Source organism: Manis pentadactyla, chromosome 5 (genome assembly GCF_030020395.1).
Source record: "Manis pentadactyla isolate mManPen7 chromosome 5, mManPen7.hap1, whole genome shotgun sequence".
In the NCBI taxonomy this organism is placed as follows: Eukaryota; Metazoa; Chordata; class Mammalia; order Pholidota; family Manidae; genus Manis; species Manis pentadactyla.
The window spans coordinates 33,859,537-33,931,625 of NC_080023.1; the positions used below are offsets into that span (position 1 = coordinate 33,859,537).

The window sequence follows — 72,089 nt, forward strand, 5'->3', positions numbered from 1 at the left end:
ATATGAGGCACTTGGCTCATCTGACCAGAGCTCTCTGCTGCCCAGATCCCTTGGTGACTCCCATTCCCTATCGAATTAAGATCTAACCCTTTAGCAAGGCATACAATTTGACTCTCACTTACCATTTCAGTTGTTTCTCTTGCCACTTCATTAAAGAGCCCATAATTCATAGTGCTCTTTTCATGGTTCAATCTTTAGTCCCCTACAGCATACCCACTAGGGGTCTTGCTCACATCAGGCCACATTTACCTGTCCACACACACTAAAAGTTGCTGCAAACACCTGCATCTCTCTTTCTGCAGCTTTTCTTTGGCTATGGGAGGACCCTAGGCAGGGCAAGCCAGAAGTGTCCCCGGAAGCACTCCCCCACCCCAGCTTCCTTGCCCTCCTGTTGGGTTAATTCTGAGACATGCTTTACACTATACTGACTCACAGAACTGTCCAAAGGGATTGAGCTCCAACTGCCCACAATGGCAGCTATCTTGATAACACACCCTTCTTCCACTCCTGGTTGCATTCTCTATTCCCCTACTGCTGTTTCCTGGGATCATCTCGCAATTAACTAGTGCATCCTTGTTTCTGGGCCTACTTCTGGAGGGATCCGAACCAAACAGTCCCTTCTGACTCTCCCACCTTGGCCCAAATGTCCCCTGTCCCCAGTGGGTTGAGCTCCTCATTCCTGAGGGCAGTGTTGAGCAATCTCCTCCACTATGATGCTAGTTCCAAACCACCACACTCCACATACACAGCGGGAGAACCTCCATCCCCTGAGATCCTTGGCCCTTTACACAGGCCTCTCTCACTCAGTGCACCGTACAGCATGGTACTTACATACTGGCATATTTGGCTTTGCTCACTAAGAATTATGACATACTCATCTTTGCCAGCCTAGGTCCTAGCAGACTGCCTTGACAGAATAGATGTCCAATAAACATTTGATGAATGAATATATGACCCTCCTGCTGTGGTTTCCCGGTCTACACAGTGAGAAAATGAAAACCATGTTCCTGACCCAGCTCTTCCCGGCAAAGGAGAATTCTTTTGCTCCTTGAGAGGAGGTTAGGAAACCTCTCCTTGCCCCTCCCATCATATTGTCCCTGATTGGGATCTTACTGCAAAGAAGGGGCTCTCTTTCAATGCAAGGCAGGTCTCCAAGCAGACTTGCCCAGGTCACTAGGAATCTGTGGAGTAAATTCCAAGGGTGTGAAAAACCAGTAAGGGAGGCCTGAGGGCTAGTGCAATGGCCATATGAAAATTGCTGTAGATAAGCTGGAGGCAACTTAAAGATGCCATCAGTCCGTAAAGCTGCTATCTTTGTAGCTTTTATCATAGGGTGAAAACCAGCTCTGCAGTAAGCTGAAGGCTAAATAAATAGCTCAAAAGGAGATATAACCCTGGAGAGGAATCCAAAACTGTTGGTTGAGAAAGCACCCTGTCTTTTGGGAAGGCTGATTTCAGCTGACTTTCTCTGCTTTGCCTACGGTGTTATTTTAAAATCTCACTGCCAGTGGAGATCTGATTCCCTCTGCAGAACCAGGACTAGCAAGGATGGATGGCACAGGCTGATCCCCTGTGAAGTTAGACTTCAAACAAACAAACAGAAACACAAATTCCAGAACCATGAGAAGCAGAGCTGGTCTTCCCTGCTGAGCAAAAATGGAAATGAACTAAAAAGCCAGCACTGTAGGAAACAAGAGTTGGCCCAGGAAAATGAACCCATGTTCCACTATGTCACTGAATGAGATCTGGGAAGAATCAAGGCAGATTTGAAAAGAAGGGGAGCAACCATGAAAGGGGCAGTAGAGGCACTAAATAGACAAGGAAGGAAGAAGTATTCACATTGCTTTAAGGGCTTGTCATGGGCCAGGCAGATAGCACTTATTTATCTCTCTTATCAGAGAAATTTGAGCTATTATTATACTATTATTATTGTAAATTTAAGTTCAGTAGCTTTGAGCTCTTACCATTGCCATTCTACAGAAGGAAAAACAAGCTCAGAGAGGTTAAGTTAATGACTTGCCCAAGGTCTCCTAGTAGGGAATGAAAGCTGGGTCTAAATGACAACGAGGATTTGAAAACAATCCGCACCCAGTTTAAAATACAAGATGACTGTTGCTGTTTGATTTAAGTCATGTGCTCCAAATAGTCAGGAAGCATAACTCAAAATTCTGTGCATCTATCATTTTTTTTCTCCTCCGTGCACTTGTAAAATCACTGCCTTTGGGGGCATTGTGAGGTAGGCACTGTGGCCGTGGGAGAAAGAAGGGGGAAGGCTTGTTTAGAGGATCAAGTTTAAAGAGACCTAACCTTTGGAAAATCTCCAAATTTGGGTTTCACCATGTGCTTAGGTTAAAAAGAAGGAAAGAAAGGAAGGAAGGACAAAAGAAAAAGGAAGAGAGGGAGGGGGGAGGTCTATAAGCCCAGGATTTAAATGTTCACACTTCCTAATATTGGTTATGACTATAGGGACACGGAAATACCACGGGACTGGCAAGCACTGCCCTACTTTTAATTCAGCCCCAAGCAGGAAGGCTTAGGTATGTCACGAGAAAGCCTCTTGTTACCACCCTAACACCAGAACAAAACCCCTGGGAGGAGACTCCCATCCTGACAGCCGTGATTTCCAAAGAAGCCGGGCTGGTCTTATGACTGTGATAGCTCAAGTGTCCCATTGTGTAACCCACTGATATTTAAAATGACCCTCGAAACCATCCCACAGGATTAGGAAGATAAAGTATATTAATTTTAGCAAAAGGAGAGAGGAGAGAGAACTCTCGTTGAGGAGCAAAACGAAGAAGAAAGAAACCTGGACCGGAATCTTGGACGAGTGGGTTCCGGTTCTGGCTCCTCCACCAGTGCAAACTTCCTGCAGTGACTTTGCCTCTGCACTTTCCTCTGCTTCATGAGGGACCTGTGCTAGATGACACAGACGAAAACTTCCAGCTCCCGAGATCTAAGGGAACATTCGGAGGCTTTCAAAGAGGTAGGCCAGTGAATGTAATTTGGATCTGGTTGACTATAAGATGATGAGTCAGAAACCAATCCAAGGACTATTTTTATTTTTCTTCATTTCCAATTCCCTTATTTGGGTTCTATTACAGGAAAGATAAAGAGAGAAAAGGAACTGTCAAGAGGTAAATGAAAGAAGGAAAACAGTAAATAAAACAAAAATCAGCCGATACTTTTCAACAAGCTGAATTACAAAACTAGGCACCCTAGTGTTTTTTGAGGTGGTAGTGTCATCACCGTGGAAAGAACAGATTCTGTTTTGAATCCAGAAGACCTAAGAAACCTAAAAATGAATCATAGTTTTATCACTTATGGTATTCACAACCCTGAGTCAATCCCTTCATCTTTTTAAGCCTCAGTTCCTTCCTGTAGAAAAGGAGAATAATTTGAACAGTAGTAATAACTACCATTTATTAAGTGCTGTATGTGCCAGGCACTGAGCTAGGCTCTTCATATTATCTCTGAATCTGCCCACAACTGTATGAATGAGGTATTACCATTCCTATTTTACAGGTAAAGACATCAAGACTAAACAAATCTAAGAGCAGAGCTGGGATTCAAATGCATTTCGGTGACTCTAAAGCTTAACCTCGTATCTACCCTCCTATACTTTCCCAGGGGATAATATGGATCAAATAAGGTCATATTTTAAAGATACTTTGTGAATGGCAATATACAAGTGTTTTATACAATGTTCATTATCAGTACACCAATAATGGTGAATTTTCTAAATGTTCATAATCAAAGTGAGTATCCAAATAGAATTATGTATAATCTTATTTGGATGTTTAATCAAACAGAGGCAAAAGATGGCTCCAGGCTAATCAGACCCTGGGAGCTTCCCCCGTTAGTTTCCATCATTGAATGTCTAAGTTTCTGGGCTCAGGAAAACAGTTTGCTTAAGCAGAAATGTTGATAACTGAGAAACAGTGCAGGGAACACACAGAGCATATGTGAAACCTCTTTGGGCTGTACAGTTTTATCTCTGAAAGTACCATCTGGGCAAGCATACCAGAAAATAACCACAGATTAATTTTAAATTTTACCTTTAAAAAAAATCAAGCAAAAGACTCAGTAACCTACCATGCCGTAATTCTGGATTGTAGTCAGAATAAAATAGGTGGCAAACTGTCCCTATGAGTCATCAAGGCCAACAAAGGAGCTGTTTGGCCTTTTAGAACCGGGCCACATTAACTTGAAATTGAATATTTGTGTGGAGGGATGGTGCGTAGCCCCTTTAAAAGAGGATGTGGGAAACCAGATGACTCAAGCAGGTGGCACAGTTGACCTGGGAGTCTTAGTCCCACTGAGGACCTGCGTGAGGAAGCCTCTTCTCTACCTACTCAGGACTTCAGCCTCCTCAGTTCCCTTAAGGAGTTCTGAACTTTTCAAACCCGTTAGAGACAGATGCAGAATGTGAAACGGGAAAACGACCTTAGAACTCATGTGGTCAAATGTTCTCATTTCACAGGCGAGAACACAAAGGCCCAGGCATGTGAAGTCTGAAGGTGCCAAAGCTCATAGTGGCACAGGAGGAACATACATCTCCTACTCTCTGAACCGCGTTCTGGCGGGCGATACTGCCTCACCCCTCCTTCACCCTTCAGGATTCCCACACTGATGTGCTGAATACCACAGTGCATTTAAAAATGATTAAATGGTAAAATTTTATAATAGGTATATTTTACTACCAAAAAATACTTTTGGCAAGACAGGGAATACTGAGGAGTGTTTTTCAAGACGTTATCTGGGTCTGGAGCCTAAATGTCTCAATATAATTCAGTAAATGTTTATCAGGCACCTATTGTATACCAGGCTCTGGGCAAGGTATGGCAGAGTATGTAAAAATGACAAAACCCTAGTCTTTACTCTCAAAGAATAAATAGAAGGCAGCTCAATTGATGAAAATGCAAAGTTAAGAGGAAGATTGCTGTATGGTGAACCATGATCCTGAGGTGCCAACAGGACATTTTTGTATGATTTTGGTGAGTGAGATACTGTGTGTAATGCGCCTAGTACAGCAGCAGGCATGTAGGAGTTTAATCAATGCTATTATTGTTACTATTATATGACTCTTTTGACACTTACCTTCCTCTTTTGCAAAACCAGAGGCTTGGATTAGATAAACTACAGACTCTGTAACCAGGAATGGAGGTGGTCTTCTGTTTTGTCGATAGTAAAGTGAGGCAAAGCACGCTAGAATGACTGTCCTCACAAAATGAGAACTCAGAAGCCCTGGCTGAGAATGGGTGGGCTCCGTTCTGCAGTGGCTGATCTACGGGAGCTCTTCTGCATCCCCCAGCATACAGTGGCCTTGGCCACAGAGCTAAATCAGTGGGTCTGGGGCTGCCTTGTTCTGGGTCTCACAGCTGGAGCGAGTTGTTAAACCCAGACATTATTAAAATTCAGTGATACAAACTTAAATGAAATGAATTAAATGTAAAATGAACTAGCATATACTTCAAAAAGTATCTTCTCCTAATCATTATGTCTTTTTACTACTGTTATCTGTGTTTTTAAGGTTATTTACATCAATCCTACTTTGAATGGTGGAAAGAAGATAAAATGGTGTGCTACTGTATATCACTTCCCAGCTCCTCATTCAGTGATTAGCAGCTTGAAATCAGCCAAGGAAAGAGTATTTACACTACAGAAATTAGCAAACAGTACAAATCAGTGTTGGACCTCCCCCGAAGCTGGTCAAACATTTACCAGCACAGCGCTGGCTCAAACCAGCAAGTATAATCCGGGTCTCTTGCAATCACTTTCAAAGAGAAAAGAGCATAACTACCATCCCACGGCATGTAAGTCAGGGGCCCATGAAGAAACAGGCTGGGAGACATGGCCTTCTTATCCTCTGTTTCCTTAACCAAAATAAAATAATTCTGAGTGCTTGGCACACAGCCAAGAACCTCTCATGTTCGATTCTTCATCCCTGTTTGCAAGAGCTAATTACAGTGAGGGGGTGTGCAAAGCAACAGTTCTTTGTGTTCAGAGTGAAATAATGGCTTAGTCACCCCTGAGAGTATCAAGGCTCTGTACTTTTCCTCAGAACAGTGAGCACAAATCCCAATCTGATGGCATGTGACTTTTTCTTTTTCTAAATGAATCAGACTTTATGAATAGAAATTTACTTTTCCTCCACCCGCTCAGGTCCAGCCATGCCAGGTAGCATATTTTCTGTTTTTCTAGTTGAGTTGACTCACCAATAGTTTTAGAAGCCTCTTGGTTCCCATGTTTAGTTCTGATAACATCAGAGGGAGTTGGAATCCTTGCTTTGCAAACTCACTGATTATATAGCATACATTTCATTCTGTTTTTGTGGAGAGAAAACAAAACCCACTCCTAAAACAGAGAGCTAAGCCCTGGGTTTGGGAAGGGAATCTTTTCTTTTCAGGCTTCTGGGACAAAACTAGACCAGTGAGCTGACCTGACTGTGGTTCCAATGCCCTCTCCTAACCCCAGGACAAGGCAGGGTGGGTCTGAGCGGCGTACCAGGCCACCTTTGGACAAAATTTAGGACCAAAAGGGTTCAGGCCTCAAAACCCTAAACACTGACAGACATTGGTGCTCCCCAAATCATAGGTAATTCAAAATAAAATTTCCAGTAACACAAAACCTATGTGGAGGGCAGAGCAGTATCTTGCATAAGTCTGTAGATTCTAGAGCCAGACTGCTTGGGTTTGAACCCTGGCTTTCCCATTTAACAGTATTGTGACATTGGGCAACTTAAAATCTGTGTCTCAACAGTATAGCACAGAGAAGACAAGTAGTGACTCTGTGGCATCTTACTACACTGATGGACAGTGACTGCAGTGGGGTATGGGGGGGATTTGATAATATGGGTGACCACATTTTCATGTGAAACCTTCCTAATGTATATCAATGTTACCTTAATAAAAAGCATATATTTTGTAGGATAAAAAAATCTGTGTCCCAGTCTCATCATATGTGGGAAAGGGATAATGCTACCTACCCTCGTAAGGTTGGCAAGAAGATTAAATTATGTTAAAATTTGTAACACACTTAGAGAAGTACCTAGTACATGGTAAGTGCCACATAAATGTTAGTTATTCTTTAAATGCCGACATACTTTCTGGTTTGAGATTGAAAATTTGTACATAGGTTAACTGAAGCTGAACTATTACTTATTCTTTTTCCTATTTATTTATTCCCTGATACCCAAAACACATGACCTAGCTCTGAGATACCAGGCAGGTGTCTTGCAATACAATTCCATAAATCAATCATCAAACAATCTTCATGCAGCTTGGACCTAGAATTTGAAGTGCATTCTGTTGGTTACGACTCATGGTTTGAATGTCAGTCACAGAGAGCTCTTTTTGTTTTGGTTGGTTGTTTGTTCAGCTTTTCACTTTTAAATAGTGGTTAGACTTACAGAAAAGTAGCAAAAATAATACAGAAAGTTCACAACTACCCCTTACCCTAATCCTAATGTTAACATCTTTCATAACTATAGTACAATTATTAAAGCCAGAAAGTTAACATAGATAAAAGTCTATCAACTAAACTATAAACCTTATTTGAATTTCAGCATTTTCCCACTAAAGTCCAGCATCCAACACAGGCTCTTGAATTTAGTTGTGTCTTCTTAGTTTCCTCCAATCTGCCGTGGTTGCTCAGTCTTTCCATTTCTTTCCTGACCTTGACACTATTGATGAGTAGCAGCTAATTATTTTATAGAACGTCTTGCAGTTTGGGTTTGTCTGATGTTTACTCATGATTAGATTGAAGTTGTCTTTTTGGTAGGAGTCCCACCGAAGTGATGTGTCCTTGGTGCATCATTTCTGGGGGAATAGGATGTTCGTGCGTCTCATTAGTGGTCATATTAACCTTGATTACTTGGTTAAGGTTTCTCTATATAACTGTAAAGTTACATACCTATTTTCCAGAGTAGAGGACATTGTTAGTAACCTCAGAATAAAGAAAGCTTTTTTTTGCCATGCCAGACCCTCTATACTAATAGCTTACATTTATATCCTGCTGTATGAAAGGTTCTATACCTATTACCCAACATCTCAGTGTACTTTATTATTTGAAGTACGAGGTAGAACTCCTTTAAAATGTCACTTGAGTAGCACCTCATATGAAAAATTATTTTAGTTACTTCAAGGGAATGCTTATTTGAATGGGGTTTCAAAGCTTTATCATGGAATAACAGTAACAACAATACTGTAAACTTAAAATAACATGTGTAAAGGAAAAATTTACACTATAATGAACATATGAGACCAAATAAATAAATAAATAAAATAACAGCGAGGCCCATGTTTTAGGTATGTATCATGTATGGTCCATTGTTAAATGGTAATTCTTTGGGGAGAAAAATTAAGCCTATGAGAGAGCCTGAAAATCCATGTGGAAGAGTAATACTATAAAGACAAAATTTCAGAGCTTGATATTTTGGGCAAATGAGACAATGTATTATATATAAACATTTTTAATATACTAAAAATCCAATAATGTAAATTATTTGCCTCTTAAATATACTAAAAATCAAAATTTCTGTCATTTCCTTCCCCCCTCCCTGCTCCCCTCTTTTTATTCCTTTCAGCACCACTACATCTCTATATAGTCTAAACCACACAAATTAATACTAGGTCATATATCCAGTCCTGGGTTGTTTTCCAATTGACTTATGACTTGGGAAGTTCTTCGGAGACAAGAATCAAGTCTTAGACACACAGCCTATTCCCCACAGGGCCCTAGGACAGAATTAATCTTAAGAGCTAATATTTATGGACCATTTAATTTGTGTCTAGCATTATTCTAAGTATTTCATACTCATTATCTCACTTGCTCTTCAGAAGAGCCTCTGAGGTACATGCTATTATTATTCCCATTTCACAGATGGGGAAACTGGAGTTAAGTGACTATCCCTAGTCAACTAGCTAGTAAGAGGCAAAGCCAGGATTTCAACCTCTGTCCAGCCTTAAAGCTGCTGGTGCAACCATTGGGATCTACTGTATGCTTGCTGGCCCTAAATATATAGCAGATACTCAGAAAATGTTTGTTGACTTATCAATTGATTGCTTCATTCATTTTGTTTATTCTTTTATTCCTAGTAAGGGATGGAAGACGGAAAGTCAGGAAGATGGGGAAGGAGACAGTTAACAAGAAGTAGCCGTAAAATAACTGACCTGAGGGCTGGTGCCCAAATGGAGATTGAAGTGGGGTGTGTAGGAGGGAAACGGAAAAGTCGCTTTGGAGAGAGCCAAGCTAGTGACAGCCTTCGCCATCGTCACAGCTGGAAGTCACACTGGCATCATGCAGGGTCGTGCAATTACATTCATCTGGTGTGACTTGAGACCAGGGACTGCGATTCCCATCTTGTCTCCCTAACTTCCAACAATCTTATGTTTTGTTCAGTCTCAGAGTTTAGTTTGATTCATTCATTGATGAGATAACAAATTATGTTCTAGGTTCTGGGGATATGTAAGTAAAAAAAACAGGTAACAATTCCAATGCTGGTGGAACTTACATTTTCATTGGGAGGACACAAACAATGAACATAATAAATAAGTAAATTTTGTAGTAGCTTTAAAGCGTCAAGTGCTGTGGTTTAAAAAATAGAGCAGGGTGAGGGAGACCAGGAGTCCTGAGGGCAGAGGGGGACTGGTCGGAATAGACCTCACCTGTAAGGTAGTATTTGAACAAATATTTAAAGGAGATGAGGTTAAAAGAAAGATAATGACAGGAATGATAAGACCCATACTACTAGATTATAGAAATTAAGAATGAACCATTTATAATCAAATTTATAATCAAATATTGAGCAGCTGAGTACTTTCACAGAGGGAGAGTTACCTACAGAGTTGGTCATTCTTCCCTGGGAGGTCAGAGGGATGACAGAGCATCTGTTGGTCAATTTTCATCTCAATTATTTAAAAATAGAACTTCCAAACTTAAGTGGTGGTAGCATACTTTTGAGCCACCATCAGTTTTATTTGTTTGCACACAGGCTGTGTGTGAATTTGTGCATTAAGTGGTTTGTTCTCATGACTACATAACTGCAAACCACAAAATGATTATGAGAATCATCATGGAATAGCAAAGACGGTCTTTCTATTCATGAACCAAGTGAAGTATAAAATTGGTAAATAACTTTTCAAGAATAGCCTAAAGATTTGCTTTTAATATACATATATAAAGAAGTACTGCTAAAATAGTGTCTTAGACAAGGAACTTTAAAATTGAGTGGTTTCCCAATTTCTATTCTTATCTACTAAGTGCTAACAATTATTGAGTTCCTACCATGTGCAAACATCATGTGAAGTATTTATTGTGTATAATTTCATTTCACTTACTCACTCATTTAACAAATATTATTGAGCATTCACTTGTGCCAGGCATTGCTCTAGGCTCTGGGGATGTGGCAGGAAACAAAACAAACAAAACCCTTCATCTTACGGAAATGGACATGTAATAGGTCAGGTGGTAATAAGTGCTATAAAGAGAAATCAAACCAGGTTAAGGGGGTAGACAGAACCTCTGGGTGGAGGTGCCACCAACGTATTATAGAGTGATCAAAGGCTCTCTAACAGAATGACAGTCGGTGTTCTGAACAAGACTGTTTCTAGGCAGAGAATACAATAGTCAGTAAGAGCATTTAGTATTTGACTGTAAGGTAATTACTATCTCATAGGAAACTGGAGGCTCAGGGATAAAATTCTTATTTATATGTCCATGTCACATAAGTAGTAACAGGCAAAGCCAAAACACGACTCCCGGAATATGGACCTCAAAATCCATGCCTTCCTCTTCCCAAATATCATTCAGTATACTTGTCCTAACCAAAAGAGTTACTCTTTTAAAAGATTGGCAGAGTATAGGACTACCAGGAATTAATTGGTGCTGCTGTTATTTCTGTAATTTACTCCAGCCTTAGGCAAATTACTGACAGTTGCTCTTCACCAGAGCCTGTAAAATGGGGCACAGGTAATTAACAACTCAGAACAAGTGTTATGACAACTAATTAGTTACTGCTTACAAAATACTCTGAACATTAACAATAAGAGTGTCTTCACTCTGAGTATCGCATTTTCCTCCCACTGAAACTCTAGATACCCCCATCCCTGTCCTTCCCCAGCTTCCATATCATGTCCTTCTCGGATTTCCCTCTGTGGGCAAAATGAATTACCCCGCTGTTAAAACCAGAAGCCCAGGAGTCATCTTTAACTCCTCTTCCTTCTATTACATACATACACAAGTACTGTTCATTCTAACTTCAAAATGTATCTTGTATCCATCTACATCTCTCCACTTTCAATGCCACCGGTCTATTTAACCCACTGTCCTCTCTTGCATGGACGATGGCCATAATTGGCTAACTGGCCTCCTCCTTTTCCATCTTGATCCTCTCCATGCATTTGCCCCACAAAAATTACCAAGAGCGACCTTTGAAAACAGAGATGTATCATCTCCCTACTTAAAACCCTTCAGTGACTACTGATCACAGACAGGGTAAAGCACACCCCTCCAGTGGCTAGGGCGATCAACTCATCCTGTCCAGCCCAGGACTTTCCCAGTTTAAGCACTGAAAATCCCACATCCCAGGAAACTCCTCAGTTCTGGGCAAGCAGGAGTGATTGGTCACCTTAACTGTAGCCTGTCAGCCCTTACAGGAAGGGCTCCTACCTGCCTCATGGCCTCATCTCAGGCCATCTTTCCCTTAGTCACTACATACTTTGCACACTGGCATTTGTCAGGTCCTGGAATATCCGGACCCTTTCCATTCTCAAGGCCTCGATGGTTGTACTTGCCTTTCCCTTGGCCTGGAATGTTCTTCCCGTGGCTGTATTTTTATCATCCTTTAAGGCTCAGCTTAAATACTCCAGAAAGCCCTCTGCAGATCCAAGTTAAGTCCATGGCTCCTGTCTGCTGTTCTCTATTATAGCATTCTTCCATTTTCTTCCTAACACTTATCATTAGTCTTAATTCATTTTCCATTTACCTCTTTATCATGTTTCCTACCATTAAAATGTAAGAGAGCAGGGACTTGTCTGAGTGTTCACTGTGTTATTCCCAACATATAGCACATGGCAAGTGTGCAGAAAATATTTCCTGAACCAATTTTTTAGTCTTGCTCCTCATACCCACCAAATAAGAGGTGGACCCAGGCCCTGCAGAGAGAGAGATCAAGGTCTTGCAGACACCAGGACATCTGTTTGACATGGCTCCCTCAACCTCCACCACTACGGGTGACTGAGACCTGACTTCAAAGAGACTTCAAAGAAAAGCTGGTTTCTCTGGAGGCCTAGAGAAGTTAAAGGACTTGCCATGAGTTGCACACTCAGTTTACATATAACGTAGGCAGGGCAGCAGATATTTCCTGATTCCCTATCAACTGAATTCTAATTTCAAAGGATCTTAGTGTAGGAAGAAACCTTCAGGCCTTGTTTGCTTTAGCCCTTCAAATAAGACTCTATTATTATCTCCATTTAAAAAACAAGGTATCTGGAACCAAGAGAAATAACTTGACTCTTCCAAGGTCACACTACTATTGAAAGGCAAGGAAATACTTCGTTCTTATAACACATTCTAATTTCTAATCTTTTTTATTCTGGAGTTTGTACAACCATACAATCAAGTATCTTTTCCATATTGAACAGGCTGGAAAATGCTATTTAAAAAAAGAGGGGAAAAATTAGATGCAAAGATACCTCAGAAGTGACAAATTATTTAAACAGAAATGATGCTTTTGTTTCTGATTCGCTAACTTGTCCAACAAATAGTTAAGTCCCTGCCGTACGTATGCTACGAACTGCTCTAGACACTGAGGATAGAGCAAAAAATAAAGCAAACAAAGGCTCTCCGCCCTCCTAGCACTTCCGTTCCAGTGTGAGAGGCAGATGAAAACAAACAAGCAAATAAATATATTTTTATGTGTAAAGTGTTATCAGGTGGTCAAAGTGCTATGAAGAAAAATAAAGTAGGGTTAGGGAGAGAGTGATGGGCAGAGAGCACAGCTGATTAGATGATCAGACTGAGACACTCCAGTAAGATTCCGCTTGAGCAGTGATCTTGATCAGTAAGAATCTGCTTGAGCAGATTAAGGGCAGGAACTAGAAGAAGAATGTTCCAAGGAAGGGAGAACAGAAGTGCAAAGGTCCTGAGGCAGCAGAGACACCTTGGCATATTCAAGGGAATGCCCAGGGCCCTGTGGTTGGAGTGGAGTAAGCCAGAAAGGGGAAGGAAAGGTCACAGAGGGAGCCAGGGACAGATCCTGATGGTAACTGCTTTTTAAAACTCCTCCTTTTTAAACTGACACATCTGCATAAAGCTAATATTTACAAAGCCAGGCCTTGAAGAGCAGGGTTTATTGTACTTGTGTGTTTCAGTGTGCTAGCAAGCGCCACAGGATTTGCTTTTTCTTCCCCTAACTGCTTCTTGCTGTTAAAATGTTAATCTGTCTAAATCCATTCAGCTTCACTTATTTGGAAACCAGTCACCTAGTGCTTGTAGCTAAAAAAGGAGATCAACTAATACATCTCCACGGAGCCCTTAGTGGGGGCCACTCCCACGGATCAAGATCACTGCAGAAACCCAAGCTATTGTTTAGCCAATAGTTTCATGTGGGTTTCTAAAAATAAGTAAGAATCTGAGTCATCCTTTCCTCAGACGGTGCTTTATTCCTTTTTACACGGTGGCTCCTGGTTGGTTAACATTACTTAGCAGCCACGTGGGCAGGTCTGTCTGCTCCTCGGTTGTAGGTGGTATGGAGTGAGGCAGGAAAGTGAACTGGCTCTGAAGTCAGGCCTAAGTCATATTCTGCCCCCATCACACTTACAAGACAGTTTTAACCAATTTACTTAACTTGAACTTCAGCTTCCTCCTCTGTAAAAAGGGAATATTAATGCTATATTAATTTTCTACTGCTACATAACAAATTAGCATGCATCTGGGAGACTGGAACAACATTCATTATCTCACAGTTCCCTGGACCTGAAGTCCCAGATGGCGTAACTGGATTCTCTGCTCAGAGTTTCACAAGGCTGAAACCACAGTATCTTGGCTGTGTTCTTGCCTAGAGCTCAGAATTCTCTTCTAAGTGCTTTCCCGTATTCGGCAGAATTCAGTTCCTTGCAGCTGTAGGACTGAGGTCCCTGTTTGCTTGCTGGCTGTCAGCTCTGGCCCTCTGTCAGCTCTTTAAAGCTGCCCACATTCCTCCTCCAGTGGCCATCTTCAAACTAGGACCTATACATCAAGTCCTTTTCACAGCTGAAGTATCTCTGACTTCTGCTCTCAGCAACTTAAAGCCTTTCTAGCTCTCATGTATTTAGATCAGTCCCATCCAGATAATCTCCCTTTCTTAAAGTCAACTATACCGCATAACATAATGTAATCACCAGAGTGAAATCTTACATTCACAGCCTCCAGGAATTCGGGCAAGAAATCTTTGGGACTATCTTAAAGTTTTTGTCTACAGCAAATGCCTTCCACAGAAAAACCCCTTGATAATTAGAGAGAATGTATTTGTGTAACAGAGACAATCAGTTCAGCCACTGTTACCCACAAGGACCCCCCTTTGGAGGAGGCAGCAAATAATTATCTGAGCTACTCAGTGAATCAAGTACAAGACAAGACTCTGAATTGTCAAAGGTAAAACACCTTTATCATCTTTCTCATATTTATGGATGTTAAGTAGTATTTTGCCCATAACAAGCAATCTCTGTCTTACTTGGAGCATTGATTTGATGACTTGATTTGAGAGCTCTAATCTTGACCTAATTGAATGAGACAAAGACTGGGTTCCTCCTTTTTCTTCTGAGCACATTACTTATCTTTCCCTTATCAAATCATTTTGGCAAAACCACCTTTCCTCTTCCTTCCTCTGTACTTTGGTGGATTCATTAACACAGGGCTTTGAGGATAGGTACTAACTGAATTCTGGGAATTGGCTCAAGTTCATTTACCTTAAAATGGGAAAGGAATGGCCTCTTCACATTACTGAAGGCCCAGAAAAAATAAAAGGGGAGGGGTAAGCTTCCGAATTAATCTCAGAACATGACTGTTTTGGCTGACTATATTAAAGAGGATCAAGGCCATAGTTGTCACATAAATGACATTACCTCGTTTACCATCATGACATTATTATGTACAACACAGCATTGGTAAAGAGCATAAACTCCAGCACCACACTTCTAGGGTTCAAATCCTGTCTCTGCCACTTTCATTCTGTGTGGCCTTGGTTAAGTCACTTCACCTCTCTGTGATTAGTATTCTCATCTGCAGAGCATCTACTCCATAGGGTTGTTGTGAGGATTGAATTAAATATTTTAAAACTGCTCACAACAGGGCCTGGTGCCAAGAAGTACTATGTAAGTGCTTGTTCTTGTGCCTGATTCTGATCCTCTGGTGTCAATATAGTCATTTGTATTTACTAGCAAATGTAGCCACAAAAATAATTAGGGCTGTCTTTATTCATAGTTGTGACAGTGCAGACAATGGACCTCTAAAAACTAGGATCCTTTAGGGCAAAGGCTAACTAAATCTGGCTTCTGTCCCATTCTCTGTGGTAACAGGCTAGCTGTCAAGGCAAGATTGGGAAGATGGAGATTCAGCTAAGAACACAAAGATCTTCCAGGTGCACGCAATATACCTTCTGCTCTGGTTGCCTAATGTCAATCTGCTAAGATTCATATGATATTGGGACATACAAATGATAGAGCATTTGCTGTTCACCTAGAACATGGTGTCAGGGCCCTGTTTTTCTGAAGATGGCTCACCAGGTACAACAGAGCTCTGCATTCAGAAGCTACAACCGCAGAAACACCAAATTGCCTGAGCATTGCCAGTCAACCAGGAAAATACTGGAGTCAATGAATAGCTATCTGCGTTCAGCAATATGGCACTTCTGGGACTGACTGTTCCTTGCTAAGAAGCAGCAACGTGTATGTGGGAGGGGCCAGCGGCTGCTCGTACATTCAGTTAATGAAAGAGGTTTTCTTCCTTGGACTAATACTTAAAACTACTCACTCATTCCTGGTAATATTATACTTTAAGATATTATTCATTTGATAATTAACAGCATGCAATACTACAGAAGTGATTTTTATGTACAGAATATGAACAATTCTGTTTCTTTTGGCACAGAATTAGAGGGGAGGGAAACTGCAAGCCTAGATGAGAATTTACCTTTTTTTTTAAGTAATAAGGCCTGAGTTATAAATCTTACATACTGGAATTATGTATAGCTCTAGTTAAGATCTTTTTGTATCTCAGCTTTATCTGGTAAGGGCTTATCAATTTTTGGAAAATATGTCTTTGAACTTAGAGTTCATGTATTTGTTTTGAATCTCAGTCCAAGTTGGTTGGAAGCTTGATACAATTCTAAGTCTGAAAGTTTTTTCTTTTCTTCTTTTCCAGATAAGATTTTGTACAAATTGTAATCTTCATTAAATAACATATAACTCTCCCTACCTCCCTCTTTTTTTATCCATGACAGTGGCATCTAACCCATGAGGACCAATATTATGTCCCTTGGAGGAAGAATTTGGTTGAAGCCAGCCATGCACATCGGGCCTGCCTTTCCCTAGTTTAGGTGCAAACAAACAAACAAACAAAAACAAAGAACAGGTAAATTAACTATCTTCATTTGGTCTTGAACATACTCTCTAAGGATGATGCCACAGATCTAAACAAAAATTCCATACAGCAGCCCTGATATGCTCATCATGAAAGTCCTTGCTGATTGAACTTCAAAATGAACAACTAGCAAAGAAGCAATATTTAAATCTGCTGGTAGGTGTTCCTGGGAAGTGTGACATTCCTGGGTCAGTGCTTACTTATTTGATATTCAAACTGAATGTTGACTTGGAGTTATCAAAACTCTGTAATCCTACCTGCTTTACGAATTGCCCAGCTTGGACAGATTCTTGTGTTTTTAGCCAGTGGCAGTTTGTAAGGCTGCAGAGGGAAAAACAGGGTTAGTGTCTGTTATGGGCTGAATTTCTCCTCAAAATTCATATGTTAAAATCCTAACCCCAAGATGATTGTATCTGAAGGCCTAGGAGTTCAATATTTGTAGTTAGGAAGTAATTAAGGCTATACGAGGTCATAAGGAGAGCTCTGATCCAATATGGCTGGTGTTCTTATAAGAGGAGGAAGAGACACCGGGGATGCATGCACAGAGAGAGGAGGCTACCTGAGGACCCAGTAAGAGGAGGCCTCTGCAAGCCAAGGGGAGAGGCCTCAGGAGAAACCCACCTTGTTGGCACCTTAATCTGGGATTTCCAGACTCCAGAACTGTGAGAAAAACTTTTCTGTTGTTTAAACAAACCAGACTATGGTTTTTTGTTAAGGTAGCTTTAGCTAAATATTACAGTGTGATATTCAGAAAAAACTACAGAATTTGAGTGACTTTTGAGCATAGAGCTCTCCCCCTTGTGGGAGGATGTAACATTTTGGGTGAGTTGACTCCTGTTCAGTTGAGAGCAGTTTCTACAGATGGGGGCAGTTATGAATCATTAGCAGCCAACACTCAGCAGATGGAAAAGATGGGTGTACCAGTAGGTAAATGGAATCTGGACACAGAACCTATACTATCCACTCACATAAAATATTGGGGTGAAATTTGGACTTGCTATAAAAATGATGGCTCAAGATGAATCTCCTAGCCTCCCTTTTCAATCCCATTGTCCCCATTCCCTTCTATATAGAAATTCTAGATTAATACGTTCCAAGTATGTCCATTTTCCTGATGTGTACCAGAAATCTAATTTTGTTCAAAGAAGAGCATCTGATAAATTACCCTGTACCCCCTGGCATTTCATCTCTCTGAAGGAGAAAACAATCAAGGGAAATACTATTCTGTTTTTAATTTTGACCAAGGTACAATGCGACTATGAGAAACAAATATCATGACGGAGAAGACAGGCAATCCTAAACTTTGAGGATGCCAGTTGTCAGGTGGGCTTCAGAAAAGGATAGCTCTGGGTCTGTACTTAGAAACTCTCAAAGGGATATGTTCAAGAAGGAAAAAAATTCTAAAACTGAAGTGTCAACTGTTGATCCCAGTGGATACCCAGGGGTGACCCCCAGCTACTTTATCTGTACTTTGCGTCCTCCCTGGCCATAGGTCATCCAGGAATAGACCCAAGCTGAGCCAATCAATTTTTCAGTCCGGGAACCTGGACTGCTGAACTGAGAGTCTAAAAGTTGTGGTGATGTCCAATGCCCTAGAGTGGAGCCATGCACTGCCAGTGACCATGACCTTGCTCTTGGTGTTCAACTTTTCTTTGGAGCCTTTTAATCTATTCTGGCCAGAGTTTGTTACTGTTATTTGCAACCAAAAGAGCCTTAAGTAATACAGGTCTTCTTCAAGCCTTGCCTGCAGATTGACTATGTTTCATATACAACTATTATTTTTAAAGATCTATAATATTGATTAACAATTTGCATGTTAATTTCAATGTAGGTTAACAGTAACTTTTTTGCCATTATGTAGTTTTCTCAATGTATATTAAAAGCCCAAATGAAGTGAAGATGTTAAAAAGGATATTCCAATAAAGAAGAAGGTTGAGAAACTGTTGATCTAGAACTTTCTGCTAAGGTAATGGGCCTCTTTGTGAGGTAATGGCAATGAAACTTAAAGGTTAATGGACATGCATTTAAGGCAGGAAGTCCCTGGTACCTGCTCAAAGTCAGACAATTTAACCAGACCAACAGCAGGGCTCAGTGGAACTTTTGGGTGGACATGCTTGCTGGCACACTTGTAGAAATTTTATAATCTCAATGTGACCTTACCATTCAGGGTAAGGATTCAAATAAGCCATCATAGGTCTGTGCAGTGTGCTTAAAAGAGTCTATACTCCAGCCGAGTGTGTCTTATGAGAGTCTATATATTCTGGGAGCTTACTCTGACCACTGTCTTCCTTTTGAACGCAGTCACAGTGTGTGCTGGGAGAAGCAGCTGGTACTTTGAGAGCAGAGAGGCTTTACTTTCCTAGAGAAAAGGTCACTGGGATGTTGGCTGTGTCCTTTTTGCTACTAACAAAGGTGGATACTTAGAAGAAAGGGCTGAGATCTTCACAGAGTAAAAATTGAGAGTCACTAATGGTTGGATAGGAAGATTTTGACTTCATTGTTTCTCTTGAGATTGTCACTTAAAATGATTGTAAATATTATGAATTGTGATAAGTTTAAAAGGCCTACCCTGTATTCTTTGCAAAAAGTCTAAATGAGGTGCCCCAGTGGCCCTCATGCAACATGTGGTACGTTTTAACCACATGTTAGATATAAAATCTCACATCCTGCTTTAAGATTATTTGAAATTGTAAAATAAAGTATGTATTATCACTAAAAGTATATAAAAGCAATAACAATTTCAGAATATGGTATTAATAGTTACATACCACTCTCCCCACCCTCACCTCTACCCATACAACCTCTGCTTGACCCCCCATGAGTCAGAGATATCCAACCACAGAAACCATCCTGTATAGCTGTTAATCCTCTGTTTCATCAATTTGCTGACTCCTGATGTTGCCATGTTCTTAAGGTATAATGTGTTTCAAGGGTATTTTGAAGATGAATTTCCTTTATCTCTGATCTTTCTTGCAAAAAAAAAAAAAAGAGAAATCAAGTTGGCCAAGTTCTCTGACACTGAGGACTGACTCCTTAACCACCTCAGGCGAACCTAATGGTTCCAGCTTTCGACATTCCAGTTTGGACATTCCCTAAAACAGTGGTTCCAGTTTGAGACATTCCCTAAAACAGTTAGGGAATTCTTTGCCATTGGGAAAAACTAATGTTTTCAGGTAATATTAGTCAAAATGAAGATGGCTTTTCATTTCTTTCTGAAATTGGAATAATTTATTCAGGTTTTAACCTGAAAATGCAAAGACACTTAGTTGGGGAAATGTACGTCTTGACTAGAATAATATTTGACTTGCTTGTCAAGCTCCCACAGGGCCAACAGAGAGAACAGGGCCCAATGTGCAGACAGGATGCATCCCAATCTCTGAAACCAACTTAATACCAGCAAATCATTCCATAGAGCCTATCAGTTCTAATGAATTTCTGTTGCAAATGAATTTGTTCATTCATTTTCATGTGACATAATTAGGAGTGATCAGACCCTCTGGTCTATTAACTGAAACAAATTTAGAAAATGAAAGACCAACAACTATCCATCTGGATCGATCAACGCTGGGAACACTTTGCTATCCAGATTTAATTTGATATGATCTGATGTGGCCTCCCTCTAAAGTCTATTTCATAGCTGACAATAAACAATTCATATGTGCTGAATGTTTCTAACCCAATCCAAGAAAGAACTGATCCCAGAAATTACATTCCTTTTGTTGTTCCCTTGTATCTATTCAGTTAGTTCGTTATAAAAATTAAAATGCTGTTTTTGCTCAATGACCTTTAAATGTTGAATTTGCCAGGACCTCTCTCCACTGTGTGGTCAGCCAGATTCTGCCAGAAGTATTCTGTGCATGCAAGGGGTGACTGCTTGGCTACAACTGCCTGTACTCCAGCCTCATTTTCAACTGGGAGCATGTTCTCCCACAGACACAACGGAAGGGTACCATTGATAATTCACATACTCTTTAAACCTAAAATGTCGGCCCAACATAACATGTTTCCACATAACATGTTTTTCCAACCAGTGTGGGTGTGATTATTCACATCCACATTACTCAAACTTGGGCTATTGCTCAAACTCCTTTTGTGGAATTCTAAATTTCCTTTGAAAGCCATTTTTGTCTTTGGGGGTCAAAAAAACCCTTTCTCCTTGGAGTATGGAAAGAGATAAGTACTTTTGGAGGTGTTCTTTTTCCCTCCCAAGAACTGAATTTCTACCCTTTCCTTTCCTCCCCTCTGCTAAGTGCAGTCACTCCAACTCCCAGATCTAAGGACTAGCCCATGTGGGTGGTGTCACAGTTTTTACTCAGAGGTTTTAAAGTTCTCAGTCATGCCCTTCCTTAACTGGAGCTACACTTAATTCTTTATTTGCCATGTTTTCTTTTCTCCTGAAGACTTAACCTGCACAGACAGTTTCCTATGTGAATTCCTTCTCCAAGTCACTCTGGGTGCCTGTGCTCTATGACACATGGGTGTATGCAGGTTGATTTATACCCACATGTCAAGATTCTTTTTCTTACTAAGTATTGCATGCCCTTCCCATTTCAACCTCTGCTCCATCTGATCCTTATAAATCTTTGAAAACAAATTTCTTAGGATTTTATAGTTCTCTTATTTAGAAATTTTGCTATTGGATTACCTCAGTCTTGTAGAACCATGTTAATTTGATAGCAGTGGGCAATATAAGGATTCTGGAATTTATTATGGTCTATGGAAATCATATCATGGACTCATGAAGGGAAGGTTTTGTTGGAAAAATGTCAGTCAGTGCCCTTTGTAATGGCTATGGATTTTATGGTGGAGACAGAGGTAAAAGATTCTGAAAACTGAACATAAAAAAGCTATTATTCTTGAATGGATTAAGAAGATGTGGTACATATACACAATGGAATACTATTCAGCCATAAGAAAGAAACAAATCCTACCATTTGCAACAAACAATGTGGATGGAGCTAGAGGTTATTATGCTCAGGGAAATAAGTCAGGCAGAGAAAGACAGATACCAAATGATTTCCCTCATTTGTGGAGTGTAACAGTGAAGTAAAACTGAAGGAACAAAATAGCAGCAAACTCACAGACTCTAAGAAGGGACTAGTGGCTACAAAAGGGTAGGGGTGTGGAAGGGCGGGTGGGGAGGGAGGGAGAAGGGGATTATGGGGTATCAATAGGTGCACATGGTGTGTGTGGGATCACAGGGAAGATAGTGTAGCTCAGAGAAGACAAATAGGGACTCTGTGGCATCTTACTACTACACTGATGGAGAGTGACTGCAATGGGGTATGGGGAGACTCAATAATAAGGGTGAATGTAATAACCATATTGGTTTTCATGTGAAACCTTCATAAGAGTGTATATTAATGATACCTTAATTTAAAAAAAAAGGCCATCATTCTTTGCAAGAGAGACAATAAAGAGCTCTTGAGAAAGCTACAGATTAAAGGAATATTAGAAATCTGCCATTGGAAGGGCAGCAGCCTTCCAGAAAATGACTTCAGATGTTCAAGCCACATCTGTATTATTAAAACCACTATTGGTAAAAGAAAGTGCACCAAGAGAATATTAATTAGACATACATTTCTGAGGTATTTTATCTATTGACTGCTAATTTTTTCATTATATCAAAAAAATGGTCGTATGAAGAATCTCAGATAGTCAAAATGTCAGAAAGTAAACATTTTGTGTGACAGCTATCACCTCTATTTAGTGTGCTACCACTTATGTGACAATCATATTGCTGAATTTGGGGATTAGTACTGGAATCTTAAGAATAAAAAATATTGAATTACAAATTATCTTAGTTTGCATTGCTTTTATGTTTAAAATCTTTCCTAATTTTAGGTTCTGTTGTGTCTAAGAAAAATTGGAAACTTTGCCCACCTTGGTATGGCCTAATGAATGAATTGTATTAGAAACAGAATTTCAATAAATAATCATTTATTCATTTTTTTCAATAAATAGGCTGTAGGCACATATCTGGCTCATGACAGGACAGTACTAGGCCCTGGGGGTACAAAGATGAAGTGGGCACAGTTTTTGCCATCAAGGGCCACAGTCTAACAAAAATGGACAAGCAAACAAATAATTAGTGTGCAATAGAGGAAGCTAACTCCTACTGAGCATGCCAGAGTAGGTTCATAGATGAGGTGAGCATTGAGATATCTTGAAGGATAAAAAGCAGTTTGCCTGATGGACAAGGGAAGGAAGGGCCCTCAAGACAGAAGGAATATATTTGCAATGATATTAATGTGAGATAGAGCATAACAAGAACTGGCAACAGTGGTTGTTTAATGTGTCTGGATCCAGGGGACCTTTGGGAGATTAATGGGAGTTGGAGCTGGAGAGGCAGGCAGGGTCCAGGCCATGGAAGTCTTGACCCCTGCTAGGGAATGTAGGCTTTACCAAAATCAGGAGAAACTGATACATTGTAAATAAGGAAAAATGATCAGTGGCCTTTTAGAAAGATCACTTAGGTGGTGGCCTTTTAGAAAGATCATGTAGGTGGCAGTGGAGTAGATGGAGGAAATGGTTCAGGGTCAGAGAGGCTAGGCGGTTACTACACAGGTTCAAACAAGAATGATAATTACTAACATTGAGTGCTAACCATGTGTCAAGCACTTGATATATGTCATCTCATTTAACCCTCACGATGATCCTATCAGGTAGTATGTTAGTCAGGTTAGGTCATGCTGTGACAAAAAACAACCTCAAAATCTCAGTGCCTTAAAACAACCAAAATAATTCTTTGCTCATGCCACATGTTCCATGCAGGTTAGCCAGGGGGCAATGCTCCTCATAGTAACACAGAAACCCAGGATAATAGAGGTTTCATTTGAATATACAGTAGTGAGAGGGGATCATCATCACAACAAGGGAAGGGTATTATACATCCTGACTTCAAGCTATACCACAAAGCTACAGTAATCAAAACAGTGTGGTGCTGGCACAAGAACAGATCCATAGATCAATGGAACAGAATAGAGAACCCAGATATAAACCCCTGCATGTATGGTCAATTAATATATGATAAAGGAGCCATGAATACACAATGGGGAAAAGATAGTCTCTTCAATAACTGGTGTTGGCAAAACTGGACAGCTACATGCAAGAGAATGAAATTGGACTACTGTCCAACTCCACACACAAAAGTAAACTTAAAATGGACTAAAGAACTAACTATAAGACATGAAACTATAAAATTCTTAGAAAAAAACAGGCAAAAATCTCTTGAGCATAAGCACAAGCAATTTTTTCCTGGACACATCTCCTCGAGCAAGGGAAACAATAGAAAAAATGAAAAAGTGGGACTTCATCAACCTAAAAAGCTTCTGTATAGCACACAACACCATCAGCAGAACAAAAAGGCAACCTATGGTATGGGAGAATATATTCATAAATGATTTATCCAATAAGGGGCTAACATCCAAAATATATACAGAATGCATACACCTCAAAACCAAAAACCTAAAAAACAAATAACCCAATTAAAAAACTGGCACAGGACCTGAAGAGACATTTCCCCAAAGGAGAAATACAGATGGCCAACAGTCACATGAAAAGATGCTTCACATTCCTAATCATCAGGGAAATACAAATCAAAACCACAATGAGATAGTACCTCACACCAGTTAGAATGGCTACTATCCAAAATACAAGAAATATCAAGAGTTGGCAAGGGTGTGGAGAAAATGGAACCCTCCTACACTGTTGGTGGGAATGTAAATTGGTGCAGCAACTATGAAAGCATTGTAGAGGTTCCTCAAAAACTGACAATAGAAATAACATATGACCTAGTAATTCCACTTTTAGGAATTTACTGGAAGAAACAAAATCCCTGATTTGAAAAGATATATGTACCCATATGTTTATTGTTGCATTAGATACAATAGCCAAGATATGGGAGCAACCAAAGTGTCCATCAGTAGATGAATGGATAAAGAAGAGGTGGTACATATACACAATGGAATATTATTGAGCCATAAGAAGAAAGAAATCCTGGCATTTGCAACAACATGAATGGACCTAGAGAGTACTAGGCTAAGTGAAATAAGCCAGGTAGAGAAAGACAAATACCATATGATTTCACTTATTTGTGGAATATAAAACAAAAGAAAACAAAATAGCAGTAGACTTATAGACACTGAGAAGTGACTGGTTGTTGCCATGGAGGAGGGGTTGAGGGGAGTGGGAGAGGGATAAAAGGGCTTAAAAATCTCAATCATAATATAAATTGGTCATGGGGATAGCAGTACAGCATGGAGAGTGTAGCCAATAGTTCTGTAATGTCTTCCTATGTTGACAGATAGTAACCTTACTAGAGGGGGTGAGGGTTTAATAATATGAGTAATTGTTGAACCACTGTGTTGTATACCTGAAATCAATATAAGATTGTATATCAGAGGTAATTCAATAAAAGAAAAAAACCCTACAAATTTTTAGGCTTTTTCCTCCAAGTTTCTGACCCAGTAGATCTGAGGTGGGAATCTAGAATTTGCATTTCCAACAGTTTGTAAAACAAATTTCCATCTGATGCTGATACAACTGATCAGGGGAGAACAATCTGAGAAATTCTGCCCTAGAACATGGTGCTGACATTAAAATGTGATCTTCCTGGTGTCCCGGATAGATGCCTGAGGTATTATGAACAAAGTATTAATGAGACTTTCCATTCAGGCTGAGCTGACACTCTGGTGACCCCCATCACTGTTTGAACTCTAATATTTCTGCCTGGCCTTCAAGCTCACAGAAGCTGTTATCTGGTAATTCTTGGATAGTCTTATCTTACATATGTCAGCACAGCTCATAGCCAAGCGCCTACAGAGACCCCACCCCACCAAGGATATTTGGAGCCCTGTTTTTGCAAAGCTTCCACCTCTCCAGTGCCCCATCTTGCAGATTCCAGCTGCTCAGCTGCCCCAAACTACAGTCTCTGACTGCTCAGCTCAGCAAGTCCTTAAGCTTCCTGGTATGGAAACTGCCCTCAGATAGAGTCTGAGTGATTCTGGGCTCACCTCTTAAGTATCTCTTCACTTAGGGACCACAGAGTTCTGCTACCTGAAACAGGTGACTCATATAATTTGTCCAGTTGAGTAATTTTTTTTTTAATAATGGTGGATTGCCAGTTTACTCCATTATAGCAAGGGGTGGAAGTCCTGACTTTAGACCTTTTGGATTTAAGGAGCATTAGACTATCCAGATGGCAGTATCAACAATGAAGTTAGCCTAGAGATAAAGGTTTCCAAGGCATCAATGCATAGATAGTAACTGAGAACAAGGGCATGAATCACATAGGAGGTTGTACAAAATAAGAACAGTAAAAGATCAAAGATAGAATCTTGGAGGAACTGCCAGGTTTTCATGGATGAGAGAAAAGAGGGTTGGCGAAAGAGTCATAGAAGGAATGGTCTAATAGGCAGAATAATGGTCCATTAACTGTCCCAGAAGGCAATGGAGAAGACTTTCAATAAATATATTTTCAATTCTTGCTGTATCTCCCCAGTGTGCTAAGAAGTTTGCAAAAAGAATTTTGTTCTTATATTTCAAGCAACCCAATACTATAGTACTATCGTCAGTCCCATTTTGTAGATGAAGATGAGGATGAACATGAAGAAACTGACAGTTGAGTGACTTACACAGGGTCATGCAGCTGGTTAAGTGGCAGAGCCAGGACTTGAACCCAGGCATTCTGTCTCCAATATTGGCTCTGACACCACAATGCGCTGCCTCACTCCAAAGTAAGAGAGGATAACCAATGCTATAGGGCTGTCTAGGAAGCTGAGGATTGAAACGTGCCTATTGGATTAGCACTAGGGCCACCGGCGAGCTCAGCAAGAGCCCACTGCAATAAGCAGTAGGTGCTAATTAACCGCTCAACATTAAGTTCCTGGGCTTAACTCATCTTTGAGCCAGAGTCTGCTTGCATTTTTCTCCCCCTCAGAAACCTACTCCAGGTTTCTGCTCAGAAAGAGGAGACTCACTCCCTAACTGCATTCAGGGAAGATATCTGGTGCTCCAGCTTCCTAACGGGGTGAAGTGCAGTGTGAGGTGCCTGCTTATAACCCAGCAACTGTGCACAGGCACAGATCTACATGCATTTGAACATATCATCAACTCAATTACCTATGTTCAGATTAGCCTCGGCAAATCTTTCAGCTCTCACAGCTCTCTTCAGGTGCTCAGGGGTTTATTATACGGAGATGTTGATCAGCTGTTCTCCATGTCTCTTGTGGGCAGAACAAAAGGAAAGAGGCTTAAATGTCAGTAAGAGATTTAGATGTAAGTGAGAACTCTGTGAGGCAGGGAGGTCCTGTGCCCCCGAGTAAATGTTTCCAGCCTTTCTGTCTTATTTAGCCCTAAATATTCCCTTTCCCACCATTCCATCTCTTTCTTGTTTTCTCACAAAAGACAAACAAAAACAATAACAACAATAGCAAATGCTTTTATAGTTCTTACTTTGTGCCAGGTACTGTTATTAAGGTTTTTACTCATTTCACTCATTCATTACTCACAACATGATGGGATAAATACTATTGCCATCTCCATTTTACAGATAAGAAAACTGAGACACAGGGTGAATAATTTGCCAAAGGTCATATAACCAGCAAATGGCAGAGCCAACATTTGAAGCCTCACGCCAAAGTTCATCCTCTTAACCACCACCCTGCACCACTAATCCATGGACACAGCACTAGAATGATTCAGGAGAGGGCAAAGCAGGGAGAAATGCCAAAAATTTGGTGTGGAGGTGTGGGTAAAGTGAAGGTTCCTATGGTCGGGATTCTCATCTGGTCGTGGTCAGCTAGCTCACTACACACGTTACTATTGACTCTATATAAAGAGCTCTTCCCAGTGCTCTGGGCTGTACAAGCTGCAGGGCTGCAAGGCTGCAGGAGAGCAGAGACCGGAGCGGTGGCAGTGCCAAGGACAGAGACTGAGATGGCCGCGGGGGTAGAGAGGCCCAGAGGCAGAGACCGGCTTGCTGCATGCAGACTCGCTCTGAGTGGATGGGATTCTAGTGATATTGACCTGCTGCTGTGGGAATAAACTTGGATATAAATCCTTTCACTCCAAGAATGTTCCATTGTCATTTTTTGATCTCGTTGAATCCATAGTCAACTTTTCCGGGGCTGAAACCCACTGGCAAGACAGGAGGCTATAGTAGATTTTTTGCAAAATGGTCCTAAATTAACCATGCCTCCTTGAGTTCATGCCTGTGTGTAGTCCCCTTCTGCACTGACTCTGTGCCAGCACGATGACTTGCTTGACCAATAGCATGTGACGGAAGCGCCTTTCTGGGACCTCAATTCTAGGTCTTAAGAGGTCTGGCGCTTTCTCTCTCAGAACCCAACTGCCTTGTATGAAAGATCAGGCTGTCTACCTGTAAAGAGAGGCCACATGCAGAGAGAAGACGTTGGGGGTTGAGAGCCATGTGTTGAAGAACAGTGGCATCCCAGCTAAGAGCCAGCACCAAAATGGTAAGTGAAGCCATCCTGGGTCTTGTGGTTCCAGCTGAACTGCCCTAAGAGACACCACACAGAGCAGGGAGGAGCTGAACCTTTTGAACCCTGCCCCACGCCCTGACTCTAAAAGGGTTATGGTTGTAAGGTTCCTTTTTATTATGGTGAAATACACAGGAGATTTACCATTTTAACCATTTTTAAGTGTACAGTTCTGTGGCATTTAGTACATTCATTGTGAAGTGACCATCAGCACCTTCCATCTCCAGAACTTTCTCATCATCTCAAACTGAAACTGTCCCCATTAAACACTATTCCTCCCTCCTCCCAGCCCCTGGTAACCTCTGTTGTACTTTCTGTCTCTACGAATTTAAGTCAATAAGTTTTAAGGTGGTTTATTAGGCAGCACATATAACTTCATACAGATACTGACAGATTTAATAATTTGCTTTTAGAATGTATTGATATCTTTGTTAGTTTATTAAATACCAGAGAGTTGTAGATGCACTAGTAACCCTCCCATAGCTTCAGTGCACTGTGTCATTTATACATTTAATTCTAATGTGTCATGGCTTACAGTTGCTATGGGTAAAATTATAATTATCCTAATTTTTACTTTAAAGTTGAGAAGGCATTTTCACATTTAATATATCATTTGCCTTTCATAATAGCCTTGTGAGGCAGAATTGGTTTTTTTTATTTTATAGATCAGGGGACTGAGGATCAAAGATTTTAAGCAACGTGTTCAAGGTCATAGCATAGAGTAGAGCAAGTTGGTCTGCAACTATTTATTGATCATTCCTATTGGGAAGAGAGATGGGGAGGGGACTCAAAAGACAACACAGCAGCTTGAAAGAGAAGACTCAAGGCCAGTCCTTTAAGAACATCTGTTCCCCTAGGACATGCACATGGATATGCCCACAGCAATGTCCTTTGATCATGCTGAGTACCAACCAAGATGGCTCCCAATGAAATGTTTATAGAGTGTGGCTAGGTCCCACATTAAGAAGCAAATATGCTTAGCTGTATTTTGGGCAGGAATAGTATGATGAGGTAAGCCAGGTACATTACCATTGAGTAAAGCCACAGAATCATATTCTATTCATAAAAGGGACATAAAATCAATTTTAGTGGGTTACAAACTATATGTATTTTTTAATGAACCAGAGCAGAATTCATTGAAATGATAAGGGAAAGGGTTTTTCTGTGCGATTTATTTCAGTTATATTGTATATGCATACTTGCAACTTCATAGTCATGTGTTTTGGGATTTGGGTCATAATATGAAATGTATAATCTCATTGTGTGAAAGCACCCGAAAACCACTGCCCTACCATGCTTCTTCCCTGCACACAGACTTCCTCAAAGTGCAGAAGTATTCTGTAGTCTCTAGGGAAGTACAGCCTATCTTCAAGCATTGGCCTTGTGCAAACAGTAAAAAAGAGACATTTATTTCAGCACAAGGACAACACTCCAGAGGCTAGTTTGGAGTGGCTGAAAACGTTGCATGTAAAATTTTACCCATGTGCCTAAAGGGATTTTATGACACAGAGGCACAGTGATACAAGGCTGACTGCACTTGGTTAAACATAGGGAAACGGAGGTTCCAGTCTTGGTGCTCCATCAAACACCTATAATTCCTCACGATTTTCTGGGCTTCTCTAGAATAGAGGGATCTGACTAAATCAGATTATCTCTAGGGAAAGTCTTTCACCAAGAGAAGGAATGCTAGTAAGATTTATGTCACTGCCTCCTCATTTTCCCAAGGAGGGGCACTGGGATAGTGAATGCAGAGGGAAGGTCAGCCTCTTTTTACAAAATGTGTGCAATTTTTGGTTTGTTAATATTTTTTTCTGAGGTTGGTGGGGATAGACAAACACTATCTTTGAAAAATAACCTAATGTACATTTCGATTTTGAGGCAAAGGACTTGCCTTGAATACTCCACCCAGGTTCCTATGTCTATGATCATAAAAGTTACACCATTTTATTCTCATGAATTAAACAATAAACTGTAATCATCTATGTTCAAGGTATGATGGTAAAGTCATGGCATCTCAATCATATATAAAATTTCATCCTTATAATTAAGTCATATATATAAGAAAGTAGTTGAATTCCTCAGGAATTCACATGGTCATGGTGATTCTTTAACATGAGCTCAGGAAATATGACCTCCTTGATGGTAGGATTTCTATCCTGGAGCCTCCGTGGAGGGAGGGGAGGGGGGCAGCCAGCTCCTGGATGTTAAGGAAGTCCTCATGGCAGAAGAGAAGGAGCCTGGACATTGCCAACAGTTATTGTTTAAAAATAAATAAAAAGAGTCATAGAGCCTCAGCAATAACGGCCCTGCTTCTGTCAAGATCGGCAGGAAGACAGGTACAGAGAGCTCTGCAGAGCCCTTCCAGCCTTAGACATGGCCCAGAATCCCATGCTCCTTGACATACTGGGCTGAACCTGGAGCGTTTCTATGTACACTCAGATGGGTCTGGGAGGGACACTGGAACTTAGCAGCTTTGTTTGCAGCTTAAAAGTAGAAAGTGTTTTTCATCAAACAGAAAACATTCTTGTCCATTTGAATGCCAAACAAAGTAAATGCTGTTTAGGGGCTGATATAAGCAAATTCATTCTCTTCGGAGTACTCCACATCTTTATTCAACTTAGGGGGAGCATAAGGAATTTTTCAAATTACTTCATTTATATTTTCTTGTGGTATTGAGAAATTAATGTGATTTAATGACTCATTTTTTTCATGGTGGTGAATTTTTAAGAAGATATTCAAATAAGATGCCATCTAATAGGCTTGAATATTGCCTAAGTCTCTGATATGATAAAAAGAACAGATGGGCACAGACTGAAGGGGAAACAAGAAAAGTTTTTTTAAGGGCAATGAATTATTAGACCAGTGACTCCTTCCCTCCCCTAAAACTAACCCTATGCCCAGCTTATCTAAGTAAACCAAAGGAAATTTAATCTTAGCCTCTACTATATATTCAGTACATTTTGGCTGACATTTTAAACCCTGTTAGAAAGCTGGTTGGCTTCCAAGCACATGCAATACTAGAATGGAGAAATGGTATAGATAACTATCTCATTTTTCTTGCTCTCTGAAACACTGACAATGATTCTTTGTAAAATGTCTCAGGACATTGGAGGAAGTTATCGACAAACATTTTGCAGAAATCTGTCAGGAGCTGATTACTGCAATTTATATAATGTGGATATTCCATTTCACAGGCTTCATGTGTTGCAAGATTAAAACATGCATGGAAGACAATGGAGTCTGTAGGCTGCCATACATACGAACAACCAGGAACCAAAGTGCAGGTTTGAAGAGTGGTGTTTTTAGCTCCTGAGAGGACAGAATGATGGCCTCAGGTGACATAGGCAGAGCCACCAGTCACGCACTGATCCCCATCCAAACAGCGCAAACATTAACCAGCAAAACGAGAAAACCCATACCTCCACCTGGCTGCTCAGAAATCCTTGCCTAGGTGCTGATTTCAATGGGATGCGCCACATGAAAGTTATATGCTATGAGATAGAAATATCACAGATAAACTCAAACCCCTCTTGTCAGCAATTAAGTTTTACTCATCTGTCACCAAGGCACAGCTCTAACCAAGGGCTATATCATAGGCGGAATTCCACACTTCACCCAGCCCCATCCTGCAGGGGAACTAGTGAGTCATGAAGTATGTATATAGAGATGTCAAGGCCATGGCTTAGTACCAAACTGGATGATAATCCCTAGGAAGCTGAACCCTGGAGGGCAGTAAGAAGACTTCATTAGACCATCACCCAGCACAGGAAATTTGCCTAATTCTCGGAATCAACCAGCCAAGGCAATTTTAGACCTTTTTCTTTGATAAGTCTAGGGTCTTTTTAATATGTGGGAAGAGATGTATAGATCACTTAATTCTACTTGCTGTTGGGTTTTCATCTGGGGAGTTGACCTGTGCCCACTTACTCTTTTTCCCAGGAAGAGTAGGCCAGTCTCACCACTTCTCTCAAGCTACATAGTAATCTCATGTTTGTGAACGACAGATGCACACGAGGCTTAAGTCTCAGATTCTTCAACAAAGATGATGACATTTCCTTTCATAACATTGTGCTTTGTGTGTTAAACTATTTGCCTAGGTTAAAATTATGTGTATGTTTTTAAAGCATTTCTAGATGCACACATTTAAAATAAACATACATACACACTTATACAGATAATCAAAGCAACCATTTTTTAAAAAGTTATTTTTGAGACATCATTTCAACCAGTCACCCTGCCTGTGTGAATCCACCTTTTTTTTTTTTTTTTGCTAAGATAACTTAATGACTAAAGGTAGCCAATCTGCCCATGCCATAAAAACCCATCTATTATTGACTCTCTCTCAACAACAGGTAGTGTGCTGATGGTTTCCATAGAAATGCAAAGCCCAAAAATGCATTGAGATCCCTTCCTCAGCTCTGTTTGACTTTCTTGTCATTACTGGGTGAAGAGGAATTACTTTTTCATTTTGTTGGGCATTTGAGAGATGACACCATTATGTTTCTGTTATTGTATAGTTCACAAAGTATGCACCTATTATTGTCTCATGATCCCCACCCACAACATCCCTCTTGACAGGCTGGGCAGAGCAGGAATAGTTATTCCTATTGACAGATGGGAAGCTGAAGCTAGGAGAGGTTTGGTTACTTGCCTGATACTGTGACACACACCAAGTCACAAGTTGGGATTCAAACCCAGACCTTCTGAGTCCTAATCCGCACTCTTTTCTCTACTTTGTACTTCCCCCCCAAAAAAGATACGAGTACTTGTGAGACAGGCTAAAAATCCCATTTTCTTGGTTCCTCCTCTAAAATCTATAAACAATAAAGAGCTCAGCAGGTGAGTTCACACATCTGGCGCTTTTGTGTTCCAACCAATATAGGGGCAGTCACCCACAGGACTGGTTGCCTATAGCCATTATACCTGGTAGCTGGAAAGAGTTGGTACTAGGTGAAGGGTTGGCACAGCTCCTTGTAGATACTTGAGGTAGGGAAAGAAATAGAAGATGGGAGAGATTGGCCATAATTCTTGGAACTTTCCCCAAGGGAGGGTGGCAGGAAGGTTTTGCACAAAGTAACAGAACATGAAGTATTAGTCTTGGTTCCCCAAACTATAGTCAGTGAGCTGGGAAAGAAGTTTGAGAGATCATCAAGTCCATCACGTATTCGTTCATTCATGTGTTCATTCAACAAATAATTGTTGAACATCTACCATGCTGAGAATATAGCAGGGAACAAATCGAAGTCCCTGCCCTCCCAGAGTTTATATTTTATTGGGGAGAGACACAGCAAACAAATATATAGTTCAGCAGCTGGTGATAGGTGCTGTGGAAAACAGGAAAGCAAGGTAGGAGGAAAAGGGACTGTTGTGGAACAGGAGGTATTATCTTACACTTGTTGGTTAGGGACTGGCATTGCAGCCCACCGATAATGACATTTGAACAGAGACTTGAAGAGAACAAGGGAAGAAGCCATGGGGATATCTGGTGAGAAGAGAGTGTGGGTGGTGGGGGCGGGTGGACAGCAAGTGCAAAGGCCCTTCTACAGAGAATGCTTGACATGTTGAAGGAACTGGCAAGATGCTAGTGGGGTTGCAGTGGTATGAGGGGAAAAAACTGTAGGAGATTGTGGGGCCCAGACCACAAAGGGTTGTGTTAGGCTTGAGTGAGATGGAGGCCAGCTGGAGGGTTCACACGGGGAAATGATAGGATGAGTTTTTGAAGTGTCCTTCTGTCTGCTGTGTCAGAAAACCTCTAGGGGCTATGCCAAGGGACATAATGGAAATCTACTTCGTTCTTGTAAGACCTTGTATATTACTCAGTTGCCCTCATATTTTCCAGGTTGGTGTCCATGCTTCTCTCTGGGCAGGTTTCCTTTCATTTCTAATCATCAGATTCTTTAAAATAGTCTGATTTCATCATCATCCCTTTTCAACTTCCAACTTAAAACTTTTCAAATGGCATTCACTTGCTCTTAGGGGAAAGTTCAAATTCCATCCTCTGGACTAAAGGGTCGTGTGACATTTAGTCCTCGCACCCCCCTCCTCTGGTATGCCCCCTCCATCCTCCCCTTCCTACTCTAGCCACCTTGGTCTTCGGTCTGTTCTTTCTAGTACAATGCCTTCCTCCAGGTAATTTATTCTCACAGTATGTTCTTCCCATGTTGCATGGTTCATCCTTGCATATCCCATGTCCTAAGGACTCCAGAAATGTGTTGAGCTACTTAATTAATCAATCAGATGTGATACATAAAATGAAGCCATCTCTGAATCCAGTTTGGAGTTATTTCTGTTTTGGAAGAAAGCTCAGGTTTCACTATTACTAAAATTCCATTCAGTATGATTTTGGATTATGTGAATATATTTTGGAGTAAATATATGTGATATTAATAATTACATGTTGGAATACCTTTCCTAGGTGTTACAATTCTAATTCACCCTCCCACTTCATTATAGCATGGGAAATTACAAGAGAGATCTTGTTAAATAAGGGCTGGTTGATCATAAATTTCAGTGTAGCTCTTTGTCTATTATGGATTTCCCCATGTTAGCATTTTACTAGCAATCTGAGAGACCTGCTTTCTGTGTTATCAGAGTTATATTATTCTGTCTAATTCTTTGTTAAAGTCTTTTAAAATTCTGGAGTTATGCGGTTTAATGTGGTACTCCAGCACACATGTGGCTTTAAGTTTTACATGTTTTAATTAATTAAAATTAAATTTTAAACCACCCCTTCCTAAGTTTGCATGCAGTTAGCAGCTACTACATTGGAGAGTCCAGAGCCCTAACATTCCTGTCACGGAAGAAGTTCTGCAGGGCAGCCTTGTTCTAGAGCTTATGTTTCCCATCTCCCTAGGGTTTTGATAAATTTTCTATTTCTACAGAGATATCTGCCACAGGGTGACAATACTATCTTGCCTTTCTTTCAGTGCCTACTTGGTGCCAAGCTGTGTGGTAAGAGAGCATTGTATATATTATATATTTTTTACTTATATCATATATATACATTTATAAAGTAAATGTACATAAATATATTTATATATGACATATAATATAAATATAAATATAAGTATAAATATGTCATCTTATTTATTCCTTGTAAAACCATGAGTCAGCTCAGGGAGGCCACTATATAATATCATTGTAATAAAGCAGAAATTTGATGTCCATTAACTCAGGTTTCCAAATTGAATTCCTTGAACAATAGATAAAATCCAAATTGGTCTCAATCCCATCAGGTCACCGAAACCTTCAATGCAAATAAAAGACAATTCTTGCCAGGGTGGATCTACGTCTTTCCAGAATCTGGAGGGCTTACAAGGTCAAGGACCACGTGGCATGAACTGGAAGCCTAGAAAGCCAGAGGACATTCGAGACTGCAGTGGAACAGTTCACAGGCATGGTGTTCTTTACTAAGCAAGGCCAACTTACCCTTTATCATCTAAGTTATAAAACTTTTCGTATGTCACCCTAGAAATAGTCGGTCTTAGAAAATTACATATGTAGAAATGTATGTGTGAGCACACGGGCACACAGAGACAAGAACAAGATGGGCAACATTTGGCAAATAGAGAAGCAGAAAAAAAACGTTTAAAATGTATTTAGCATGATACTTAATAAATAGATCCATGTAAATTAGCCTAACCCTTGGCAGCTGAGTGGCACTGACATAGTTGTATGTCATGGAAAGAACTGAAAAATAAAAGGCAGTTCCAGATAACTTCACATTAGAAGAAATCTCTTATTTGGAATATCAAATAATTGTGAGGAATTTATTTTTATCAATAGAAAATCAGTCTCTCTTCAGTATCACTAACAATTAGTAAATAAATACTTAAAAAATACTGTTTGAAGCAGTCATGATATTAGTACCTGTGGTGCCCTCTTGTCTTGGCCTTGTCCTAGAGCTAATATGTTTACTGCCATTTTACAGATGGAAAAACTGAGGCTCAAAGAAGCTAAGTGGTATATTTCTTGGGTAAAAATTGGTGGAACAAAATTGAAACTTAAATTGCCTCTACTCAAGAATTACATTCTGACTCCCTAACGGGAAGAATTGACTCTAAGTCATCTTTCTTTGATTTTTGTGGTTAAATTCTGGATGAAACCAGAACAATAGAACATCAGCTTAAAAAACTGAAGTAATGCTTGAAGGAAGCAGCCAGGACATTTTAGTGCATGACTAGAAAAGCTTTTGATTCAGAATTATTCTTTTATCTTACCAGTTCGTTTTAAAGATTATGCTTCAATCCACAGGAAATGTCTAGAATTGTTTTTATTTATTTAAAAGCCTACATATCTTTTTATTTCATATAGCTTGATAAAGTTCTTCATCCAATGAATAGAATAACCTAAAGCAGTGTTGGCAAATTTTTTCTATAAAAAACCAGTTAGTAAATACTTTAGACTTTGAGGGCCACATGGTCTCTGCCACAACTACTCAATTCTGCCATTGCAGTGTGAACACAGCTGTAGAAAATACATCAGCAAATTAGCCTGGCTGTGTTCTAACAGAACCATATTCATGGACTCTGAAATTTGAATTTTATATAATTTTGTCTGCCATGAAATATGACTCCTCTTTCGATTCTTTTCAACCATTTGTAAATATAAAAACTATTTGTATCTTGTGGGCTATATAAAAACAAGCGGTAGCCAGATTTGGCTTGTGGTCCATAATTTGCCAACCCCTAGTCTAGAGCTTGAAATCAAAACCTGGGGAAATGAAGAAACTTGGTTAATAATATGGAAGGACCAGGACTATGCTATGTTTTTTCTGCTTACTCAGCTTAGTGGGTTGTATCCTGTCATAAAGAAATGAAAATAATGAAAGCCACAAAAGATAATTTAACTATATGCAGGGAAGGTCATTTTAAGACCATGAGCCAGGACTGCTCTGAAATATTCTTCACAAAAAGGAAAGTCAGAATGCCTGCCCTTATGACTTTACATGCCTTGTCAATAATAATACAATGGCAAAAATACAGTACCCTCTTTTTGTTAGTGATGTTTCTTTCCCTCTGCCAAAAGGTTGTATGCTATATTAAGCAAATTCTGCCAGTATTAAGCTAAAGGAAAATGGGGAGGAGAGCAGTAGGTTAAAATTTTAAGTTAACAATATTTGTTTCCTAATCTTGGATTAACGGACTTTAAGGAAATATTTGCTTTAATCTTCTCCACTAAAGAATAATTTATGTATAATCTACATGTAATTAACACAGCATTACTTTGAAGACTTGCTCACTGGGCTCCTCTCTTATATCATTCAATATTTTTTGAAGGTTTACTATGCACCAGACAGTATTGTAAATTATGAGCATATTGTAGTAAACAAATTCCCTTATATCTTCTTTCAAAGGAATGTACAATTTAAGGTTCTATGTTGAATATAAAATAATATTATATAATTACATATAATATATTGACAAATAACTAAATTTTTTAAAACTATGTAGGTAGTTTTTATACTGAATATATAATAATATTATATGTGTATAATATGTTAACAACTAACTTTTTTAGCTATATAGGTAGTTTTTATTACATTACTATATGAGTAATAGAGATAATTTATTAGAGGACTAGTATCAAAATTACACACTTGCAAAAATTTTCACTACTCCACCTGCCATGCAGTATGGGATTATAAACCAAGAAGCATTAATGGAGAGTCCCTAAAGGGTTCCATAATTGAGATGTGTAAAATATTGCCATATCTTTATTTTAAAAGATACCCCCGATTAGGGTGTAGCTATTTCAAAGGGTAAAAATGGAAATAACACACACTGTCCAGATAGCTACTGTAAAAACTATAATACAGAGATAACCTTTATTTTGACACAATTGGGCATTTTTTAAAGCTATGGACATAACTCTAACTTGTAAGTGATGTTCACATGAAGCGATTAATAAGCCTTCTAATTTCCAATGGATATCTTCACCATTATAAATGGAACAGTTTTATGGCCATGAAGTTGATAGACCTTAGTAGTTCCCAATAACCTGCTATTCCTCAAAAGAAAGCCATGTGTACCCACTCCAGGAAAATACAGAAGGCAAACAGTAGTGAATATTGCCTAAAATCTATTCATTCTTTCTTATAAAATGCTTTGAAGTGTAAGAAACAATACTAGTGTCAAACAAATTTCGAATTAAAAAAACATTCACTTACTATCTGCAGGGCAAACTATACATAGCTGAACTTTTAAAAATATTATGCCAAAACACGTCTGCTTAACTTTCCAATAAACTCCAAGTACTTCAAACTGATTTTCTCTCTCCCACCTTTCATTTCTTCCTGAAATTTCTAGGTCAAATTGCTTGAGGAAGTCTGAGCACAACAAAATGCAGGGACTTATACAAGAACATAACTGGTTTAAACAGAGGAATTATCAAGGTTAGAACCCAGGGCTTGTTTGTAAGATGTCCCTTTACCCATTATCTCCTGTGCTAAAAATTTAAATAAACCATTAGTCAGAAAGGTAGCTTCAGCTGTACAGCAAACTCTTCTTAGTCACACACAGTGTTCCTGTTTGAAGTAAGTGAAAACAAGGAAACTTCTTTCCTTTTCACTCTCATTCACAAACATAAAAAACTAGAAATACCAGATAGACCTGGAGGTAATTAATGCATAGCAAGCTGAACTTTCAACCTGCAAGATTATTTTATATATGCAAGAAACACCTGTAATTGAAATGTGATGATTTAATGAAGCCCCAGGGTTAGATGGTTGACTTTTCCTTGAGTTAAGTGCTCATTTTATCTTCCCATTGCTTTGGTCCTCCTCTGTTGGTCCAACCACGGAAATAACATTGCTTGTAAAACTCGTGCTTTTATCAGTATGTTTTTTTCCACTTCTGACTTCTGGTTTGGAGTGTCCACTATTTTCGTCCTTTTCCCAAAGCATTTAGAGGCAAATTAAGGGATAAATGCATGGAAATGGTGGTGGGGGCCTCATTCACCAGGTCCTGGCTCATCCAACAACCCCAGCTCTTGGTTCAAGGGTGAAAATCTGAAAACATGATCCAGGACTGGCTAAGGGGCATTCTCATCTTTCAAATCTAGTTTTGACAGATCCTGAGAAGCTGTGTTTTCATGTAAGTGTTCAAGCTGGCTACAGGGCAGCACAAGAAATTCTCTTGTCAAGATTAGCTTCTGGACTGGAGTTAACCTGGACCTGGTATTCTGGTAGATACTGAAACTGGCATAGTTCCCTTCAAACACAAGGGAGCAAAGAGATGGGGCATGTTCAGTGACCACCTACAGGCAGCCCCGTCCCCTGAATACATTCAAGTCCCTCTGCACCTAAGCCTACGCTTGCTGGACTCTTACTCTTTGTTTGCACCATGGATCTCTTTACTTGCTTAAGAGCAATGTTTTTAAATGAATAAAATAAAATATATATGATTTTAAAATATAGTGAAATACTGTTATTAAAATTATTTTAGATAGTAATGTATGTGCTTCCTGTTAAACAACAAGATCTGGTTCGAATAACTATATAAATTTGGAGTAACTTCAGTGATATTTCCAAGCTATTTGCAACAAGCAGAATGTGAGATGAAAATGCCTGTGATTATTTTTAGTGAAAAGTCAGAGGTACTGCTACCACTGGTGTGATGTATTGCCTACATTCATTATTGAAGGAAGTACTTTTATTTATAAGTTAGTGAAAACAAAGATTGAATTTTTTCATCCAAGGTCGCCCTGAATTCTGCCAATGGACCCCAGGCTAACAATCCCCAAGAGGTTTGAAAACAAACACAAACCCAACAGAGCTGAAGACCCAGCCCGCCACTGCCTACCAAAGACATAACCAGGCTTGGGGGACTCCTTTTCCAGCCATTTAACTTGCAGATCTCAGTCCTAGTTAAACAGTGAAAGATTATTCCTGCTTAGTTTCCTATTTATTTGTTGTTGTGGGTTCCGAGTGTGTGCTCGTGTTTAGCACTAGAAATCACCCTCAGCAGATGCCTTCCAAAAAGAGACATGCCACACAAAGACAATTATTTGGAAAATTTACTGTAAAATCTCCCTGAAATTTTTGAAAAATAGGACACTTACCTTTGACCAACACCATCAATGTTCTGCTTTCAGCTCCTTTAATTGTGGGAAAATGTGTCAGTTAACAGCCCTTTTACATGTGCCAAATACTCTATTGATAAACCTACAATTACAGGTCAACAGATGATCTTCTAGAAAAAGCTAGCTTTTGGGTGATTAAGATGGGGCCAAAGTTAAAATAAAAGATTATTACAATCTTGGAATCATCTTCAGTATTAGCTTTAAAATTTTTATCTTATTATCTTATTCTAATAGCAGAAATGAAACAAAGTATGGTAAAAAAATAACTGTTATTATTGTCAGAAGTAATAGCATTAACAACAATGCAATTAAGTCACTATCCTCATACAATGAAAATATTACCACAAAGGTTAGCAAGAGGGACTCTTAAATCCTAAACTTAGGCAGAGAATTTTTCATCAAAGTAAGTTTAAAAATCTCAATTAATGGATGAGGAAACAATTTTACTCATATTCCTGATTTTAAAAGAGATACCATAATACAACAGGCAAAAGAAATAGTAGCTAGTACTGCTAACAGGGTGACCTTTATATATGAGTGCATGTGTATAATGCTGAAGAATGTGTGAATGATTTAAAATTTTCAAGGACATAACTGCTTAGGTAGACAAAGAGAGTTCTGTGCTTTATTCTAAAGCAAAGTACAAAGCCAGAAAGTTAGCTCATACCAAGAAATGCTTTTTCACAATAATTTTCACCCATGTAATAAAGCTTCATTTTTTTTAAAGATACTAATGAACACTGTGATCTTGTTTTTTGAAAGTGATGTCTTTCAAATTTGCTTAATTTGCTTAATTTGAAAAGTTAAACTATTAAAGTTGTACTTGCTATAAACCTTGACATTTAGACTGGGGCAGTCTGAATTCTAGCTATAGCTGTCCAGAATCATAAGCAAACAAGTTACCAGATATCTACAAGGTTCCTGACAAACCAAACCATTGAGAAATTCCTTGTCTCCTTAGTAAATTTGTTAGTTAAGTGAAAAACTGTTGGTTTCATTTAAAATTGTAACAAAATAAATTTTATAAATTGCATTTTGTTTCTTAGTATTACTCCCAGACTCTCTTGCTTTCAGTTAATTGAAAAAACAATGAATTTATCTGAAAAAAATAACAGAAATAAAATTTAGTATGAAAGCCACACTCATGAATAAAGTGTTATGTTAGTTGGAAATTGATTCCTCTGTGCCCCTTACTTTAAGCATCCTAAAATAGTAACATTTTACAATAATTATAGACTCTTTGAGTTTATAATTTTCTGGTTCAAACATAAGTAAACAAAACATAATGTGAATAACTACATAGAAGTTGCAGAATATAAAATCAATACGCAAAAATCAATTGTATTTTTGTATACTTGAGATGCACAATCTACAGTGAAATTAAGAAATTATTCCACTTATAACAACATCAAAAGGAATAAAATACTTAGGAATATTTTAACAGAAGTAGTACACAACTAATACTCTCAACGCTACAAAACAACGTTGAAATTTAAAAAGATTTAAATAATGGAAAGAAATCCCATGTTCATGACTAGAAGACTTAATATTGTTAAGATGGCAGTACTTTCCAAATTGATTTACAGATTCAACACAGTCCTTACAAAAATCCCATCTGGTTTCTTTGTAGAAATTGATAAGTTTATCCTAAAATTCATATTGTAAATTTAGAGGACTTAGATTAGCTCAAACCATCTTGAAAAAAGATGAAGCTGGATGGTGCACATTTCTAAATTTCAAAACTTACTGCAAAACAACAGTATTCAAGATAGTATGGTACTGGTATAAGATGTATATGCAGATCCATGGAATAGAAGTGAGAGTCCAGAAATAAGCTCATATATCTAGGGTCAATTGGTTTTTGACAAAGGTGTCAAGACCATTCAACAGGAAAGGAGATGGAACAACTGGGTATCCACATGCAAAAGAATGAAATTGGACCTCTATCTCAAACCACATATAATAATTAATGAAAAATGGATCAAAGTCCTAAATGTCAGAGCTAAAACTATAAGACTCTTAGATGAAAATACAGGAGCAAATAAGTGTTACCTCAGATTAGGTATATTTCTCAGAAAGGACACCAAAAGCACAAACAACAAAAGAAAAACAGATAAATTGGACTTCATCAAAAATTTAAGTACTCATTATCAAAAGTACTTCAGTAATGCAAAGGACACTATCAAGAGAATGAAAAGACCACCCACAGAATGTGAGAAAATTTTTTCAAATCATATACTGGTAAGGGACTTGTATCTAGAATATATAAAGAACTCAATAATAAGACAAAAAACTCAACTTAAAGATGGGCAAGGAATCTGGATTCTCCTAATGGGCATTTCTCTGAAGAAGATAAACAAAAGGCCAAAAAGCACATAAAAAGATGCACACCGTCATTAGTCATTGGGGAAACGCAAATCAAAACCACAATGAGATACCATTTCACACCCACTAGGATGGCTAGAATAAAAACAAAACAAAACAAAGTGAAAATAACAAGTGAACTAGGAATGCACATATATTGCTGGTGGGAATGTGAGACGGTGGAGCCACAGTGGAAAGCAGTCAGGCAGTTCCTCAAAAAAAAAAAAGCATAGTTACCATTTGACCCATCAACTCACTTACTTTTAGGTATATGCCCCAGAGAATTGAAAACACGTGTTTACACAAAAACTTATACATGAATGTTCATTGCAGCCTTATTCATAATAGCAAAGGTGGAAACCAGCCGAATGTTCACTGACTAATGAATAGGTAAACAAAATATGATTTATGCATACAAAGCAATATTATTTGTCCGGAGAAAGGAATAAAGTACTGATACATGCTACAGCATGGATGAACCTTAAAAACATTATGCTAAGTGAATGAAGATAGTCACAAAAAAACACATATGATTTCATTTACATGAAATGTCCAAAATAAGCAAATCTACAGAGACAGAAAAGAGATGACTGCTTGCTTAGATCAGGAGGAGATAGGGAGAAAATGGAGGTGATAGCTAAAAGTACAGGATTTTTTTGGAGGTAGATGATGAAAATATTCTAAAATTGATTATGGTGAAGGTTACACAGCTCTGTGAATACACTAACAGCCACGAATTTTATACTTTAAATCGTCAGGTTTCTCTGAGAAAGATCTATGGTGAATTCATTCATTCATTTACAGGTATAGAATAGGAAACAGGAGGAGCAGGCTTGTGGGTAAAATCAGTGTAGGACATGTTGAGTTTGAAAAGCCAGTGGAATATAATACACTAAGAGAAGTCCAGTAGTGGAGTGAGGGAGCTGGGTATCATTTGTGTACAATTATAATAGTTACAATTATGAGTGTGTAAAAAATATGTAAGATAGGAATCTTTTGTGTAATTGTGGTAAAATACACATAATAAAATTTACCATCTTGACCACTTTTAAATGTACAGTTTAGTAGTGTTAAACATATTTATTCACATTGTTGTGCAACCAATCTCCTAGACTTTTTCATTTTGCAATACTGAATATCTATACCCATTAAACAACTACTCCCCATTTCCGCTTCTCCCCAGTCTCTGGAAACCACCATTCTACTTTCTGTTTCTATGAATTTGACCACTATAGATACCTCATGTAGGTATTTCTCTTGATGTGGCTGACTTAATACTTGGCATAATGTCTCCAAGGTTCATACATACTGTAGCAGGCATCAGAATTTCCCTTCTTTTTAGGGCTATTATTTCATGGTATGCATATACCACATTTTGTTTATCTCTTCATCCATTGAGGAACTTGGGTTGCATTCCCCCCTTGACTGTAATGAGTAACAAAATGCCGTTGTGAACAAAATGCTGTGGATGTAGAAATCTCTCTTTGAAATCCTGTTTTCAATTCTTCTGGTGTAAACCCAGAAGTGAAATTGCTGGACCATATGGTAATTCTATTTTTAATTTTTTTGAAAAACTGGCATACTGTTTTCCATAAGAGCTACACCACTTTATATTCCTACCAACAGTGCAGAGAGTTACAATTTTTCCACATCTTTGCCAACATTTGTTATTCCCCCCTTTCTTTGTAGTAACTCTCCTAATGGGAATGAGGTGATATTTCACTGTGATTTTAACATGTTTTTCCCTAATAACTAGGGATGTTGAGTATTTTTTTTCATATGCTTTTGGCCATTTTTACATCTCCTTTGGAGAACTGTCTGTTCAAGTTATTTGCCCATTTTTAATGAAGTTAAAAATGTTTTTGTTGTTGAGGAATTCTTAATTTAGGGTACATGGACCACACCTAGTGTGAATAGATGGGATTTAAGTAGTCACAAAGACCCTATACTGTATACAAAATTGTATGTGTATGTGCTTTTATTTTTCCCAGAGATTCTCTAGCTCTTATCAGATTTGTTTTCCAGAGAAAATAGACCCCGCCCCCTGCATTGTGTAAATAATGCATCAAGGGGGAAAAACAAAGGATGAAAGTATGTTTCCATGTCTATTATTTATTTCCTTGTTTATATCTTTTGTCACACAGAGACTGTCATTTTTATATAGTCAAATATGTTCATTTTTTCTTCTAGAGCTTCAGAATTTTCAGGCATGGTTAGAAAGGGATATTCCCTCACCCTTTGGACTGATAAGATAATCTAAATTTCTTTGTGTGATACGTTCATTGTCACATTTTTATGATTAAGTTCTTTATACTCCTGGAACTAATATTAGTAAAAAGTGTGGGTCCTTTTTTATTTTCCCTTAGATAGATGACAGTTATTTTAGTTTCTTTGTTTGCCAAAACCTAGAGGGCAAAGTAAATAATATTGGTGATGATAGCTATCCTATTTTTTATGAAATGGTTTTTGTGATTTGCTATTGCATATTTGCTTGCCAACTGCTGCTAATCTTAAACTTATTTAAGTAGTTTCCTTCTATTCTTATTTTTGGAAGGGATTTTTTTAGAAATGGCTGCTGAATTCCATCAAATAAGTTTTTAGCATTTATTCATATACTTACATTTCTCCCTTAATTTATTCATGCAATAATCATATAGTAGATTATTTGCTAATGTACAATTCTTGTATTTCTGGAGTAAATCCTATTTGGTCATAGTATAATATTCTTTTGCTACATAGATTTTCATTGCTAATACTTTATTTTGAACTTTTACATCTATATTCATAAGCAAGATTGGTCTATATGTTGTTATACTATATCTTTCAGGTTTTGGTATTTAAGTTTGTTGTTTTATACAATTATTGGAGAATTTCATCTGAAATGGTAAATAACTTTGTAATTCTCTCTCCTCTTAAAGTCAGATAAACTTATCTCGGAAGCCACCCAGATGTCTAATCACCTTGTGAATCTCTTCTATAATAACTGGTCGTTCACATTTTCTACTTCTTTTGGGGTAAATTTTATTTTCCTTTTTTTTTTCACCAGGAAATAATTTTCCCTAAATTTCCAAATTGCTGACATAGAATTAATCTCTGTTCTATTTCTCTCTCTGTATCTGCGGATATGACTTCTTTCTCATTCCCTCATTTTGCCTCTTCTTCTCTCTGCCCTGTGGAGAGGGAGTTATCATTGACCTTTTCAAAGAACAAGATTTTAGGATGGATTGGTCCTCTCTATCACTTTTGGTTTCTGTTTAATTGGTTTCAGCATTTGGCTTGATTAATTACCACTTTTGTACTTCTTTGGTTATTTTGTTTTCCTTTTTCTTATTGCTAAATTGTTAAGATAAATTTTTAGTTCCATTAATATTTAGTTTTATTCTCTAATGATGGTTAAGTCCATGGTAGGCTTTGGTTGTCTTTATTTTTATAAATCAAATTTAAATTGTGTAAACTTATTTACAAAATTTTACATCCTCACAGAATGTTCATCTTGTGTAGTGCTGTCAACTTAACGTCCTCTGTCGGATATTACACTGCCAACTCTCTTCCTCTCTATGCATGCTTTCTTTGATACTGTGTGTGAGCATGTTCCTTGTAACTACCATACAGCTAAATTTTGCTTTTTAACCAAATCTGGAAGGTTTTGCTCACTAATGGATGCATTCAGTTCATCACACCCAATGTTCCTATCTTACTCTACACTTATCACTTTAATTTAGATTTTGATTTTCTCTTTTTCTCTATTTTTGCTTATTTCAACAAATTAATATACCTTTCATTTTCCCCTTTGTTAATTTGGAGTATCTCCTGCATTTTTTCCCATTCCATTAATGGTCACATCCCCTTCCATTCTTTCTATATCAGAATATGTGTTCTTAGTATTGTTGGCAAATAAGTCACTCCTTGAGATGCAGTATGTCCTTCTCCATAGTTCTAATCTAGCCCAATTGTACCCACTCCCTCAGCTCCCCTCCCCTCCACAGCTAAGACCTTTAGGACAGGTCTACTCACTTTCTTTTCCAGTATTCCCTGCTTTCCCATGAATCATCCAGGACCTTCTGTCCACCTTTCTGCACAGACTTAATAGCCAGAAGACCTACTGCCTCCTGACCTCATTTAAAAACGTATTCTATACAAAACAACTAATAAACTATATAAAGAACCTGTTTCATGGAATGCTTGGCTAAAATGAAAGCCTTCTATGAAAGCACTTTATGAACTATGACATGGAGTACAAACACTAGAAAGACTTGGCCTGTCTGGGTCTCAAGGGACAGTTGTGGACAAGGTGACATTATAGTCTCTATGCTTCTTTGTTGTGAAGAAAAAGTGCTCCAGCCCTATTATTAGGCATAAAGTCACCACTACTCCAGGTTAATTTCTCTCAGTTAAGGTATTTTATTACAGGATATATGCATTTAAAGGATGATATCCTAAGCTATCAGAATCTATTAACATCTTAGAAAGCTAACTATCCCATAGAAAAGGGACTCTGAAGAGGAACGTTCTGACAGAATGGGACTGTTTTGAATCATGGAGAACTGCCTGGAAGTAGCTCCATGGAAGGTGTCTGAAAGGAGGAATTTCAGACAGAAGACTGAGGGATGAGGCAACAGCTAAAATAAGAGACAGTAAAAGCAAAAGCCAGCACATTTTGGCTTCTTCACAGTGTTGCCTCCTGCCTGTGCTGGTTAAGAAGTTCGTGGTGTTATGTAGACTCAAGCCAGGACACTCTACCAGTGCTGTCATACAGGAATATAATGAGAGCCACATGTATAATATTAAAATGTTCTACTAGCCACATTAAAAAAAATGTAAAAACCTGAAATTAATTTTAATATTTTATTTAACCCAATATATCTACAATATTATCATTTCAACAAGCCATCAATATGAAATTATTGAGATATTTTACATTCTTATTTTCTTACTAAGTCTTTGAAATCTAGTGTGTATCTTATGCTTACAGTGTATCTCAATTCGGAATAGCCACAATTCAAGCGCTCAATAGTCAGATGTGGCCAGTGGCCAGCCCTGCTCTGCAGTGAGGGTGGTAAACGCGGCACAGTCCTGGGCTCCCCACTCCTCACCCCTGGCAGAAATCACCAGTCAGCCACAGCATCCTTTTGTAATGAGTTCTGATGTGGTCTCCCAATTCCTGTCACCAGAGCCTGACAGACAAGCTCTCCATTAGGGTTGGCAGCACCCTGATAGAAGGTAAACCCTACGAGGGTGGGGCTGTGAGCTGTTTTAGTCATTGCATTTGCCCCAACACCTACAGCAGTGTCTGGAACACAGTGAAACTTCCAGATGTACGTATTCAATAAATTACATCTATTTGTCATCCTAGTTGTACAGCTAGTGAACATAGCTCATTTCTAGTGATTATTATTGTCTGAAAATAATTTTAAATTAAGCCCAAACAGTATAGAAACATTACCAAACCTGTGAGTTAAAAGAAAATTCTAAATCAGTTTTAAAATCGAAAGGGACCAATTCCTTTCTTGTTTCACCCTCATAGTGCTACTACTATGAGTTTTAACCTTTAAAGATTTTCTTGTAGGCATTATACTATAATAAAAATTTTTAAAAAAAGGGAATTGGTCTATGACTGTATTTATTACCATGCCTATAATCACACTGTTTGCTGAATGTGTTACTGTCACAGTATATAATAAAATCTAAACACTTTGCAAAGTTCTGTATAATTTCAGTCTATTTCTTAACAAACTCCCTGAAGCAGCACAAGATCAGAGGAGCAGCCGCATTCATAGCAACTAGTCACATTTCAGAGTGAGGTCATTGCCTTTGAGAGTTTAAGAAAACTAATAGAACTTTAATACTTATGATCATTATCACAATTATTATAATAACTATTCTTTGTTGAGTGCTTATTACATTCTAAGAATGATGCTCAGTTTCACATACATTATCTCATTAAAGCCTTAAGATTATGCTAGTAATCACTTGCTTAAAGTCATCCTAAATATCCTAGTCAGCTAATACAAGAAATAACCAGGATTAAAACCCTGGTCTGCCTGGCTCTTAAGTCTGGAATCTTGTCCATTCAGTTAGGCCACCGTCCCCATCTTTGCAGTGAAAATATTTAAATCCCCCAAAATTATGTGGTTTGTTCAAGGTTGTACAGCTAGTAAGTGGTAGAGTCAAAATTGACATCTCTATTCTCAGGACCAGATTCCCTCTTTTATACAATATAGTCTGTCCATAAGCAAAGTATACGACATACAATTTATTCAAAATATGTATTTTAAATGGTTAAAATTTGGCCTTCATTTGGAGAAAACCAGTGATTACTGCTTTTTGGTTTGTTTTCCCATGCATAGCAAAGTATTCGTTCAGCAGCCAGAATAGCATCGAGGTACTCAGCAGGGCACATAATTATTGATCCTGGTCCCAAACTTGGGGAATGAAGAGAACTACTATCTGTTAAAGTGGTCAGCGGTTGTTTTACCAGTAAAGGAACTCCACACACAACCACAGAGGGCCCTGGTGGCAGCTCACAGGCATGAACTACGATTTAATTGTCTTGCCTTGCTCACGGAGTGGGAAGTCTCTCCAGACCCTTCCCGAGGGCTCTTCTCACGGCTTCTCCCCACATCTTTGAAACCCCAGCACCTGGATGACTGGGGGCCAGAGACTGGGGAGTGTCCCAGCCCTGGGTGTTTTCAGGGCTGACCTGAATGTTCAGCTCTGGAAAGCAGCAGGTGTCTTGTCAATCTCCATAAGCCACAGGAGAACATAGAACAATGGCCTTCTCAGTCCTGGAAGCTGTGTGGCTCTCCTCAAAGCCACCTCCCTTCCATTTAAGCCCCTTTTTATTGAAGCTAGTTGAATGCTGTCTTATCCGCATTAAAGTGACTTGGGCTTATCTGAACTACAATTAGATTTTTATGCCACCCGGGCATAGAAGCTCACTTAATTTCCAGTGTCTCACCATTCCAGTAGACTTTTTCACTTTGAAGTCCACAATTAATTTTTGGTTAGCAAACTATCAGATGCAAGGAAAAATTACACTGGTGCACAACAGTAAAATACTAGCTGGGTTACACAGAATGTCCAGTGCAAGAAACGTGATGACTGACAGTCACGCTCACGTGTCTCAGCTCAGACGACTGAAACTGTTCCTATAACTCCCCTTGCTGGCCAATGTGAAAAGTGACAAAAGAAAAATCATCTGCACATTTCCTCCTTTCTGACATCTCTTCCTCTCACTGCATATCCAAATACTTCAAGCCTAGAAAAAAAAGAATGGTTAAACAAGAAAAATCTAGTGTGAGGGGACTAAAATCAATAGATTTATTTGCTGTGTTTCTGAGGGATTAGCTATTTAAGTCGGAAATGCAATGAGGTAATGATTTTGATGAAGAAGAAAGTACCCTGCCTGGTGTGAAAACTACATGCCATTTACCTTCCCTTACCTCATAAAAAAGAGCATGAGTTACACAATCAAGATTTATACCCATAACGCCAGGGAGTCTAGCTATTTCAAAGCCATGACATCCGGCTAATCTCAGGGTGGTGGGTAAAATGAATTATATTTGTTGAATCTGGCACTAATCATGATGAATTACACACACAAGAGTACCATCAGTTCTGTTATTTCAGGGAAATGGCGTTTTTAATGCAGAAAAAAAAGTCTTATAACATACATGTATTGAGAAATTAAACATTGGTACTACATTCAATTTACTTAATCTTAGAGAAAGGTGACATGGGGAATGTAGCCTACCAGATACACAGATTTCTGACAGCTATACTGTTTAGAATGTTTTGGAAGATATAAGCAGGTATCCGCTATAAAAATTCATTGTCATTAGAAATTAAAGTAACAGTTCCTAGCCCTGGAGTCTTGTCTCGTAATAGAAGATTTGTTCTTTCTCTGTCATTGACAGTCTCATCACTAGGTCAGCTTCTGATCACACCCCATGAACAAATTCTGTATAATCCAGGAAGGATTTTCCTCCCTGGGGTTAAACTACTCTAAGAAAATAAGCTTTTTTGAAGGCCATTTTGAGATTTTACATGAACTCTCTGAAGTTCCTCAGTGTTACTTATTACTTTTATGTTCTAATAATTTGCAAAATGATATTATTGTGACAATTATATTCATTATTGATGATCTAGATTGATTGCGTACCTTACAGGACATCAGTGATTATGGTGATGTTGATGGGTCAGCTAATGCTGAGCAAACGATTTTCAAATGTCAGGTCATTTGCACTAAAATATTGAAAATCTGCAGATCCCTGCTTTAGCTTATTTATCCTGTGTGGTTAATAGTGATGCTAAATTCTTCTGATGACACTGGGCATTGCAAATTTTGAAGTATGATGTCTAAAATAAGGAGAACAGTACATCTTTGATGGTCAGGCCAGGCTGGAGCATCATACAGCACTGAAGGGCTTGGGCATGGATGTCACATTACAGAAGTGACATTGCCAAATGGGGGAGCCAACTTGTAAAAACTGAGACCACAATAGTAAGGGAACTCAAAACAAATGGTACTCCTCTACCTCCTCCTTACCTAACACCTTTATCTTTACTGTTTTTCCCTTTGCAGTTTATGTTCCACAGCCCATTTTTGCCCTTGCAAATAGTACTTTCTTGCAACAGCTCAGTCATTCTTTCTTTCTTTAGTTCTTCCATCATCACATCTGCCAGGTAAAAGACTAGCTCTAGATCAAACCACCTATCTACTTCTCTGCTGCAATCCCCAGGCTGCTGAGTTTGCAGGAGAAGTTACACAACTGCATAATTGATTCCACCATAGACTAAAGGTCTCCAAACTCGATTGGTCCTCAATACAGCCTTCATTTATTATTCAGTCATTCAGTATTTTCCTAGGTGGCTCACAGTCTCTCTCCACCATGCTTCAAAGAATTCAACCTCTCTTCACTTTCCTTAAACCTCCAACACCAGCATGCAATCTTCCTTTGTACCCAACAGAGAAGACAGTGCTCCTCATATGGGAAACCCTGCACTTTTGTACCCTGACCATTGGTGTGCTGATAAATGCCTAAATAACCAACTCTCTGGGGGTTGGGGTGTGGTGGAGTTCCGATTTGTAGTCTTTGTCAATTTCCATGGTGTAAATATTCCCACTGTGGCTGAATTCAAACTGTTGATATTATATTAGCCAGCTCTTAAAATTCCTGAAAATATAAGTTGGTTCCTGTGAGCTAGTAGGATCTGGCTCCAGCACATACTGTATGAAGCCCAGAAATTTAAATACTTCTAGAACATCCTCTCCTCCTTACCTGTTTAGAGAGGAAGAGATGTCTCTCCTGTTTTCTTCCTAACTAAAGGAAAAGCTTCCTGCTTTCTATAATACCTTGTTCTATAATACCTTGTTTTACCTATTAAAATCCTCTCCTGCACTTTCAACTTCCCCCTCTTTATTGGCCAATTCCTTTTTACCATTTAAACTTAGCTGTCTCCCACCATGTTTGTTTGTTAGAAGAAAACTTCATTTTACTACACATTTCTCTCCAACTATGTCACAGACCCATTTCTTCAAATAATTGTTTCCACTCATCTGCTTACTGGAATCAGGGTTTCCACTGAAATCTCAAAGTTATCAACTTCCTTGTTACTAAATTCAGTAGACAATTCTCTGTCTTTATCCAACTGACTTCACTTCAGCATTTGACACATTTGACCACTTCCTCCTTTCCTTGGCTTCTGTGACACAACGATCCTGACTCTCCATCTTGCTCTTGGCTTGTCTTCTTTGTAGGCTCTTCCCTTTTGTCCTCTTCTTTCTTGCTGGAGTTCCTCGTGATTCTATCCTGAGATCTCTTCTCCTCTCCTTCTACTTTCCCAGTATCCCATCTCCTCCATGGCTTCCATGACCATCTCTAGGTTGATGATGACTCACTGGTCTGCATCTCCAGAACAGCCTTTCCCCTGAGCTTTAGACATGTGCCACCCACTGCCTACTAGGTATATTCATTTGGATATCTGCAAAGGCACCTTAAACCTAACATTCTAAAACTGAAGTCTCCCCGAATCTCCTCCACTTTGTGTGCTCAGCTCAGTGAATGGCCCCCAGTTGCCCATGCCAGAAACTGTGAAATAATCCTTAACTCCACCTAATACCTCATTCCAATTAATTACAAAGTCCTGCTGATTCAAATTCCAAAAGATCTTTTCCATCTGTGTACTTCTCATCATCCTTAGCGCCATTACCCTGGTTTGGTCACACTGCCTCTCACTAAAATTATCCCTAACTAGTCTCCCTGCCTTCAGTTTTGCCTGCCCCTAATCCATTCTCCATTCTGATCTATCAAAAACTCAAATCAGCTCACGTCACTTGCCTCCTTAAAACCTTTTGATGAGTCTCCATTGTTTTGGGGGTAGAAACTAAACTCTCTGATATGAACTGTGAGTTCCTGTGAGGTCTGACCCCCATTTCTGAGTCTCTCCCTGATTCCCACCCTATTCCCATCTAAATTTTTTTTTTCAGTTCCCTAAGCATGCCTTGTGCTGTTTCATCTCTGGGCCTTTGAATAATACTGTTTACTTTGCCAGGAACACATTCTATTTCCTGCTTCTTTCCACCCCTTTTCCTCTAATGCTTATTCATTCCTAGAAGTCACTTCTGTACAAGTGCCACTGACCCAGCTGCCTTCACTTCCTCAACCATTGCATTAATACAGTTCAGCAGTGACTGTTCTACTTGTCTTTTCTCCCTCATAGATCCTTATCTCCACCAGGGCAGGAACCACGCTATGCTCTTCAACACTGTATCCCCATTTGATTTTAATCAAGAAGCCCCATATCCATTAGCACTCACTCCCCAACTCTTCCACTCCCAGCCCCTAGCAACCACTAATCTACTTTCTGTCTGAAAGTCCAGGGAGAGGAAATCCTGGGGCAAAATACCTCTAAAAACTGAAATCAGTCAAAGGGAGAAATAAAGTTTAAAACCCGTTTATTGCTTACAAACTGTAGTCCAGGGGCCCTCTCTCTCCTGTGCTGCTGAAGAAGCAAGTAAGCCAGCACCTCCCTTTAGATTCTCAGGTTCAGACACGCCCTCGGTTGCCCAGGTAATTACCCATTGACATGGAGACGAACTTCTCTCCACCCCTGAGGATATGCAAATGCACTAAAGCCAGACTTCTCTCCACCTTTGAGCACCTGTTGATATGCAGATGTACTAAAGCCAGGTGAGATATTCTGGAAGTATTACAGATTTACCCACACTGTCTTTATGGAATTCACCCTACCCCCACCACCTCCCACTCAGCAAGTTACCAGTGAGAAATGCTGAACCTGGGCATACTACTAACTCTTAAAATACGAATACTAAGTTAGTGAGTCATGGTAAATTACTAAACCCTCTTCTGCCTTATTTACTTAAATTTGAAAGGATGCCTACTCACTCAAGGACACAATAAGCGAAGTATATATCAACTGACTTTCCTATAAAATTTTGCAGTGCTTAGTTTCCCATCTCTTGCTTTGGTCAAATCATAGAATTTCCAATTTCATGAATGTTAGCTTCTGTTACTGGGAGCAAAGCCTCTATGATGCTTTAAAGAGCCTCCCATTTGGCCACGGCTGCTCCTCAGGTCCCTGCCTTCTGCTTAGCATCCTCCCTATTCTCTAAACATGATTCTCTTCCACTCTGATCTCAAGGAATGTGGATCCCTGCAAGTTAACACTGAAAAATTTGTCTTACCTACAATGTTGTATAGCTCTCATTGAAAACCTCTTTTAATTATGACATTTTTAGGCTTTTAGTTTTTGTTTTCAGAAACATGTAATGAAAAATAGTGAAAAAATAATAGACATATTTTACAGGAACAATTCATCTGCCATCTCCAAGAACTCCATGGCTTCTTTGTAAATTGTAACTGGAGAGAAAGGCTGATTAATTAATCTTCTTTCCAGTTTCATGATCCCATTAGTTAAAGACTATGAGATACCAGTGACAATACTAAAACCGTTATTTTCATTACCTCATTTAAACTCAGAGCAACCCAACAAAGTGGGAAATAGCATTACCTCTCTTTTATAGATGAGGAACTGAAGCTGAAAAATTAAATGTCTTGCTCAAGGTTACAAAGCTAGTGACTGAAGGTGAGAATCTCAGTTGGTATCTGACTATAGAATTCAGAATCCATTATGTTCTTTCTGGGGGAAAATGTCAATGGTAATGTTAAATGATAGTTTAAGCACATGCTGTTAATCCTGAAAAATATCATTATATTCTGACTTAAATGTTCACAGAACCCAGTTTGAATATCTTTTATAATGGAAAAATATAAATATATATATATGCTTAAACATGGGCCCCTTGAGAAATGCTTGTGTTTCCTAACCAAAGTTTCATGGCTTCTCCCTTCAGATTGTTTCTCTGATAGCACAACATAGGGCTGAGCTGGTGACGTTCAACAGTGAAAAAGACCAGCCTTAGGGTTATTGAAATCCCACTTATTTCCTTCCCATAATGCTAGCTGCACATGTGTCATTTTCATTTCTGTAATAATTTCAGTTATTGGGATTTAGATGCCTGGCACATAGTAGGTATTCACTAAATATCTACTGAATGGATTGATGTGTCTGCTCCTTTTTGCAAGTCTATACTCTTACTTCTGAAGTCAAGACCTGCAAAATGAGAAATTTGAGACAGAGGAGCACTAAGGAACATTCAGTGTTGTCATTCTAGGAGTCTGTAAACACCACTCAGTCCCCAAATATATGCTGCACTTGCTCCCTAACTGCTTGAACTACATAGTCTTGTTTCCATAATTATATTTCAAGCAAGGACTGTCTTTCAATTCTTACATAAGCCCCGTGGAGCCTAGCACAGTGCTGGATTTACAATAGATAATCTATTGAAATGCTCTTCATATTCCCTTACAAATGGCAAAGTAAGTATTTGTTAATGTGGATATGAAAATTATTTTCAAGTTGATAAATTTTTTTGGAACCACCACCAACCTCTTTCCTTCAAATTTTCATAAATTGTAACTTTATTTTTTCCCCAGGTTAACATGATTGTAATTTAGTAAACAAATAATAATTTTGTACTTAATCTGTATTTACTTTTAACAAAGTATTATTTTATACTTTATATATATATATATATTTATAAAGAATTACTCTGATGTCACCTTATGTACATAAACCAGACAAAATTAATTTGATTGCATGATCTATATGGGTTTGCTCTCAGCCATATACAAGCCTTTTTTTTTCCCCCATAGAACTTTTTGATTTAGGTATAATGTTCAAATGCTTGAAATGCAATCTTTTAAAGTATTCAACTCAGTGGTTTTATATATTCATAAAGTTTTCAACCATCACCACTATCTAATTCCAGAACATTTTCATAATTCCAAAAGAAAACCATAGCCATTAGCAGTCACTCCTCATTCCCCCTCCCCCAACCGCCTAGCAACCACTAATCTTTTTGTCTGTATGGATTTGCCTATTCTGGATATTTTGTATAAGTGGAAACACATAGTAGGTGGCCTTTTGTGTCTAATTTCTTTGACTTAACATGTTTTCAATGTTTATTTATATTGTATTATGTCTCAGTTTTTAATTCTCTTTTTATGGTCAAATAATATTCCATTGTACAGATAAACCACATTTTGTTTACCTGATCATCAGCTGATGAACATTTGGATTGTATCCACCTTTTGGCTATTGTGATTAGTGCTGCTATGAACCTTCACACACAAGTTTTTGTCTGAATACCCTTTTTTCCATTTTCTTGGTTTTAAATCTAGGAAAGGAATTGCTTGGTAAGGTTTAAGTTTTTGAGGAACTACAAATCTGTTTTCCAAAGAAACTTCACTATTCTACATTCCCACTAGCAATGTATAAGGATTCCAATTTCTCTATGTCCTCATCAACATTTGCTATTTTTATTTTTTAAAAAAATCATCCTAGTAGCATGTGGAAATATATCTTACTGTGGTTTTCATTTGCATTTCCCTGTTGAGCATCTTTTTATTTGCTTATTGACCATTTTATATTTTATTTGGAGAAATGACTGTTCATATACTTTGCCTATTTCTTTTTTTTTTTTTTTTAATAATTATTTTTTATTGAAGGGTAGTTGACACACAGTATTACATTACATGAGTTTCAAGTGTACAACACAGTGGTAGAACATTTATATACATAATTCTAGGTTCCAGCTATCACCCTACCAGGCTGTTACAATATCTTGACTATATTCCTTATGCTATACATTACATCCCGGTTACTAATTTATTTTACCATTGGAAGTCTGTCCTTTTTTTTTTTTTTTTTTTTTTTTTTTTTTGTGAGGGCATCTCTCATATTTATTGATCAAATGGTTGTTAACGACAATAAAATTCTGTATAGGGGAGTCAATGCTCAATGCACAATCATTAATCCACCCCAAGCCTAATTTTCGTCAGTCTCCAATCTTCTGAGGCATAACAAACAAGTTTTTACATGGAGAACAAATTCTTACATAGTGAATAAGTTACATAGTGAACAGTACAAGGGCAGTCATCACAGAAACTTTCGGTTTTGCTCATGCATTATGAACTCTAAACAGTCAGTTCAAATATGAATACTCATTTGGTTTTCATACTTGATTTATATGTGGATACCACATTTCTCTCTTTATTATTATTATTTTTAATAAAATGCTGAAGTGGTAGGTAGATACAAGATAAAGGTAGAAAACATAGTTTAGTGTTGTAAGAGAGCACATGTAGATGATCAGGTGTGTGCCTGTAGACTATGTGTTAATCCAAGCTAGACAAGGGCAATAAAACATCCACGTATGCAGAACATTTCTCTCACAACGGGGGGGTGAGGTTCTAAGCCTCACCTCTGTTGATCCCCAATTTCTCACCTGATGGCCCCCCTGCGACTGTGCCTGTCTTAGGTTGTTCCTCCCTTGAGGAATCTTACCCGTCTCTGGCTAACCAGTCATCTTCCGGGGCCATACAGGGAAATGTGAAGTTGATAAGTGAGAGAGAAGCCTTATTGTTTGAAAAAGTTAGCTTTTTACTTCTTTGCATATTTATGCCCTGTGGCTTCTATGCCCAGCATTTGTCTTGAGGTATCTTTACCACTTGGAAGAATTATGATACTCGGTAAATTTGATATGAGGCACGAATTCTATTTAAGGGTTGTAATTAGGAAGGAAGAAGAAAAGCTATAGAAGTAGCAGGCGGAAGAAAACATGGGAAGATTGATTATTTCTTTGATATATCTTCTTGTAGAGTAACTTCAGCATGTACAGGTTTTAAGCTACTACTTAAATTGCACACACACATTAACATAATAGGAGTATAGTTACATAACCAAAGCATATCTGTAATTACCAGCCATCTGCAGTGAAACCAAGAAAACCAGTTAGGCACCTTAGGCATTTGTGAATGATTTGTGAAATCTATGATATGGTGGATATTGTCCAACTGAACTTGAACAGTCTGAGAGAAATCAGACAAATTAAAACAACCCATTCCTGGGGATTGTTCACATGCCATATGTTCTTTTAACAGTAGTTTGTAGTTGTAAGACTTTGGAGCGCTACAATTTGCACTTCTCCTAATTCTTGGTTGAGTTCCAACAGTATAGATCCAGTCCAATTTTGTTGTTTTACTGTATGCACAGGCCAGCTTAGATATCTCCTTCCTCATTCCCATGGCAAGTCCAGGAACTGGTGGGATGAGTGCATCTACAGCTGTAGCAGTGCGTGGATCATTGTTGGGATTTTTTGATGATCATCTTCTGGCATGAGTCTTCCAGAGAGTGCAGATGTTGGAAGTTCTTTTTCATATCATATCTTAGTTCATTTTCGGGGTAGCCCAATTAGGCTTTGATCCTCTGTATAAACACAAACAGACCCTTTGCCTACACTTTTATATGCCCTTTATACCCTTGTGTAGAACTCGTTGGAGGTTACCACACAGAAACTGCCCTTTTTTTTTTTTTTTCTATCACTAATCTACACTTACATGACGAATATTATGTTTACTAGGCTCTCCCCTATAAACCCCTTTACAGTCACTGTCCATCAGCATAGCAAAATGTTGTAGAATCACTACTTGCCTTCTCTGTGTTGTACAGCCCTCCCTTTCTCCTACCCCCCTATGCATGTTAATCTTAATACCCCCCTACTTCTCCCCCCCCTTATCCCTCCCTACCCACCCATCCTCCCCAGTCCCTTTCCCTTTGGTACCTGTTAGTCCATTCTTGAGTTCTGTGATTCTGCTGCTGTTTTGCTCCTTCAGTTTTTCCTTTGTTCTTATATTCCACAGATAAGTGAAATCATTTGGTATTTCTCTTTCTCTGCTTAGCTTGTTTCACTGAGCATAATACCCTCCAGCTCCATCCATGTTGCTGCAAATGGTAGGATTTGCCCTTTTCTTATGGCTGAGTAGTATTCCACTGTGTATATGTACCACCTCTTCTTTATCCATTCATCTATCGATGGACATTTAGGTTGCTTCCAATTCTTGGCTATTGTAAATAGTGCTGCGATAAACATAGGGGTGCACTGATCTTTCTCATACTTGATTGCTGCATTCTTAGGGTAAATTCCTAGGAGTGCAATTCCTGGGTCAAATGGTAAGTCTGTTTTGAGCATTTTGATGTACCTCCATACTGCTTTCCACAATGGTTGAACTAACTTACATTCCCACCAGCAGTGTAGGAGGGTTCCCCTTTCTCCACAGCCTCGCCAACATTTGTTGTTGTTTGTCTTTTGGATGACAGCCATCCTTACTGGTGTGAGGTGATACCTCATTGTAGTTTTAATTTGCATTTCTCTGATAATTAGCGATGTGGAGCATCTTTTCATGTGTCTGTTGGCCATCTGTATTTCTTTTTTGGAGAACTGTCTGTTCAGTTCCTCTGCCCATTTTTTAATTGGGTTATTTGTTTTTTGTTTGTTGAGGCGTGTGAGCTCTTTATATATTCTGGACGTCAAGCCTTTATCGGATGTGTCATTTTCAAATATATTCTACCATACTGTAGGGTTCCATTTTGTTCTATTGATGGTGTCTTTTGCTGTACAGAAGCTTTTCAGCTTAATATAGTCCCACTTACTCATTTTTGCTGTTGTTTTCCTTGCCCAGGGAGATATGTTCAAGAAGAGGTCACTCATGTTTATGTCTAAGAGGTTTGTGCCTATGTTTTCTTCCAAGAGTTTAAAGGTTTCATGGCTTACATTCAGGTCTTTGATCCATTTTGAGTTTACTTTTGTATATGGGGTTAGACAATGGTCCAGTTTCATTCTCCTACATGTAGCTGTCCAGTTTTGCCAGCACCACCTGTTGAAGAGACTGTCATTTTGCCATTGTATGTCCATGGCTCCTTTATCAAATATTTATTGACCATATATGTCTGGGTTAATGTCTGGAGTCTCTAGTCTGTTCCATTGGTCTGTGGCTCTGCTCTTGTGCCAGTACCAAATTGTCTTGATTACTATGGCTTTATAGTAGAGCTTGAAGTTGGGGAGTGAGATCCCCCCTACTTTATTCTTCTTTCTCAGGATTGCTTTGGCTATTCGGGGTCTTTGGTGTTTCCATATGAATTTTTGAATTATTTGTTCCAGTTCATTGAAGAATGTTGCTGGTAGTTTCATAGGGATTGCATCAAATCTGTATATTGCTTTGGGCAGGATGGCCATTTTAACGATATTAATTCTTCCTAGCCACGAGCATGGGATGAGTTTCCATCTGTTAGTGTCCCCTTTAATTTCTCTTAAGAGTGACTTGTAGTTTTCAGAGTATAAGTCTTTCACTTCTTTGGTTAGGTTTATTCCTAGGTATTTTATTTTTTTTGATGCAATTGTGAATGGAGTTGTTTTCCTGATTTCTCTTTCTGTTGGTTCATTGTTAGTATATAGGAAAGCCACAGATTTCTGTGTGTTGATTTTGTATCCTGCAACTTTGCTGTATTCCGATATCAGTTCTAGTAGTTTTGGGGTGGAGTCTTTAGGGTTTTTTATGTACAGTATCATGTCATCTGCAAATAGTGACAGTTTAACTTCTTCTTTACCAATCTGGATTCCTTGTATTTCTTTATTTTGTCTGATTGCCGTAGCTAGGACCTCCAGTACTACGTTAAATAACAGTGGAGAGAGTGGGCATCCCTGTCTAGTTCCCGATCTCAGCGGAAATGCTTTCAGCTTCTCGCTGTTCAATATAATGTTGGCTGTGGGTTTATCATAGATGGCCTTTATTATGTTGAGGTACTTGCCCTCTATTCCCATTTTGCTGAGAGTTTTTATCATGAATGGATGTTGAACTTTGTCAAATGCTTTTTCAGCATCTATGGAGATGATCATGTGGTTTTTGTCTTTCTTTTTGTTGATGTGGTGGATGATGTTGATGGACTTTCGAATGTTGTACCATCCTTGCATCCCTGGGATGAATCCCACTTGGTCATGGTGTATGATCCTTTTGATGTATTTTTGAATTCGGTTTGCTAATATTTTATTGAGTATTTTTGCATCTACGTTCATCAGGGATATTGGTCTGTAGTTTTCTTTTTTGGTGGGGTCTTTGCCTGGTTTTGGTATTAGGGTGATGTTAGCTTCATAGAATGAGTTTGGGAGTATCCCCTCCTCCTCTATTTTTTGGAAAACTTTAAGGAGAATGGGTATTATGTCTTCCCTGTATGTCTGATAAAATTCCGAGGTAAATCCATCTGGCCCGGGGGTTTTGTTCTTTGGTAGTTTTTTGATTACCTCTTCAATTTCGTTGCTGGCAATTGGTCTGTTTAGATTTTCTGTTTCTTCCTGGGTCAATCTTGGAAGGTTATATTTTTCTAGGAAGTTGTCCATTTCTCCTAGGTTTCCCAGCTTGTTAGCATATAGGTTTTCATAGTATTCTCCAATAATTCTTTGCATTTCCGTGGGGTCCGTCGTGATTTTTCCTTTCTCGTTTCTGATACTGTTGATTTGTGTTGACTCTCTTTTCTTCTTAATAAGTCTGGCTAGAGGCTTATCTATTTTGTTTATTTTCTCGAAGAACCAGCTCTTGGTTTCAATGATTTTTGCTATTGTTTTATTCTTCTCAATTTTATTTATTTCTTCTCTGATCTTTATTATGTCCCTCCTTCTGCTGACCTTAGGCCTCATCTGTTCTTCTTTTTCCAATTTCGATAATTGTGACATTAGACCATTCATTTGGGATTGCTCTTCCTTTTTTAAATATGCTTGGATTGCTATATACTTTCCTCTTAAGACTGCTTTTGCTGTGTCCCACAGAAGTTGGGGCTTAGTGTTGTTGTTGTCATTTGTTTCCATATATTGCTGGATCTCCATTTTGATTTGGTCATTGATCCATTGATTATTTAGGAGCGTGTTGTTAAGCCTCCATGTGTTTGTGAGCCTCTTTGCTTTCTTTGTACAGTTTATTTCTAGTTTTATGCCTTTGTGGTCTGAAAAGTTGGTTGGTAGGATTTCAATTTTTTGGAATTTTCTGAGGCTCTTTTTGTGGCCTAGTATGTGGTCTATTCCGGAGAATGTTCCATGTGCACTTGAGAAGAATGTATATCCCGCTGCTTTTGGATGTAGAGTTCTATAGATGTCTATTAGGTCCATCTGCTCTACTGTGTTGTTCAGTGCTTCCGTGTCCTTACTTATTTTCTGCCCAGTGGATCTATCCTTTGGGGTGAGTGGTGTGTTGAAGTCTCCTAGAATGAATGCATTGCAGTCTATATCCCCCTTTAGTTCTGTTAGTATTTGTTTCACATATGCTGGTGCTCCTGTGTTGGGTGCATATATATTTAGAATGGTTATATCCTCTTGTTTGACTGAGCCCTTTATCATTATGTAGTGTCCTTCTTTATCTCTTGTTACTTTCTTTGTTTTGAAGTCTATTTTGTCTGATATTAGTACTGCAACCCCTGCTTTCTTCTCACTGTTGTTTGCTTGAAATATGTTTTTCCATCCCTTGACTTTTAGTCTGTACATGTCTTTGGGTTTGAGGTGAGTTTCTTGTAAGCAGCATATAGATGGGTCTTGCTTTTTTATCCATTCTGTTACTCTGTGTCTTTTGATTGGTGCATTCAACCCATTAACATTTAGGGTGAGTATTGAAAGATACGTACTTATTGCCATTGCAGGCTTTAAATTCGTGGTTACCAAAGGTTCAAGGTTAGCCTCTTTAGTATCTTACTGCCTAACTTAGCTCGCTTATTGAGCTGTTATATACACTGTCTGGAGATTCTTTTCTTCTCTCCCTTCTTGTTCCTCCTCCTCGTTTCTTCATATGTTGGGTGTTTTGTGCTGTGCTCCTTCTAGGAGTGCTCCCATCTAGAGCAGTCCCTGTAAGATATTCTGTAGAGGTGGTTTGTGGAAAGCAAATTCCCTCAGCTTTTGTTTGTCTGGGAATTGTTTAATCCCACCGTCATATTTGAATGATAGTCGTGCTGGATACAGTATCCTTGGTTCAAGGCCCTTCTGTTTCATTGTATTAAATATATCATGCCATTCCCTTCTGGCCTGTAGGGTTTCTGTTGAGAAATCTGACGTTAGCCTGATGGGTTTCCCTTTATAGGTGACCTTTTTCTCTCTAGCTGCCTTTAACACTCTTTCCTTGTCCTTGATCTTTGCCATTTTAATTATTATGTGTCTTGGTGTTGCCCTTCTTGGATCCTTTCTGTTGGGGGTCCTGTGTATTTCCGTGGTCTGTTTGATTACTTCCTCCCCCAGTGTGGGGAAGTTTTCAGCAATTATTTCTTCTAAGATACTTTCCATCTCTTTTCCTCTCTCTTCTTCTTCTGGGACCCCTATAATACGGATATTTTTCCTTTTGGATTGGTCACACAGTTCTCTTAATATTGTTTCATTCCTGGAGATCCTTTTGTCTCTCTCTATGTCAGCTTCTATGCGTTCCTGTTCTCTGATTTCAATTCCATCAATGGCCTCTTGCATTCTATCCATTCTGCTTATAAACCCTTCCAGAGTTTGTTTCATTTCTGCGATCTCCTTTCTGGCATCTGTGATCTCTTTCCGGACTTCATCCCATTTTTCTTGCGTATTTCTCTGCATCTCTGTCAGCATGTTTATGATTCTTATTTTGAATTCTTTGTCAGGAAGACTGGTTAGGTCTGTCTCCTTCTCTGGTGTTGTCTCTGTGATCTTTGTCTGCCTGTAGCTTTGCCTTTTCATGGTGATAGGAATAGTCTGCAGAACTGGGACGAGTGACGGCTGGAAGGACTTCCTTTCTTGTTGGTTTGTGGCCCTCCTCTCCTGGGAGAACAGCGGCCTCTAGTGGCTTGTGCTGCGCAGCTGCGCGCAGACAGGGTTTCTGCTTCCTGCCCGGCTGCTATGGAGTTAATCTCCGCTGTTGCTGTGGGCGTGGCCTGGCTCGGGCAGCTACTCCAAAATGGTGGAGTCGCGTTGGAGCAGGAGCTGCTGGGAGGCTATTTATCTCCGTAAGGGGCCTCCCTGCTCCCTGCAGCCCAGGGGTTAGGGTGCCCAGAGATCCCGGATTCCCTACCTCTGGATTAAGTGACCCGCCCTGCCCCTTTAAGACTTCCAAAAAGCACCCGCCAAAACAAAACAACGACCACAAAAAAAAAACAGAAAAAAAATTTTTTTTAATTAAAAAAAAAAAGGTGGTCGTTCGTTTTTCTTTATTCTCCGGTGCCAGCCTCAGGCCTCTGCTCACCGGTCTTTCTGCCCTGTTTCCCTAGTATTGGGGTCCCTGTCCCTTTAAGACTTCCAAAAAGCACTCGCCAAAACAAAGCAGCAAAAAAGCAAAAAAGCAAAAAAAAATGGTTGCACGCTTTTCTTATGTCCTCTGTCGCCCAGCCTCCAGTGCCTGCTCACTGTTCTTGCTGCCCTGTTTTCCTAGTATCGAGCGCCCTGCACTCTGGCCCGGATGGCTGGGGCTGGGTGTTCGGCAGTCCTGGGCTCCGTCTCCCTCCCGCTCTGCCTGCTCTTCTCCCGCCGGGAGCTGGGGTGAGGGGCGCTCGGTTCCCGCCGGGCCGGGGCTTGTATCTTACCCCCTTCGCGAGGCGCTGGGTTCTCTCAGGTGTGGATGTGGTCTGGATATTGTCCTGTGTCCTCTGATCTTTATTCTAGGAAGGGTTGTCTTTGTTATATTTTCATAGATATATGTTGTTTTGGGAGGAGATTTCCGCTGCTGTACTCACGCCGCCATCTTCCGCCCCTCTCTCACTTTGCCTATTTCTTAACTGGGTTATTTATATTTTTTATTGTTGAGATATAAGAGTTCTTTATAAATTCTGGGTACAAGTCCCTTTTTAGATATGAGATTTGACAATATTTTCTCCCATTTGGTGGGTTGTCTTTTCACTTTCTTGACAGTGTCAATTATATCACTAAAGTTTTTACTCTTGATATTGTATATTTATATTATATATAAAAATAACTATATATATATTTGATAATATATTATCTATATTATCAAAATCATATCAAAGGAAGAGATTGAGACATTCAATCAAATCAAAATCTTCTATTCCTCAATAGCAAAATGGAATAAAATAAATTGGGAAAAGATATATACAATGCATATGATAAAAACATATTTTTACAAATCAATTTTTAAGTATGACGAACAATGTAATGGGATAAATGGGCAAAAGAGAGCAACCACTGCAAAATTAGAGGGCACAGGTCCCATGATGGCCCTCTCTGCCAACACCAATCCCCAGCTTGAGGGGTTCCCAATTCCACACTCAGGTTTAATAATTCACCAAACGGATTCACAGATAAAGTGCTAATTAAGTTACAAGAGACAACTGATATTATATGAGAAAAACTAATACTCTTACCTGAGCTTTTTTCTTTGTTTGGGTGTTTGGGCTTAGAAGGATAAATGTTTGAATATCTGATGTAGTAAATAGCTCTGGGAATTGAATCTCATTATTTGACAATATTGCCATCTTTCTCACAAACGGTGGCATTATTTTAGGTGTATTTTCACTTTCTATCATGAATTTTATAGCATAGTGTGATAATGCTATTAGCCAGGGGTCAACTCTGTGCATTAAAGACCTAAAGCAGCAGGTGACTTGCAGTTGAAGCCAACACTCATTTTCCATTTAAAAAATCTGGGGGCCCTTAAGAATTACTCTAAGTGATTTCAGTGGGGTTTGGGGGGACTTGATAATATGGGTGAATGTAGTAACCACAATGGTTTTCATGTAAAACCTTCATAAGAGTATATATCAATGATACCTTAATAAAAAAAAAATCACAGTCTGATCATCCAAGAACTCTGATGGAGATCTACAAGATGAATGCTGTTTTTGTGCCTGTTAACATCCATTCCACGGCCCATGGATCAAACAATAATTGTGACACTTAAGTCTATCATTTAAGAATTACATTTCTTAAGAGAAGAGCTGCCATAGATGGTGATTACTCTGATAGAACTGGGCTGAGTAAATTGAAAACCCTCTTAAAAGGATTCACCATTCTAGATGCCATTAAGAACATTCATGATTCATGGGAAGAAGTAAAAATATCAACATTAAAAGGAGTTTGGAAGAGGTTGATTCCAACCCTCCTGGATGAAGTCAAGGGGCTCAAGAATTCAGTAGAGGAAGTAACTGCAGATATGATGAAAATAGCAAGAGAACTAGAATTGGAAGTAGAGCCTGAAGACGTGGCTGAACAAGCTTTAAAGAGGAGTTGAGGAGTTGCTTCTTATAGATGAGCAAAGAAAGTGGTTTCCTGGGATGGAATTTACTCCTGGTGAAGATGCTGTGAAGACTGTGGAAATGACAACAAAATATTTAGACTTGAACATATACATAGTTGATAAAGTAGCAGCAGGGTTTGAGAGGACTGACTCCAATTTTGAGAGAAGTTCTTCTGTGGCTGAAATGCTCTCAAACAGCACCACCTGCCTCAGAGAAATCATTTGCAAAAGGAAGAGTAAGTCAATGGAGCAAACTTCATTGTTATCTTCTGTTAAGGAATTGCCACAGCCGCTCCAGCCTTCAGCAACCACCACCCTGGTTCATCAGCAGCTACCAACACAGGCAGGACCCTCCACAAGCAAAGAAATTTATGACTCACTCAAAGCTCAGATGATGGTTAGCATTTTTAAATAGAGTGCTTTTAAAATAAGGTAGGTACATTGTTTTTTTGAGACATTTTGCTTTTCACACTTAATAGACTACAGTACAATATAAACATAATTTTTATATGAGGAGAAATGAAAAACATTCATTTGACTTACTTCATCGCTATATTCATCTTATTGTGTTGATTGGCAATTGAACTTGCAATACCTCTGAGGTACACCTGGACTTTTCATGGAAGACTATTCCAGTTTTGTATAACTCTAATTATAGGAAAGCATTCTCTGTACTGGGTCAAAACCTGCTTTTGGTGTTGTTAAGGGCTGAAGTCTTTGTCCCCCCAAAACGTGTATGTTAAAATCTAATCTCCAGTGTGACGGTATTTGGAAGAGGGACCTTTGGGACATAACTAGACCATGAGGGTGGAGCCTTCAGGAATGGAATTAGTACCTGTATAAAAAGTACTGTATAGCTCACTCCCCTCCCACCCCGCACTATGGGACAGTACAGAAGTCAGCAGTCTGCAACCCAGATAAGGGCTCTCAGAACCTGACCATGCTGGCACCCTAACCTTGGACTTCCGGCTTCCGGATTGTAAGAAATAAATTTCTGTTTATAAGCCACCCAATTTATGGTACTTTGTTATAACAGCCCAAACTAACACAGGTACTTATGTTAATGTTTATTTGTTATTATTGTTGTTTAGGATGCTGTAACTTAATGATTTAGAACAAGATGCTTCTTTTTTTGACAGCTTCTGCTCCTAGTCAAGATGCAGTAACAGGGACCTGATTTACTCTCCCACGTGAAACAATTAAAACACTGAACAAAATATAGGAAATAACCGCATTCAAGATATTGACAACAAGGCAACTAAGGACAGTGGTCCCTAAGAGACAGGAAACAAATGAGGGAAGACTACAATTATCTCCAGCTTGTACACAGAGAAAATGTCCAGGCTTCAGCAAACTGGAAACTCAGGTGGAGCCCAGCAGGCTATCTGGGTTGAGGAGATGGAGTTGGAACTCCAAGAGAGAGTTGGAACCAATAGAATTCAGAGCAGAATGTAGGATCAGACAGTGGCACAGAGAGAGAGAACTCTGGAGATCAGCTGTGGGTGCCCTTTAGAATTTAGTTGAGTGCTGATCAGTGAATGTGTGTGAGGACATTATCCAAGGTCAGGTAAAGAACTACCTGAAAGGATCAGGGGGAAATATAAACAGTTCTTAGGGCTCACAAAAGGCCATAAATAGTCTCTGTTCCTAACAGCCAGAGTAGAAAGCCTCATAATTCACAGATACTGATTAGAATACAAATGAGAGTCTTGCCTCAGTGTTGGAGAAAAATTATTCCTAGACCAAATGCTGCGCTGGTCCTGGATAAATGAACTTAAATGTTAGATCTGAAAGGATCTGTTTTCAGTAACTGAGTCCCATGACAAAGCTCAAGAATATTTATAAAATATGAAAATATTCAGCTCTCAACAAAATTTTATAGTGTCTTGTATCCAATAAAAATTGCCAACCATGCAAAGAAGCAGGAAAATACAGTCTATAATGAGGAGAAAAATTAATCAAAACTGACCTAAAAGTGACACATGTGATAGAACTAGTAGAAAAGGACATTGGAACATGTATTCAAGAAACATATAAATCAAAAGATTGATGCCCTCACAATATATATATATATATATATATAAACACACTTCCAATTGTAAAATAAATAAGTAACCGGGATGTAATGTATAGCATAAGGAATATAGTCAAAATATTGTAACAACTTGGTATGGTGATAGCTGGTACCTAGAATTATCATGTATATAAATGTTGAATCACTGTGTTGTACACCTGAAACTAATGTAATGTAATACTGTTGTCAACTACCCTTCAATAAAAAAAAAAAAAGATTGAACCCGTTACATAGAGATATAGAAAGCACATTTTTTTATACCTGCATTGAACCTCTATATATGAAAGTTAAAGTGCCTGAGATAAAATAAAATTACATTTGATGGAATTAATGGCAGATTAGATACCATAAAGGAACTTAGAGGCATAGTAACAGAAAAAAATTCAAAATTACACATAGAAAAGACTGGGAAGTAAAAAGAGCATTAGTGAATCATGGAACAACTTCAAGTGGCTTAATATATGTATAACTGGAGTCCCTGAAAAGAGAAAGATACATATCCTCTTATGTTTATCACAACATTATTTACAATAGCCAAAATATGGAAGAAACCAAAATGTCCATCGATAGATGAATGGATAAAGAACAGGTGGTACATATACACAATGGAATATTACTCAGCCATAAAAAAGAATGAAATCTTAACATTTGCAATCACATGGATAAACCTAGAGGGTATTATTCTAAGTGAAATAAGTCAGACAGGAAAAGACAAATACCATATGATTTCACTTGTATGAGGAATCTAGAAACAAAACAAACAAAATAGCAGTACACTCAAAAACACAGAGAACACACTGGTGATTGCCACAGTGGAGGGGATTGTGGAGATGAGTAAAATATGTGAGGGGATTAAGAAGTATAAACTTCCAATTAGAAAACAAATTAGTCATAGGAATGAAGGTATAGCATAAGGAAAATAGTCAATAATATTGTAATAACCTTGTATGGCGATACATGGTAACTACATTTACTATGGTAAGCATTTAGTAACATATCTACTTGTAAAATCACCGTTATATACCTGAAACCAATATAATATTGTATATCAACTATTTCAATTAAAAATAAAAATGAAAGATTGAATCTGTCATGAAAAAACTTTTTCATAAAGAAACAATAAGTTCACATGTCTTCAATGGTGAATACTGCCATACATTTAGATGAGAAATTATACCAATACTACACAAATTTATCTGAAAAATTGAAGAGGTCTGAATAATTGTTAAGGAATTCAATGAGACCAGTATTACTATTACATCAAAAGTTACAGAAAAACACAATGAAAAAGAAAATTACAAACCAATATCTCTCATGAACATAGATGCAAGAATTGTCAGCAAGTTTTGCAACTTAAATCCAACAATATAAAAAGAAGAGGAATGATAACAAAGTGAGATTTAAGGAATAAGATTGGTTAAAAATATCAGAATCATTCCTAATTACAACCCTTAAATAGAATTCGTGCCTCAAATCGAATTTACCAAGTATCATAATTCTTCCAAGTGATAAAGATACCTCAAGACAAATACTGGGCATAAAAGCCACAGGGCATAAATCTGCAAAGAATTTTCAAACAATATTGTCTCTCTCTCACTTACCAATTTTACATTTCCCTGTATGGCCCTGGAAATGACTGGTTAGCCAGAGATGGGTAAGATTCCTCAAGGGAGGAACAACCTAAGACAGGCACAGTCGCAGGGGGGCCATCAGGTGAGAAATTGGGGATCAACAGAGGTGAGGCTTAGAACCTCAACCCCCCCTGTTTTGAGAGAAATCTTCTGCATCCGTGGATGTGTTATTGCCCTTGTCTAGCTTGGATTAACACTTAGTCTACAGGCACACACCTGATCATCTACATTTGCTCTCTTACAGCATTAAACTATGTTTTCTACCTTTATCTTGCATCTACCTACCACTTCAGCATTTTATTTAAAAAAATAATAATAATAATAATAAGGGAGAAATGTGGGATTCACATATAAATCAAGTATGAAAATCAAATGAATATTCATATTTGACCTGATTGTTTATAGCTCATAATGCGTGATCAAAACCGAAAGTTTCTGTGATGACTGCCCTTGTACTGTTCACCATGTAAGAACTTATTCACTATGTAAGAATTTGTTCTCCATGTAAGAACTTGTTCATTATGCTTCAGAAGATTGGAGACTGACGAGAATTAGGCTTGGGGTGGATTAATGATTGCGCATTGAGCATTGAGTCCCCTATACAGAATTTTATTGTTGTTAACAACCATATTAGTTTTACAACAAACCAACAATTTGCCATATTAGCAGTCTGAAAAAGAAAAAACATATATCCAGGGCCAGGATGAAGATAAGTGACAAAAATGAGGCACTTCAGGTACAAAATTTAGTGAGCACCAAAATCCAAAATAGTAATAAAGATGAATGATATTTTAATGTAATATTTATACAAATAAAAATTAATGCAAAAATTCTTGGTAAACAAATTAAAAAATGTATAAAGGAAGGAACATAAAATAAAAGTTACTATTTTTATTTACCCTCAACCTCCAATATGTACTATAAATTGAATCGCTTCAGCAGGTCTACAACGTATCAGTCATTCTGAGGCGGTTTACGTGTACATCTTATATAAAGGCAGATGGAAATGGTTCCAAGTGTTGTCAATATACACCTGCCGACTCACAAAGATATTCCAATATGGGCTCCAACAGCCCTGGAGATTATGTATGCAGCTGCCTGGGACTAGCAAGAGCGCCGCAGGCAGGCAGGGTTCCAGCTGCCCTGGGAGAGCCAAAGCAGGTGAGTACTGCGCAGGCGTCAGCCGGGCAGGGCAGGCCTGCTAGGGACCCGGCACACGGCCAGTGTCTGAAGTGCAGTCACTGGGTGGGCTTTTGGCGGTGTACCTGCCACCTGCCTGACTCCATGCCCTACGCTACCCCGATGCGCCTTTCCCCTGGAGGCAGACGTGCCGGTCAGGGCAGCTCTTGCGGGTCCCAAATCAGCTGCATACATAACCTTCAGAACAGAGGAAGGCTACCATCACAAAATCTTCCCTAGGTGGCTGCATTAAAGTGAAGACCTCGGACCCCCTTTGGACTGGCTGCCCGATGGGGGCCCGGGCTTACCAGTGATCAGGATTCCCAGGTGTCTCTGGTGAAGCACAGCTTGGTAGTTGGCCAGGCCGCGTCCTGGCAAGGCGATCCAGACCCCTCCAGCTCTACCTGCAGGGGGAGTTGGCGCCTTTGTGTAGGTTGGGCTTCGGTACAGACCTCAGCCGGGACGGCCTCTCCAGAGGCTGACCCTCTTTCACGTGCCTGGCCACCCTGCTGGGCGTGGCTCGTGCGTGGGCAGCATGTCCCGTGGGCAGTCTCCGTTGGGTTGGCTGCCTGACTGAATCCGGGTATCTCCAGCAATGGAGGCTGCCATGTGTCACTTACTGGGTAAACCAGTGATCATCCCATAGTCCAGCCCTGGCAAGGCAGCCTAGGTTCCTTCAGCTCTGCCCTCAGGGGAATATACCCATTTCTGTCTCTGGGTGTCTGCGGTTAGGCAGATGCCTCCTGCCTCCAACACACCACCCCCGTGACTCTTCCTCTCAAGGACCTGGCCCCGTTGCAGGTCCCTGGCAGGCCTGACCCATGCGGCTCGCTTTTGCACAGTATCCTGGTCTCTCAAGCAGGTGGGGAAAAAGCCAGGGACCCCAGGCCTGTGGAGTTCGGGAGTCCCTGACCAGCTCCATTGCCTCCTGGGCGGAGGGAGCCCACCACCCTGTAAATCTCTCAGGCCCCAGCACGAGGCTGGC

At 39.0% G+C, this 72,089-nt stretch overlaps 2 long non-coding RNA genes across 2 annotated transcripts; one reads left to right on the plus strand and one right to left on the minus strand.

Moving 5' to 3' along the window:
- The first annotated feature begins 2,638 nt into the window (after window positions 1–2,638).
- On the plus strand, window positions 2,639–6,834 carry LOC118924027 (uncharacterized). Its single transcript, XR_005029432.2, has 3 exons — window positions 2,639–2,983; window positions 3,523–3,649; window positions 5,119–6,834. It is a non-coding gene; the product is annotated as an uncharacterized LOC118924027 (long non-coding RNA).
- A 458-nt stretch (window positions 6,835–7,292) lies between these two features.
- Window positions 7,293–42,092, minus strand: LOC130683780 (uncharacterized). The gene is made up of 3 exons (XR_008997724.1): window positions 41,947–42,092; window positions 16,875–16,938; window positions 7,293–7,817 (listed from the first exon to the last, which is right to left on the minus strand). It is a non-coding gene; the product is annotated as an uncharacterized LOC130683780 (long non-coding RNA).
- Between the last annotated feature and the right edge of the window lie 29,997 nt (window positions 42,093–72,089).